This window comes from Lissotriton helveticus, chromosome 6, assembly GCF_964261635.1.
Source record: "Lissotriton helveticus chromosome 6, aLisHel1.1, whole genome shotgun sequence".
NCBI lineage: Eukaryota > Metazoa > Chordata > Amphibia > Caudata > Salamandridae > Lissotriton > Lissotriton helveticus.
Window position 1 is genome coordinate 887,044,231 of NC_136067.1, and position 72,089 is coordinate 887,116,319.

Below are 72,089 nucleotides of genomic sequence, written 5' to 3' on the forward strand. Positions count from 1 at the left end.
TCTTCAATAAGATATTATAGTGCACAATATGCTGCGATAATGTGAGTAATTTCTTATAATTGGGTTAAGAAATTATAAGGAGTGGTTACGATTCATTTGGGGATACGATCACTCTCAAATCAGAAATAGGAAAGTTTAACCTAGAAGTTAATATCTCGAACTTCACATAAGGAATCGTCATGGCAAAAGACGGAACCAGCATAGGAATGGATATCATATTTGAAATGATAAATGTATTATTTATGATTCTTAAAAGCAAGAAAATTCATTAATCATGATGAATGGCAATTTTTTTAAATCCAATTGTCTGCAAGATGACATTAAAACCAAAATAGTATATGGATTATATTACTATGTGAAGCAATGTGTTGGAAGTGGATCCCACTTGCCAACTCTGGTCACACTTACCTTTCATGAGTGATGTCATCAGTGATGTCACTGACCATGTAATGAGTAATTTACTATGTGAGGTCATAAGTAGTGCTTTGAGGAGGCGTAAGTTATAGTTAGCTCAGGTAACTATAACTGCTGAATTTCTATGGTTTTGTTTGAGCAAAATATGAGCCTAACAATATTGTCCCTGTAACCTTTTTTCAGTGAATTTCTATGATTTTTTAAAATTCTATTTCCTAACTATAACGTCCCTGTAACCATGGTTTCTTCAGTCAATACTAAAACGTGCTAGTAACCTTTAGCTTTCTTAGTGAATTTCTAAGGTTTTTTCATTTTTATTTCCTAACTGTAACCTGCAACCTTGGAAAGTGGGTGTGTGAGTGGAATGGCTGTATGGGTCTGTGAGTGGATATGTGAGTGGCTCTATGGGTCTGTGAGTGGGTGTGAGAGTATCTGAATGGGTAAGAGAGTGAGTCTGTGAATGTCTGTATGAGTGGAAGTGTGTGTGTGAGAGGCTCAGCATGGGTTTGGAAATGGGTGTGACAGTGTCTGTAAGGGATTATGAATGAGCGTCACAGTGTCTGTATGGGGCTGTGAACGGGTGTAACAGTGTCTGTATGGGTTTGTGAATGGGTGTGACAGTGTCTACATGGGGTTGTGAATACATGTCACGGTGTCTCTATGGGATTCTGAATGGCGGTGATAGTGTCTGTATGGGTTTCTGAATGGGGTTGACTGTGTCTGTATAGGTTTGTAAATGGGCGTGACTTTCTGCATGGGGTTGTGACTGGGTGTCACAGTGTTTGTATGGATTTCTGAATGGGTGTCACAGTGTCTGAATGGGTTTTGTGAATGTGTGTGACAGAGTGTGTATGCCGTTGTGAATGGGTGTGAGAGTGTCTGCATGGGGTCATGAATGGGTGTGACAGTGTATATATACACAAACAAACACACTGACATATCTGCAGATAATATATATATATATATATATATATATATTATTTCACTCACAAAAACAAAGGTTAAAGTGACATTATAGTTAGGTGTAGTATTAATGTCTTACTTTGCTTTAAAAAAACTCAGAAATCCACTTAAAAAGCAATGGTTAAAGTGAAACTACAGTTAGGTAAAAATGTCAGCTTAAATGTAACATTTAAAATATAAAAAAACACTGCACTTCAACAATTATAGTTATTTCAAGTAACGATACCTAGCACCACTGCCATGTGGCACCCACCCATAGGTCCAACAGGTCAAGGTACACCCTGGCCTGCCACTTCCTTAAACCTTAGCGTTTTGTTAATCTTCAGGACAGGGGGACCAAAGTCCTGTGCCTTGAAATGGCAGCTGCAACATTTCTCTTCGTGTTGCGGTCAGCCAATCAGAGTGCGAGCTCCCATGGGAGTCCATAGAAGCCTTTCGCCTTTGTGGGAGCAAGGCAACTGATAAGAATAAAAGCCCCCTCAGCTACTCTGATCACTTACTCTAATATTTTAAGTTGCATGAAGGCAGGACTCTTGTGAGCCTCCCATGAACCCAGCCATTTAAATGCACAAAGTTTTTTAACAGTAATGTCTCAAAAACTACTGAATCGATTTACACTAAGTTACAAAAAGCACACTTTTGGGACAGTGATCTAGCTTCCTACCAAATTTAGATTCCTTCGAGCCATTTTTGCTGTCCAATCAGCCGCCACTTGATGGATCACCCCTGAACTTTCCAGGAAGGAGCTGAGGTAGATGAACTTTTTTGGAAGGTTTCCTTGAACATGCCAAAGTGATTAGCAAACCAAAAAAAAAACACTACAAAAAATACTAACACCGAAGTTACTGCCACTAAGTAACATTTATAAATATATATTTTACATGTTAAAGCTCCACAAGCATAAGTCCTGAGGGTAAGAGTAACAGAGATTGTGAATAACAGCAATATGTAGAGAATAGCCTTTAATGCAGTTGATATCTAGCAGCTTTTCCGCCTTCTTCTCATTGTTGGAATCACGCTAACACACATGTTTCTGGACTGTGAAAAAGGCTGGATTGTTGTGCTGACATTATGAGAATGAGTTTTTGGATCACAAGCACCCTTCGAGTGGGAAAAGATTGGCCTCCTTGCTCTGTGAAAGATACGGATACTGTGCATGTAGCAGGACTGATTATTAATGGATTTCCTAAAAAATATTACATAGCATGTGGGCAAAAGGTGACATGAAATAATTCCATAGTTTGAAGCCAAAATGGCAACCACCTGGACTGCGGGGAGATACATTCCAACTGTAGATATATAGATTGGGATGAAAGCAATCCACACAAACAGGTAGATGAGCATGCTGAAGGTGATGAAGCGGGCCTCCTTGTACTTGCCTGGCAGGTGCCGGCCTTTGAAAGCTACAACAAAACAAAGCAGAGCCAGGAGTCCAATGTACCCCAGCATGATCCCAAAGGCCACATATGAGCCCTCAGTGCACTGCAGTAATGTGGTCTGAAGTGTTGAAGAGATGGTGTTACGTGACGCTGGTTTGAATATGAGCCACATTGCACAGATCAGAATCTGGATCGTTGTTGCAACAATGATGACCACTGCTGGCTGGTAAGTGATTTTGCGGCTGGGTTGGTCCATTTTACTTAATTTGAATGCAAGGACAATGCGGAGGGATTTTACTAGAACGCATGAAACGCAAAGGGTGAAACTGATTCCATACATAGTCTGTCGTATCTGGCAAGTGATATCAGTAGGCTCGCCAATGAAGAACCCTGTGCTCAGGAAGCTTGTGAGAAGCGAGAAAGACATCACAACCGAGTAGGCTCCACCTGCAGCTTTGACTGCTGGTGTGTCCCGGTGTTTCAGAAAAATGCCCTGTATCACCAACACGGTAAGGAATCCAAATGCAGCGATACATATCAACACAATGGAAAAGGGATTATTCCAGCGGAGGAACTCAATTGATTTATTTTCACAGTTGGAGCTGCCATTATTGGACCATTTATCTTCTGGGCATTTTGAGCATTCATTTAGATCTGTGACAAAAAAAAATGTGTGAAAAATTATATACAATATTTTCTACTCTTTGAAAGTATGCAATTGTCCATATCGAAGGTATGGATGTTTTCTACTTTCTTAAGTTGATGTATAAGAGTTGCAAAGTCACATTAGGCAAATATTGAAGGACTAAGTCAAAAGCCATATGATCTGGGAATTCTAACTTTAACATTTCCAAAACTCATATTGAGGTATCGCTTTTCATATCTAGTTGGAGCTCCTTATTTATTTCTGAAGCATTTGTGGAATTTTGTCAGCAGTGCAAACCTACATTTGTATCTTTCAGAAAATCCCAACAAGAAAATTAAAATATAATCATGTGATAAAGCAAAGACTTTGTTCTTCACTCTACAACTTCTTGCAACCAACCTTGGAATTTGGCTCCTTCCTAGATTTACCAAGGCTAGTAAATCTTGTATGAGGTCAAAATACTGTATCTTCCCAGGGGAGGCATAAGGAGGAGAAATATCTTTATTTCACCTGGTTGTTCCCTTGTTCTAAGAGCGCTGCATCCTGCCTCACACTTAGAGAAAAAAGCCTCTAAGAATTGTTTTTGTGGAGGAAGATTGCTGGTAGAGAGCAGAAAACACCACATATTGGTAAATATGGTACATTCCTTCCCTCTACCTTTCACTCTGTGCATCAGGTTATCTTGCTGCATTGCATGAAATATTATGAATTAAGAAAAATGGCACTTTGATAGCAGTTTTAGTTTGTGATAAATCATACACTACATCCAGGATACCTAAAGGAAATAGATCATGCTGTATAGTTAGCCTGCACCTGGATGCTTTCTTAATTTATATGCTAGCTCTGAGGTCACTCAGACTATCCGTCACTGTGTTAAACAACAACCCCGGTAAACTGGGGGTGGTGTCCAATAAGGGTGCATAACCATTATGGATAAATACCTACTTATTGAGGGTTATTCAATTACTAAGATGAGGTAAGCAAACAGAGCTGATGAGGAAAGCAGATCTGTGTTTCTGCAAACATTTTCTTACCGCCTGTAGCACATTGTGGAATCAGCAGGTTAGAAAATGCAGATCGGAGAGCAATAATTGTTAGTTAAATGGATGTTACAGAGAGAACACTATGTTTGTTACACAGGCACATAGCATCATTTTGCATTAGCCACCCCTCCAGATAGGGGCAACCCATGACTCTCAATCAATGTGATATGGTCTTTGATATTACTTGGATGGAAAATGACCTGGCAGTGCCCATTGTTAATGCATTGAACAGAAATTCAATTTAACAATCTGTGGCTATAAAATAAGGGTATGTTTAACCTTTCAGTGAAAACAGAAGAGTTAATTGTTCTGCTTAACATGGCTAGTATTGGGACCCCATACTCACATTTGTGTCTGTGTCATGGGTGCACCAGTTGGTGAGCCCAGGTGTAAGTGAGAACATGGGTGAAGAGTGGCCGAGTATCTAGAGATAGTCTCACTATGACCCTTCTGTCAGGGTGGCCAAGAGTACACCTCATGCCACTCTTGCCTCTGAGACATAATTTTCGATATGTGACAGGAGGACATTGAAGGGCTTGTTTACCTTCTCTTCTCTACCACCCATCACAATGGACATTATGAAGTCTAACCTGTGAAAGTTGAATCTTATGCAGTTGGAATACAAAACACTCAGGTGGTTCTGGTGGGGTGGCAAAAACTCCACAGGGAATGTCACATCACTCATCCGTTTTCTTCTTCTTAAGCCTTGGCTCTGAGCCCCAACACATAGTCAACTGTCTCCAGTGTTCCTTTCTTTAGAGGTTTATCCCACCCATTTCACAGAAGACTCATAGGAACTGGGTTCCCAAACAGAGTATCAGAAAGTCTGAAACCGACTCCCCCGTCTAGTCAAATACTAAGCATGGAAACAGGAAATCCCAATTCTCCTGAATGGTTCTTCCAAAGCCATTATTGGCTCCATGATACTGGCTTACCAGATAATGTGAGGGCACTTGCAAAGTGTGGTGAATATGAACACACATGTAAGGTTGTAGCCTTTACAGAACTTTGCTGGCATTTTCCACTCTGAAAACCTATTCAGATTTATGGGCAAGAGTAAATCGGTTTTCAGGGGGGAAAAGTAGCTCAAACATGTATAATAAGTGTATTGCTCTGGAAGGGGCACTGCATGGAGAAAATATTGTTCCTATTGAAAAGCAAAAACGTTATTGAATGGCAAGTCACTGAGCTACATTTGTGCATTCATATATAAAAACATATTACATATTCAAATGTGTATTTACTCACATGAGTACTCCTGAGAAGATACACCAGTTGCACCTGCCTAGTAGTACTCCTGGACTTCTTTGCCAATTCCAAGAAAGTCAGTCATTTCTCAAAACATTGGAGTAATACCACACCCAGGTCTGACTGTTGATGTGAGTCAGGCCCCAAAAATGGGTACTTCACATTTATTTTTCACTCTCCTTATTCACTTTCTTTATTTCTAAATTGGGACAATGTAGCTCGCTACTTATAAGAAATATAATAGTCATTTTCTTCAAACATTTCAATAGTTCTGCATCTTCAGTGTATACACCTTTATTTTTCAAAGAGTCAGCCCCTATGAACTCCAACTTGGAGTTATAATAAGCACTAACGTCCAAGTGTGCACTACATTTGGCATTTGCACTTGCAGTTGATATGTCCTTCCCAATGTCATTCTCAAGTGAATGCAAAACCTGGAAGTTTCAAAATCTTTAGTTCACAGATTGTTCATTCTAAATTGTCAAGAACTTGAGGCAAAAAAAGTTAAACTGGGTATGAATTGATCAGAAAAGCAGTAAAGAATGGCAAACATTTAGAGTAGAAGGAAAAGTATAGGCAAGCCAGAATATCTTACTTTAATGTGCCAAAGCAAGCACACAGAGGCACTCACAAATACTGTTTACATTGTTGCATGCACAAATGCTGTTTATCACATTAACACCAGCCCTAATGGCTTTGTTTATACTGGGGGAAACCTAGCCAAAAAGGATTGCTTTCTGTATAGAATTCATACAGGAGGATAACGAATTAAGGGCCTGATTACGATGCTGGTTGGCCCGACAACAGAGGTCCGGTTGGAGGGGGTATGACGACTGCAGTCTCCTCAGAAGTGATCAGTCCAACTGCTGGATTACAATACTCTGACCAATCGCTGAAAGACCGCCGACTCTGACAGCCTTTCTCCAACCGCTGGGATAGTGGTCAGAGAACAACAGCATCCATAGTACAGTACATAGATCTCTGACCGCCATCCTGAATACGATGTGGGTTTTTGACAACCTGACCATGACGGTCTGACTGCCTGCATTGAGTTGTCAGAAACAATGGATTTAGGGTGCATAGTCATCGAAATATACTACTCCCCGACAGCCTCTGGTGTGGATCCGTTTCTCCAGGTCCCCTCTACAATGAACCCTAAAGACTACGACCCTGTGGGTGCCGGAATGCAGGCAAGTCCATAAGCAGCATGTACCCCATTGACTGGACTGCACAGATCACCACACTCCAGCAATGGGATACATGATGCACAAGGCCTATTTTTGCGCATCCGTCTAATCCAGGTGATTATCTGGTCGATATCCAGCACTACAAGAAGGACTTTCTACAATGTGGATACCCACTGAAGATTGTGGATGCAGCAGTGAAACAAGTGGGAGACTTGCATAGGACAAAACTCTTGGAAAAACTACAAAAAGACACGGCAAAGAGAGAGGTTTTCATATCGACCTTTTCCACAAAATCAACACCCGTCAAGAAAATCACTTGTAAGAGAAAGGAACTCCTACAAACAGAACCAGACTTCAGGGGACTTTTTGCTTATCCTCCACTGTTTGCATATAACAGGACGAGAAATCAAAGAGAGATCATGTCGCCACACACAAAATCACCTACTGCAGTCCATAAGGGGATGATAAAGTGCCATAACTGCACTTACTGTAATAATGTAATGTAGGGAGCCAGTATCTCACATTCAAGGACAGGGAAATCCATCCTATTGAGACACACTTTTGGCTGCAATACTCAATGAATGATTTATGTCATCAAGTGCCCTTGTGGATTACATTATGTGGGCAAGACAGAGCGCAAGGTCAAAATTTGGACAACTAAACATGAGAGCATGATACGTGTGAAGAACCCCAATTCTCCGCTGGCGACACACTTGCATGTAAAAGGGCGCAATATAGCTCAACTTCGTTTTTCCGTCGTAAAAAATGTTTCTGAGAAACATGGCAGTGACGCAGCCAAATATCTATCGCAAAGATAAGTACATTGGATCAAATATATGGAAACTCTTGAGCCGAAGGGCCATAATGATCGATTGGAAATGACATGATACTTATAACCAATTATCACTTCATGCCAGCAGTGCCAGAATGATCCCTTCTCACGTCTCTATACATCAACAGGTCCCTATTTTCCATTTTTCTCCCTTTTTCGTCTCTTTGTTCCCGATGAATTCTGTTTAACATACTAGCAATTCATTTCAACCTTCTAAATCATTTCCATACGATTTCACAACCTCAACAGGATCAAAAGAAGAGCATTTGTAAACATGAAGTACCATGCTTTCACACACTCATTTTTACTGACCATGACCTGTAGACATGTTTGTACATCTATCACCTTTTTTAGTAATTACGAGTCTCCAGCCGCTTACATCAGTTTCTCAGATTCAAAAAGGCTATTTCTATCACTTGGGTATGTTACACAATATATTTATTATCGCTGTCCTCTTCTTAATATTTTTTTCTACACATTATTATCTAAGAGGAATCCCACAATTTATTTGATCATGTGAAAATTCGAGCTTTTAATTTTTCCTTATTGTGGCATATGCCGAATTACACAGTGTTGCTCTGTTACAAGCGTTTTACTAGTTGTGATTCATTATATAATCATCAAAATCCGTTATGTAATGCAGTTTTACTATTGTGAAGACGTGCGATTGCTGACAAATAGGCCACTGCTTATGCTGTTGATGTATTTCTTCATGCCCCTTTTCAGTATTTATGCATACTGCTTACAGTAGTCTGTTTTTACTCTTTTTAGTAGCATGAATTTGCGCATTAGAGTTTAAATCAAGCTTTCACCAAATTCAGCACGTCTGATTGCTTTCACTGCTTGGTTAAAGGTTTTTTTCACACCAGCATTTTTTTTGAATTAGCACTTTTAACAAACGGGTAAGCAATTTAACCCATCCGCAATTCAGATGCACTACTTGCGTCTGGGAGGTCGAACAGCAAATTCACCTTCAACACTGATACCTTGTCCTTGGAGGAAACACGCCCTATATTTTCGCTTCGAAAACTCAGAGTGGGATATTCACAAGGACTTATCTCTGATTTATCCCCACCTTAATGCATCAAAAGTGGAGACAGATTAATCACCCCATTCACAAGCTGGTGCAAACTGCAGACATCACCTGTATTCCTGCGATAAGTGCCCCAAAATGTATCTCCACGGTGGACACCACCAACTAACCCTAATGAGTAGGCGTTCCCAAGCAAAAACACACGAAAAAACCACAACACCACTTTCACAATGTACTGCCAGATCCGTGACTTGCCACAACAAGATGCGATAAGCCGCGATAGGACCAGGTATTTAACACCTGCTGTTTGCTGGTGCTAAACAGGACGACTACCCACAGCTTGAAAGGGAGCGTAGCCAAAAGCCACACCTGAAGACCCACAGATGCCATGGAGACAATCTTCATACAGCTCCGATATCCATGAGGGCCACAACATCCCCTGCCACCACCCCAGCCCACCCCAGCCCCCCCGCCCCCCCCGGAAATACACATACCGTGCACGACACAAGAGCCACAAAAATCGCATGATGACGCACACTGTCAAAATAAATACACACATGTGTGGCCAGAAGAACGAGAAACAGTCACACAGCACTGAAGTACCAACCAAAAACTTTATTGAAACAAAACACAAAACACCAATGCGGAAGACTCCAGTCGGGTCTGTCAGGGACAATCTCGACGTCACACCCTGGAAAATAAAGCACAAAATCAGGACGTGTGTCATGCGCACATCAAAGGAGCGAGACACAGAGAAACAGAGAAGGAAAGTGAGCCAGAGAGGGAAGGAAAGGAAGGGAGAGAGAGAGATGGAAGGGAGAGAGTATGAGAGAGAGAGAAGGAAAGGAAGGGAGAGAGAGAGAGAGAGAGACACTGCCGTCCCTACGCACACAGGCCCCACTGTTCACCTGCTGTCACCGGTGTGTCCATCAGTAGGCACACCACGTGCCATTGCCATTAACCCTGTGCAACGCCAGTCAGCACCACATGGTGGTAGGCCCGTGACCGCCACAAGGCTTTGGGTGTCACTAACCCCGTGCGCAACAACTCAGGGGGCCCTTTATGATTGAGCACCATGGAGCGTCCGTCATTCCATCATCACCAGCAGAGGGGAATGTGACATTGTCGGCCCCTTCTATTTGCGGAGTCACATGGCCTGTGATGCCTGTGCCTGATGGGTGTGGTGTGTGTGCAAACCTGCCCTCAGGGAGTGGCCGTGACATGCTGACAACTAGACCAGTGACATGCACCCCACCAGTGAGTACACCTGAGACAGGTAGCTATGTTGGCCCACCTCCGAGCATAAGAGGAGTGGTCTGGCCTGGCATACACCGGACTAGTGCAGGGCTTGCAACAATGACTCAGGGGCTTTGGGCTTGGTTCAGTCCATGTCTGGACCAGGAAGTGACTAATATGTGTGTCCCTGTTGTAGTGTCCTTGGCACCGGGAACACAATAGACAATGTAGCTCATGGTGACTGGCATCCCACTAGATGAGTATCATTGACGTAAGGGAAATCACTGTCCCTACATTCATCCACACCTTGGTACATGAATGATGAAAGACATGACACAGCAGTGCATTACTGTATGTTTATTGCACATCCTGTGAAGTTATACAGCTGGAGCGGTACAGGGCCATGCCAAGCACACTATACAATATGGGCCCGTGGAGGGCCAGCCAGAGTCCATCCGGGGATGACAAGTACTGCGGAAGAGGAAGGGTACAGTCCGCAGACTGGTCGCCGTGTCATTAGTCATCAAACAGGATATGGAAGTCCATGCCGTGGACCAAGGTGAGTGCAGCGAAGTGTATCGGGGGTCAGTGGAAGGTCATAAGGCCATGTGCAGCACCAAGCAGAAACAGGCCAGGTAGCGGAAATGAATGCTAGTGCCTCCTTCTGACAACAAACCCATCCACGTCCTCCTCCTTGTATGTGTGCTCTGCCCCACCTGTGGGTGTTGCAGTACCGGCTGCGGCACTGTGTGCCACTGACACATCAGGGGCTGGAGGAGGAGCGTCGGCCGCACTGTGTGACAGTGAAACATCAGGTGCTGGAGTGGATACGCCTGCCACACTGTGAGGCACTGATATACCAGGGGGCGGAGATGTGGATGGTGTGGGGGCAGCAGCATTCATCAGCATCACGCCTTGTGGCAGCGATGCCATGATGAAGATCTGCAGGGCATGGTAGATCCCAGCTACATTTCGCTGATGTGCAGCAGTGGCTGCCATCCTTTCCGCCTCCATCCACACCATGTCCTCCACATGTGTGCCAGTTCACGTCTGGGATCGCTGGAGTCAGTCTGAGCCGACAGGTGTTCTTCTCTCCATGTCATGACTCCAGCAATGTAAGTCAGGGCTCGTTGGAGACCATAGAGCAGGCCGTGGGTGTCCGTTAGGGACTGGAGCTGGTCCCTCATGGGACCTAGACACCCATGGATGGCGTCCAGTTTAATAGCCATGAGGCCGAACTGCACCTGTTCACCAGTCTCCCTCTGGCCCTCCAACACACGGTTTGTTCCTGGGAGTCTTGGGAGACTGCCGGGGCTGTGGGTGCCTCCTGCATAGTGGTTTGGGTAGGGGGTGGGGTCCCCTCGATGCAGCTGGACTGCCCTGTTCCTGGAGGTGAGTTGCGGATGATGTCCATGATGTGTTGGAGGGCTTGGGTGTCGATGCTGGAGGTGTCCTCCTCGTCAACAGTGAAAAGTGGCTGGGACTGCTGTGCAGGAGTTGTTGATGGTGTCTCTGCAATGTGAAGGGGAGATGGTGTATTACAATGTGTCCATATGTATGTAGCCGCATGGTACATGTTGACATACAGACAGCATGGCATTGTACATTGTGACCCTCTGTAGATCAGGATCATGACCCAGAGTCATTGTGGGTGTGCACTGTGCTCTGCTTGATTGTGCATGTGTGCCATTCTGGCCCTCTCCACCCGTCCTCCCAGTACCTGGTGGTCACTCACCCTGTTGCGGTTATGTTGTGTCCTGTCAAGCAGTGTCCATTCCCCCAACTCCGCCCACAGTCTCCACACTGATGACTGTTGACACCAGCTCCTCCATGTCATCCAGCACGAGCTGTGGTGCTGGGCTCCCACCTCCAGTCTGCATTGCTGCCTTCTGATTGGCTGCGAGTTTCTCCTTGGTCTTTAGCTTGATGTCAATCCATCGCCTCTTGGCCTCGTCCATTGGCCTCTTGTGCTCTCCGCTGGCATTCACCTTGTCCACGATGTCCCGCCAAATCCCATTTTTGATGCCCAATGACACACTGAAGGTGACGAACAGTTTGGTTTTTTTGGTTTTTTTTAAACTTTGTTTATTGAAGTTTTCAGGTAAGTACAGTACATATGTTTCATTAGAGACAGCAAATATATGGGACAAACAACAATTCACATATGACTGAGTAATACAAAAGATATTAAGTAATTATCAGGATCATAACAACAAAACAGGTATTAGTCAGTACTTTCAATTATTGGCCGAATGAAGAACATGCATCGTACGCATTACAAAACACCCAATCCCAGATTGAGCTATATGAAATCAATAGGGGAAAGGGTCAGCATGATGCAGCATGCATACCAAAGGATAAACAGTATAGGGAATTAGCATTACATGGCATGGCAATATGCGAGGTTGTAGTTCTATTACAAGCGATCAGTCTACAGGTCACAGTCGTTTACATTCATTTGAGGTAGCTCATCCACCCTTCCTGGGCCCGGAGTATGCACATCTATTTGGCTATTCTTTCCTACAATCTCAGGTACAGTTTGTGTAATTGAAGGGGAATCTGCTCTAGCCCGTGCCCAGTGCAGGAATGCTTCCCATATATGACGCGGTCCAGATGCTGTTAGCATCAACTACCAGTATGTGCCGAGTTATGTGTGTCCATCTGTTACATCAGATGCCCAGGCTACGAATTTAGGCCCAAGTCTACGGCCCCATCTGACCGCCACCTGGCGCCTGGCATACAACAATAAAAGGGCATGTAATTTGCGTCTAGCAGGTTCCGTGTCAGTTATCAAACCCAGGAGACCGAGTTGTGGTGAGGGATCATCAGATCTTCCAACTATTTGACTGATAGCATCGAAAATTTCAGTCCAGTAATTAATAAGTAAAGGGCAAATCCAAGCCACATGTAAGAAAGTAGCCTCACCCATGCCACATCTCCAGCATCTAGCATTGTCCCTTAAGCCCATTCGGTGGAGGCTAACAGGAGTGCGATAATATCATTGCAGGAACTTAAAATGTATTAGGCGCAGTTTGTAGTTGAGTGAAAGTTCCAAGAGTTATTTACCCCATTGGTCCTCGCGCAATGGTGGGTCTAGTTCTCTATTCCAAAGTTGCATAGAGTTTGGCAGTACAACCGGAGCTTGGGTCTTGCATAGTAGTTTATAGGCAAGTCACTAGTTTTTTTGGTGAAGCTCGAGCCAAAATATTTTGGAGTGCAAGCAGTGTTGGAGGCTCATCTGGAAATCCCTCCCAGAATGCACAACAGGATGTCTACAGTTTATGATAAGTGAATGCATCCCGGAATGGCGCAGTTGAACGCTCTTCTCCTATCTGCGGTTCTCTGAACACTCCATCTGGGTATATATCAGCAAATGTATGTAACGAAGTGCAAGCTAAGGATATCTCACCTCCACTCTCCATGCCAAGCACACTATACAATATGGGCCCGTGGAGGGCCAGCCAGAGTCCATCCGGGGATGACAAGTTATGTTATGTTATGTTACAATTTATTTGTTAAGCGCTCGTACGCCCGAGGGCTTCATGGCGCCATAGCAGAGAACAAACCAATATTACAAAACCCAACAACACAACAATTGAAGATTTCAGCAATAAGCCTGATTAAAAAGCCAGGTTTTCAAAGAGTGTCTAAAAGTGAGGAGATCTGGACTCATTTTTAAAGAAAGCGGTAGCGTGTTCCAAAAAGTGGCTGCCAGATGGTCAAAACAACAGCCGCCAAGACGTTTTTTTTTACAAGAGGAAACAACCAATAAAGCTTTATTAGCAGAACGAAGGTTTAATGAAGGGTTATATCTGAAAAAAAGATTTTTTATAAATTTCGGGCCTAAGTCCTGTAAAGTTTTAAAAATGATACACCCAGTTTTAAACGCAATTCGCTGTGCGAGTGGCAGCCAGTGAAGTTGTTTCAAGCCAGGTCTAATAGGCTGCCATTTTGCTTGTTTAAGAACAAGCCTAGCGGCTTGATTTTGAACAAGTTGGAGTCTTTTTTGCAGGCCCGCTGGGATTCCCAGGTAGAGACTGTTTGAGAAGTCCAGTCGGGACAAGACAAGGGCAATAACAACCTGAGTAAGTGCGGCTTGCGTGAGAAACTGGGCTATTTTTTTTACTTTTTTAAGTTGAAAGAAACTAGCGGAGACTACTGTACCAACTTGTTTTTTCAGGGAAAGATCTGCACTAAGTGTGACTCCCAGACTCTTAACCGAGGGGGATCTCATAGGTGGAGCCCCCATGCTAGATGGCCAAAAGCATGGACTCCAAGTCAGTTCGCTTTTTCCCAGGCAAGACAAGTTCTGTCTTGCCCGGGTTAAGCTTTAGATGATTAAGACTCATCCACCTCTGTATGTGAATCATGGTGTTCTGAAATTCCACCACAGAGTCTGGAGTGTTAAGAGGAAAAACAAGTTGGAGGTCATCCGCATAGTTGTAAATGGTGACATTGGCATTCTTCAAGGAATAAAGTAATGGGCGGAGATAAAGATTAAATAATAAAGGTGACAATGATGAACCCTGCGGTACCCCACAAGTAGTGGGTGTTAAAGGAGCTGTGAAAGCGCCAAGTCTTACTGCTTGCGTGCGACCTGTAATAAAGGAGGCCATCCATCTTAAAGCAGGACCCCTGAGGCCGGCTTGTTCGACACGGTTGATGAGAATGGTGTAATCAACCGTGTCCAACGCTGCCGACAGATCTAGAAGCACCAGGGCCTGGTGGATGCCTCTATCTGCATTGCGTCTTAAGGTGTTTTGGACAGCAAGAATCACAGCTTCAGTCGAGTGACAGGGACGGAAGCCTGCCTGATTAGGTTCAAGGTATTCAGAATTCTCTATGAATTGGGACACGCAAGTAGAGACGTGGGCTTCAAGAATTTTTGATACATGTGGTAATAAAGATATTGGCCTATAATTTATCGGATCATAAGGATCTGCTCCTGCTTTTTTTATGAGTGGAATGAGCAAGGCTTTCTTTAGACGGCTAGGCACATTGCCCTGTGACAACGATCCGTTTAATAACGGAAGGACGCCCTGTGGGATTGCTAGCCCCACCTCCTTGAAAATATGTGGGGGACAAGTGTCATCCGGCGAGCCAGATTTAACACGTGTAAGGAGGACAGACAACATTTTATCATCAATGGGAGGGAAAGTTTCTAAAATAGCCGTGTTATAATAAACATCATCCAGAGGAAGTGGAGGTGAATTTAAAATACTCTGCTTTATAGTGATGATTTTATTTAAAAAGAAGGTATTCAGGGAATTGCAAAGCTCTTGAGTAGGAGTGACCTGAAGGGTAGTTCTGTCACTATTACTAAGATCATCAACAATATTAAACAAATCCTTTGTCTTATTCTGTGAATTTAGGATTTTCTCGGAGAAATAATCAGTTTTCTGTTTCGAAATAGATTTTTGGTACAATTTGCGAGCAGCACAGTAATGTACTTTATCTTGTAATAGGTAACTGGCTCTCCACTTCCTCTCTTTTTGGCGCACTTCAAGTTTTAAGGTCTTCAATTGTGAAGTACACCACTTGTGTGCGTCATTAGGGAGTGAGCGGGGGAGATTTACACAGGGTGCATGGATATCCGCTGCCTGTTGTAACCAGTGTGAAAAGGATTCTTCAATGACATCGATGTCTTTAGTCATTGGAGGAAGGGTGGTGGCCAAGGTGTCCAGAAAAGACGGTGTATGAATACCCTTCCATTTCCTAATTTTCCCACCTGCTTGAGATGGCTTTTTATTGCCTCTGTCGATGATAAGAGTAAAAGATATGAGGTAGTGGTCAGACCAGATGCAAGGGGTTATAGAAGAAATGGATAATGTCAGATTCTGAGACCAGACTTGATCCAGACTATGCCCCTTCTCATGAGTGGGAGAGTGGATCTGTTGAGTCAGGTTCAGATCTAAGAGTAAATCCCTAAGTTCAGCTGCATGGGAGTCTGCCTCAGTGTCATCAAACCAGAAATTAAAATCTCCAAGTAGAACTATTTTCGAATAATTTGTTACAAGGGAAGCCATTTGTTCAGCCAGTGACACAGAAAAGGTGGGCATAGGTTGAGGGGGTCGGTAAATCAAAACCAATAATAATGCACCACTATCAGTATCAGTCCTGAAGACCACGTTCTCCGTGTTGGCTAAAACTAAAGAGGGAAGTAAAGTAAATTTATGAGTGTTATGAATAATGGCAGCAACCCCCCGCTTTTTTCCCTGAGAGGCAGTTGACATTCAGAATATAATAGTCAGCTGGGACAGAGGCCAAAATATCTGGTAATGAGTCCTGATTAAGCCACGTCTCAGTTAAAAACATGATATCGGATTTCTCGGAAATCAGCAGTAAAAATATGTCTATTTGGTGTTTAACCATAGACCGTGTATTAAGGTAGATACAGTGGAGTTTAGTCTGGGGTCTCAATGAGAGTTGAGAGCCTGTGTGTAAAGCAGACCGACTAAATTGATCAGCTGTGCAATAGTTATTAGAGATACCATAAAAAGAAATGCGTTTTAACACGTGCGGGGGTATTTGTGGGCAAAGATGGTCGGGGGGGCTAATAGCTAATAACTCATGAGAGGAGTATGTATGTGTTGACCCATAGGGTATGGCCCCTGGCCTCGGTCGGCCTCGGACTGGCGCAGACGGGCTTACCTTAGGCGCACCTTCGGCGCGCCATCGTCGTGCCCGCTGCGCTCGTCCGCTGCGCTCCCGGATGCACATGGCGTTTTATGCCCTGCCTCCCAGGAGAGCTAGACCGCTAACTCCGGTCCAGCCCAATCAAATATGGCGCCTCGCCCTCCACGCAAACGGCACCGTCAGCCGCGGTGGAACGGGGTGGGGTACAGTTCTACTACACAGTTACACAGTGCACAGACAAGGTGAGTGATTAAAAATGTATCGTTTTCTAAAAATTATGCCAAGACAACCCGACATCTAAATCATGCCTGCGCTGCCTTAAATTGTCAGCAAGTAGGTGACTGTGCTCGGTATAGCGCTGCGTGTTGCAATCAGTTCGTTCCCATAAAGAACCTCCGGTGCTGCCACCAACCTTGAGTCCTGCGGAAGTACTGCGGAGGAGGAAAGGTACAGTCCGCAGACTGGTCGCCGTGTCATTAGTCATCAAACAGGATATGGAAGTCCATGCCGTGGACCAAGGTGAGTGCAGCGAAGTGTATCGGGTGTCAGTGGAAGGTCATAAGGCCATGTGCAGCACCAAGCAGAAACAGGCCAGGTAGCGGAAATGAATGCTAGTGCCTCCTTCTGACAACAAACCCATCCACGTCCTCCTCCTTGTATGTGTGCTCTGCCCCACCTGTGGAAGTTGCAGTACCGGCTGCGGCACTGTGTGCCACTGACACATCAGGGGCTGGAGCAGGAGTGTCGGCCGCACTGTGTGACAGTGAAACATCAGGTGCCGGAGTGGATACTCCTGCCACACTGTGAGGCACTGACATACCAGGGGGCGGAGATGTGGATGGTGTGGGGGCAGCAGCATTCATCAGCATCACGCCTTGTGGCAGCGATGCCATGATGAAGATCTGCAGGGCATGGTAGATCCCAGCTACATTTCGCTGATGTGCAGCAGTGGCTGCCATCCTTTCCGCCTCCATCCACACCATGTCCTCCACATGTGTGCCAGTTCACGTCTGGGATCGCTGGAGTCAGTCTGAGCCGACAGGTGTTCTTCTCTCCATGTCATGACTCCAGCAATGTAAGTCAGGGCTCGTTGGAGACCATAGAGCAGGCCGTGGGTGTCCGTTAGGGACTGGAGCTGGTCCCTCATGGGACCTAGACACCCATGGATGGCGTCCAGTTTAATAGCCATGAGGCCGAACTGCACCTGTTCACCAGTCTCCCTCTGGCCCTCCAACACACGGCGTTGGAAGGCCATGGTTTGTTCCTGGGAGTCTTGGGAGACTGCCGGGGCTGTGGGTGCCTGCTGCAGAGTGGTTTGGGTAGGGGGTGGGGTCTCCTCGATGCAGCTGGACTGCCCTGTTCCTGGAGGTGAGTTGCGGATGATGTCCATGATGTGTTGGAGGGCTTGGGTGTCGATGCTGGGGGTGTCCTCCTCGACAACAGTGAAAAGTGGCTGGGACTACTGTGCAGGAGTTGTTGATGGTGTCTCTGCAATGTGAAGGGGAGATGGTGTATTACAATGTGTCCACATGTATGTAGCCGCATGGTACATGTTGACATACAGACAGCATGGCATTGTACATTGTGACCCTCTGTAGATCAGGGTCATGACCCAGAGTCATTGTGGGTGTGTACTGTGCTCTGCTTGATTGTGCATGTGTGCCATGCTGGCCCTCTCCACCCATCCTCCCAGTACCTGGTGGTCACTCACCCTGTTGCGGTTGGGTTGCGTCCTGTCGAGCAGTGTCCATTCCCCCAACTCCGCCCACAGTCTCCACACTGATGACTGTTGACACCAGCTCCTCCATGTCATCCAGCACGAGCTGTGGTGCTGGGCTCCCACCTCCAGTCTGCATTGCTGCCTTCTGGTTGGCTGCGAGTTTCTCCTTAGTCTTTAGCTTGATGTCAATCCATCGCCTCTTGGCCTCGTCCATTGGCCTCTTGTGCTCTCCGACGGCATTCACCTTGTCCACGATGTCCCGCCATATCCCATTTTTGATGCCCAATGACACATTGAAGGTGATGAACAGTTTTTTTTTCTTTTTTTTAAACTTTGTTTATTGACGTTTTCAGGTAAGTACAGTACATATGTTTCATTAGAGACAGCAAATATATGGGACAAACAACAATTCACATATGACTGAGTTATACAATAGATATTAAGTAAGTATCAGGATCATAACAACAAAACAGGTATTAGTCAGTACTTTCAATTATTGGCCGAATGAAGAACATGCATCGTACGCATTACAAAACACCCAATCCCAGATTGAGCTATATGAAATCAATAGGGGAAAGGGTCAGCATGATGCAGCACGCATACCAAAGGATAAACAGTAAAGGGAATTAGCATTACATGGCATGGCAATATGCGAGGTTGTAGTTCTATTACAAGCGATCAGTCTACAGGTCACAGTCATTTACATTCATTTGAGGTAGCTCATCCACCCTTCCTGGGCCCGGAGTATGCACATCTATTTGGATATTCTTTCCTACAATCTCAGGTACAGTTTGTGTAATTGAAGGGGAATCTACTCTAGCCCGTGCCCAGTGCAGGAATGCTTCCCATATATGACGCAGTCTAGATGCTGTTGGCATCAACTACCAGTATGTGCCGAGTTATGTGTGTCCGTATGTTACATCAGATGCCCAGGCTGCGAATTTAGGCCCAAGTCTACGGCCCCATCTGACCGCCACTTGGCGCCTGGCATACAACAATAAAAGGGCATGTAATTTGCGCCTAGCAGGTTCTGTGTCAGTTATCAAACCCAGGAGACCTAGTTGTGGTGAGGGATCATCAGATCTTCCAACTATTTTATTGATAGCATCGAAAATTTCAGTCCAGTATTTAATAAGTAAAGGGCAACTCCAAGCCACATGTAAGAAAGTAGCCTCATCCATGCCACATCTCCAGCATCTAGCATTGTCCCTTAAGCCCATTCGGTGGAGGCTAACAGGAGTGCGATAATATCTATGCAGGAACTTAAAATGTATTAGGCGCAGTTTGTAGTTGGGTGAAAGTTCCAAGAGTTGTTTACACCATTGGTCCTCGCGCAATGGTGGGTCTAGTTCTCTATTCCAAAGTTGCATAGACTTTGGCAGTACAACCGGGGCTTGGTCTTGCATAGTAGTGTATAGGCAAGTCACTAGTTTTTTCGGTGAAGCTCGAGCCAAATATATTTGGAGTGCAAGCAGTGTTGGAGGCTCATCTGGAAATCCCTCCCAGAATGCACAACAGGATGTCTTCAGTTTATGATAAGTGAATGCATCCCGGAATGGCGCAGTTGAACGCTCTTCTCCTATCTGCGGATCTCTGAACACTCCATCTGGGTATATATCAGCGAATGTATGTAACGAAGTGCCAGCTAAGGATATCTCACCTCCACTCTCCGCCAGGCAGGGGAGCATTGGGTTATATTTCAGCGGAATGGCCAGTGCGTATAGTAGCGGGAGATGAGCTCGCCTTTGCAATTCCCGCCACGCCCATCGTAACGTATTGGCCGAATCTACATCAGTGGTGGGTCTCGGAGCTCTGTGGTATAGAGCCACACTCAAAGGCAGTGGAGCTACCGAGTCCAGTTCAACCGCCACATGTGGTTGATAGGGTGTCGGGTATGACCAGAAGTGCAGGAATTGAGCCTGTGCAAATAGGGCGTATAGATGCATGTTCGGAGCTCCCAGGCCCCCTTGTCTTAGCGGCAGGGTCAATAACGCCCAGGAAATTCTAGCTTGAGCGCCCGCCCACACCAAGGATAAAAGGCCAGACCTTAAGCAAGTTAAGAAATGTTTCGTGAGCGGAATCAGGATATTTGTAAACAAATATAGGAATTTGGGCAGGATCACCATTTTCGCCAGTGTCACTTTTCCAGCAATAGAAAGGGGTAACTTCGACCAGATCGCCACCTTACTCTCGAGCCAGTGAACAGCCCGTCCAAAATTCAAGGACCAAATACTCTGGAGGTTGCGGCTTATCCATATACCTAGGTATTTTACCTCCTCTGCCTCCCAGCGCAGTGGAAATTCTGATTGCACCTCAGGTGTGTTATCTGTTAGGGGGAATATTACAGATTTAGTCCAGTTTATGGATACTCCAGTTAGGCCTCCAAAGTGTATAAACTCCCGTAGCAGAGGGTTCAGATTGTCAGCTGGGTTTAGGACGTAAAGGGTGACATCATCAGCATATAGGGAGATTAACAAACTTTGTGTACTAAAGCCTATCCCCCTCGCAGTATGATGTTGCCTAATTCTGGCCGTGAGTGGTTCCATAGCAATGGCGAATAATAAAGGAGATAGGGGGCAGCCCTGTCTAGTCCCTCTGAGATTTCAAATGGATCAGATATCATGCCATTGACTCTCACTCGTGCCATCGGCTTGGTGTATAGGAGGCGCACCTGGTTAATAAATAGCGGACTGAATCCCATGCGCTCCAATATGCGAAACAAATAGGGCCACTCAAGGGAGTCGAATGCCTTCGTGGCATCTAAAAAAACTGCAGCAGGATGTACAGTGGGGTGGAGATAGTGCTATACTGAAAAAATGGTCCTGAGGATATGGGATGTGGAGCGTCCAGGTATGAATCCCGATTGGTCCGGGAGGGCCACCATCGGGAGGAGGGGTTGCAGACGGTCGGCTATGATTTTCGCATAAACTTTCACGTCCACATTAATTAGCAAAAGGGGCCTGTAAGAGTCCAGAGATTGACTATCTTTATCTGGCTTCAGTAGTGTGATAATCAGCGCCTCCCGCATGGACGCTGGTAGGACTTCTAGTTCTAGTGATTCCGCAAAAACAGCGTGTAATTTTGGCGCTAATTCCTCCACATATGATTTATAGAATGCTGTGGTGAGACCATCTGGGCCCGGCGCCTTATTTAACGGTAAGCCTTTAATCACTTTTGCAATATCTTCAACCATCACTGGGAGATCCATGTACTTCCGATGTGCATCGTTAAACCAAACCAGTGCTATGGAGTCTTATGAAATCTTCGAGGTGCTCTGGAGTCGCAATGTGTGTAGACGTGTATAAGTTGGAATAGAAAGTTCTGATTTCTTGCAGAATTTCACTTTGACCTACAATCGTAGTGCCTGTAGGGCTATCTATCGTGTGTATGTATGCATTTGGTTTGATAGTACTAATGAGCCTTGCTAGAGTACAGCTTGGCCTATCACCCTCTCCATAGCGCCGAGCTTCAGCTTGTTTACCTAGGAATCTCAGTTCCTGTTGTGCCTCCTCAGCAAAGTCTAATAGCTTTGCTTTTAGTTCTGCTGCTATTTCGGGCATGGGGTCTGCGCAAAATAAGTTTTCTAGGTCTTTTATTTCCCCCTCTATGGTACATATAGTACTCCTAATGGCCTTGAGGACTCCCGCCTGCCTTGCGATAAATTGTCCCCTTATAACTATATTGAAGCCATCCCACAGCACTGATTTAGTGGACACCGAGCCTGAGTTAATATCAAAAAAGTCTGTGATGTCATTCCTGATTTCTTCCTTAAAAGCTTCATCAAGAAGCGCGTGTGGTGTCAGGCGCCAACTAAAGGCACGGGTAGGGGCATCAGGAATTTTCAATTCCAATAGACATCGACCAGGCTGCATGGTGACTAGATATACATGTACCTTCGCGTGCATTAGGGTGCCTCACTCTCCAGATATCTGTCAGATCTCCCTCCAGCATAATATCATGTAATGCTTGGTTAGCGTGCGGGTGTAATGGTCTAGACGTACCTCTGCAATCAAGGGAATCGTTCAAAACCACGTTAAAGTCCCCTCCCCAGATAATAAAAGCGCAGTCCATCATAATGATCTTAGCCCAGACAGCTCTAAAAAATTCTGGTTCATCTGTGTTCGGACCATACACAGCTGCCAGTACCACCAGCTTGCCACTCAGCACACCGCTCACAACAACAAATCGCCCATCCGGATCGATGCATATTTTACGCTCTCTCCAGTCTATTCCCTTCCGTATCAGTATCGCCACCCCTCGAGCATAATTCGAATTTATGGCAGAGTATGTAGCCCCCCATCTACTATGTTTGAGTTTCGTTGATGTCTCGGAGTTGATGTGTGTTTCTTGTAAGAAACAGACATCTATGCTATGCCTTTGTAAATATGTATGCACTAACCTCGCCTTCCTGCCATCGTTCAAACCGCGGATGTTCCACGTCAGGATCTTAGTCACTCCCATCTATAATGATCAATCTGCATGCACACGGTACCACAACGCCCCCCAACAGAGCTATTTTGCAGGGTGATATTCAACACATTGCTTAAGTACTGACATCTTACTAAACACCCAACTGTTCCCAGCCTCCCCCCACCCGCATCAACCTCCCAATCAGGTTGTGGCAGAACCCCCCCATAAACACGCAAAGCGTGGAAGTTAATAGAAACTCTAAACATTGGGAGACACCCCCGGAGGCGTGGCAGCACACGCATACACCCCCGTTATCACAGGGTGGCCGAGTGGTACTGATCTATTTCCGCAAATACCCAACATTGATTTGCTAATAAATCCACATGGTCTAATTATAAGGCGAAAGTTCCATTATGAATATAACAAGTTTCAACTAGAAATTGGACATATGGCATCCAGCATCCATTCCTGAGCTCAAAAAGAACAGCAACTTGCAGGCGTTTATAATATTGACAGCAAGAGCGCTACATCCTACACATGGTTTCACAAAAACTAGGCGCCCAATATCAATCATTGTCGCTCATGTGACCTTCTACATTTCCACCCGCAGCACCACTCCGTGTCGCCTTGGAGCCGCAGACGTGTTTGGCAAATTTGAACGCGGATTAAGCGTCATTAAAATAATGTGCAGTGCCAGCCGTAATATTAAGTCCATGTCTTGATAATTCAGTAACTTGCCTAGTATAGGTCTAGGTGTGCCCCCAACCGGGGGTTTCTGGCCAAGCACTCTGTGTGCACGTTCTACAGTAAAGACAGGGGATAAGTGTGGGTCAAAGAGTTTGTGCAATAAATCAGAAATAAATACTTCCATTTTCACGATGGCCATCGTATCCGGGATTCCGGTGATTCGGATGTTGCTCCTCCGGGAACGCGCTTCCAAATCATCTGCCTTCACACGCAAGGTCTCCAACTGCTTAGCCATGGCCGAGATGTGCTCCTTAGCTTCCCGCTGAAACTCACGTTCCTCAACATGACGGTTTTCAAGACAGTCCAGCCTCGTTTCGTGCGTTGAGAGTTGGGAGCGTACTTCTTCAAGTCAAGTTGTCACGGCGTCCAGTTTTGTATCAATGCTCTTAAGGCTGCTTCGCACCTCTAACATGAGTGACTTAATGTCGTCATCTTGACTCGTCCTAGGTGCATCATCTGACTCAGCGTTTCGGTTTGGGTTGCTTTGCTTTGGTGGGCGTTTGTTTTCAAATGTTATTTTGGGCTGGCGATTTTCAGCTTTGCCCATGCTGGCCTGGTAGTATGGTGCCCTACTCGTTGTCTTCTGTGTATGGCAGTAAATACTCGCTTGGATCACGTCCCCAGCAGGACAGAGTAGCAATCGCCAAGGGTAGTGTAAGGTAACCTCAGGTGGAGCTGCTATCCTTCTAGGTGGGAGTATTATTGTACGTAGGGCAAGTAGTATTCCAAGCATCCATGCCACTTATACCTTCATGGCGGCGGTGGCGTGAGTGGTCGGGGACCTTGAAGGATTGATCGGCCGCGCTGCTCCAGTCAGCTTCCTGGCCTCGCGCGGTACAAAGGACAGTGGTGTTGTGCTACGTGCGATGTTCACGCAAATGCTGGCCCCCTCTGGGCTAGAGGTTTCCGCAACGTTCAGCCGCCCAGGTACAGTCTTATAGACGAACTAGGGGGTTCCTCCTCTGCCCTTTGCTATCTCGACTTGTTGTGTTTTCTCCGCTCAGGAGCAATGCTTGGGGGGGGAGGGGCGCAGATTCCACCCCCATTTGGAGCTGTAACTATACCACACAGGTGAGCAGATTGTGCAATCTCTCGGGGAGCCGACCCTTCCCGGCCAGTGCATATATATCCCAACTTTACGGGTCCCTTGCAGTACCTCTTTATAGTGTGTCCGACACCGCCTTGCAGGTATTATCTGTTGTGTCTAAAATGGCGCAGTGTTGGGACGGCTTCAAAACCTTCTGCCACGGAGTCTCGCACCTCCTAGTTGAGCCCTCTGCACTTCAGGGCAGCGATGTCTGCAGCGCTATCATCTACGGGTAACTCTACAGGTGTCGTGCAGCGCCGCCCGCACTCGCTGCGATGTGAGCAGTTTGACCGCACTGGGCCTCCGCAGCCTCGGGCTCAGGTGGCAGCGTGCATCAGGGCAGGGCACCGCAACCCTCGGTCCTCTCAGCAAGGCCACTCCGGTGTTTCGTCCAGCAAGAGCGGCACGCCACACAGGCCAATTCCGGTCTTGTGCGTCTGACAGCAGGTGTGCCTTAGCTTCCGCTGCCAATTTCTAGTATTTTAGTGTTAGGCATTCGCGGAAGAAGCAGGATTAATGCAGGATAAAAGCCTCAGCCGGCGGAGCTCACTCAAGAGGCGGCCATTTCGCTGCCCAGCTAGCCTCGCCCCCTGACGAACAGTTGTTGATGGTGTTCTATTACCTCCGTTATCAGGATCCTGTTTTCTTGCGGACTGAACTTCGTCTTCCTCTTCTTCTTGTCCTTGCCCTTCCCTGTCCCCGAGGTCCCAGGCTGGTCGTCCGGGGTGCTTGTGGGGTTGCACTTGTCCTCTGCGCCTGCTTCGGCTCCCTCCATAGTGCTTGGGTGTTGGTCAGTTTGTGCTTTGGTGTTTTTTCTACTTTTATAGAGATTTTTCCCACCTGCCATGTGTGTATTGCAGGCCTGATTATCGCTGATTTCCTCATTGTGCTTTGCCCCATTGCATGTTTTTTTGCATTGAGGTTTGTGTTTTTATCTCCGTTGGGGTGGTTGTATCGCGGACATTGGCCGCAGTTTCGGCAGACTATCGCATGATACCGCCTTGTTGTGAATTCCATGTTAACACAGGGTTATTTTCCTGCAATAGGCTGCGATGTGTAAAGGTGTGTTAGCATTTTTGGTGATGTTTAGCACACATTCTTGTGAATATACACCAGAGTGAGTTAGTTAAACTTGGTGCTTAGTGTGAGGTCGGTATTTTGAACACCTCTTTGGTGTTTGCGGTATGTCCAGCATGGAACTCATTCCCTAAATTCATGGTTACGGTTAGTAGCTGACTTACACTCACTATTTCCTTCATATTTAGAGCTGGACATTTTTATGACAACACTGCTTTGTGCAGAAAACGGGAGGCTGTTGTTTCTGAAGTACTAGAAACCCCACAATTAAACTCTCACTTGTTGCATGGATATTACGGGTACTTCTGTCACACAGCTTATGGCTATGAGGAACTCCAGGCACTGGTTTCCTTAGGTGGCCATCAGGTGCATGATGGGAGATGTAGTTCTTTAATTTATAACCTTTTCCAATTGGTTCTAATTGATTACCAGCTCTTCATTTTTATGCTTACGTCTACATCTGATTCTGTTTCATTCATGTTTCACTTTTTTTACTTGATGAGTCATAGAATGTACTAGACCAACAATAAGCCAAGTTAAGCATGTTTATTGAACATTGCATGTTTTCTTTGATTATAGTGACCCCTGAAGAAGGGTCTCTTCGACCCGAAATGGATTGGGTATTTATAAAGAAGAAAATTTGAAACCTTGAATTTGTCTTTGGACGCCATGAATGTGACTACATAACATTCTTAATCAATTTAGAGAAACAAAGTAAAACTCGTTCCTGGAAGAAATTTTCGTTCTCTTTTCTATTACTGTTAAAAAATGTAATATTTAGCAAAGTGCTGAAGTTTATGGATGTTTTTGATGAGATTACCCCCAGTACTTTGATTAACATAAAGCATTGAACATGTTTACCGGAATATAATGCAGCCTTAAGACAAGAATGCACGCTTAGCGTCTGGAACACTTGTTCTGGTTTATTTTGGCATAAGGCATATCCCCACATATGTCATGATTGTGTGTACCTATCACATGTTTCCTGACTTTGCACGCACTTGCAGTGACATATTCAAGGGTATGTGCACCTCCGTAGATGAGCCCTCCATGGTAGCAGAGACTGGATCATAATGCGCAGGCGGAACTTACCTGGCCTCGGTCGTCAGAATTGTATCACAGCGGCTGGACAGTTGTTCTTACCAGCATTGTAATAAAGCCAAAAATATGAACATTAACTTAATAATTCAGTGTAATTTTGAGATTCAAAGGACTGACTCATGCAAGCAAATTGAAGCAGTTTGTGGAAAGCAGAATGATATACCCAATAGCCAATAGAATGCACAGACAGGTTTTCCCACAATCACAACCCATTGTCTTGCAGACAACTGCACTGTTACATGAGATATAAAATGGGATACTAGAATGTTACATCTTAAAGGAAACAAGGCAAAAGAAAAGACGACAAACCCAAAGGAGACATTAGGAGCGGGGTCAAAGGAATAAAATAAATGGGAAGTGGGCAAAATGGGGTGCTGTGGTTGCCCCATAGCAAAAACAAACAGAGAAATAACAAAAGACAATAACAATAGATGAAAGGAATAGGGAACAGCAGGGGCAAATAGAAAATGTTTAAAAAAGAAGTACATTAGAAAATCAAAAAATGAGAAGTTAAAAAAGTCAGCACTATACACTTGAGGCCAGATCTACTAAGATTCCATTTGCAGAAAGCAATTGGAAATTGCGCACTGACATTTTAGGAATCAAATCATATTTTGCGACGCGTACTATATACTAATGGGTTGGTTTGCAAAATCACCATTCGAAGACGATCGCAATTTGTTAATCCTTACAGATGTTCAATATTCATTAGATAGGTCACAAACTGTGACACACTGGACGAATACCATCACACAGAGGTTGGCCAATTGGGGTCAGCAGACCACCATATCTGTGATTTTTGCATTCCACTTTCCTTAAAGGAAACAAGTCTGCATTAAAGAAAAAAACGAAATACTTTTTGCCCTGGACCACTGCCCACTCCCAAACAAACCTTTTTTTTATTCACAAAATGAAAGAGGTCCCACATAGATCCCGATCAATTTCCAAATGGGTTACCACATGCTTTGATGACTAGTAACCTACAAATGATTTGCGACTGAAATTGTCCTTACAAACTATCAATATATACAATGGTGAATCAGAATATTGAAGTAATACCCTAAACAAGCCTCTTCCAAATTATGATTTGTAATACATTTCTAAACCGATTTTGTGGTTTGGGAACTAGTTACTAAATACTAAAATGTTTTTAGTATGTTTGTGCAAGACATTTAGAAGTCACAAACTATGTGATTTAGAAAATTGCGGGCTTGCTCTGTAACCACTAAATTGGTCTGTACATCTGGCTTCCCTAATAGACCTGATTTATGTGTGTGTCGTCTGATTCAGGTCTCCACCCTCCCATGCTTCATCCATATAACTAAAAATTGAAAATCATTCTCACTAAATTATAGAGTGTCATTCTATACTAATAACTGTCTGGGACCTACACAGAAAATGCCCAAAGTCCTATGACTATCCTGAACTGTGCAGTATCTTACTGTTTGGGTGACCCAGAGCTCACTTGAGGCAAGTTCTCACATGACAAGTCTTGGTTATGTGTACTAGGTTAACAAAGCATAGATTGCAACATGTTTTTACCATTGGAAACATACATTAATTGATACAGAAATGTTCTTTATAAAATATTTAGGTTAATATGAAATAGCCACTACATTTCACCACAATTATTTAGGGGAACAGGTGGCCACCAAAATGATAAAATACCAAAATGTATTGCTCTTCACCATACTTACCAGAGCCATTAGAGTAGTATCCTTCTGGGCAAAGTGTGCATATATAGCAACAGCTTGGGATTGAATGTTGTTTGTATTGGCCAGGCCTGCATGGTGCAGAGCAATTAGAAATTGGAATCTGTAGGATAGAAATACATTCACAATAAATATAAATAAAACATGTGTAAATCCCATTTCTCCATTGTTCCTTTATGTACTTTATTACATTTTTTTAATATATATATGAGCGGCTTTAAATGGAAGTTGGATCAATATGCCTGTTCCTTAAGCATTTTTACAGAAGATAAATATTGTACAGGCAGCATGTCTATGTATATATATCTATATTCTATCTATCTATCTATCTATCTATCTATCTATCTATCTATCTATCTAGCTAGCTAGCTAGCTGTCTATCCATCTATCTATATGTAAAAAACATCAAGATGGTGTTTGATTGTGCCACAATTTTGACATACATTTTGAAAGTTAGCTCTCTAGTTGATTAGAACTCTGTGGAGAACCTTCACAGACAAGTAACTTGAAGTACATTGTCCCAAGCTACATTTCTAAAAGCATTGTTACACTCGCTTAGTTCAAACTTGTAATTATTTTGCCAGGTTACCATTCATGCAGAATCTCTGGGCTTGGCTTTCAAAGGTCTCTTCAAACTTCTAAGTTCCTGGGAACATCCGCTAGCAAACCATTTAGATGCAGGCTTGGCTTTAGCTACAGGTGGCAAGCTTTAAAGATCAGAAGCTTTCTGACAAATACTTGAATTCTGCACAGGAACAATGTTTTTTCGACCTGCTGTAAGCTATGCAGCATTTATGGATTTGTTATACTTTATTTGCACACATTTCAATTTTTTCGAATACGTTTAGGGATGAAAAATGTGTAGACAAACTCATTAAAAATGTTTCTGAATATCCACAGAATTATAACTGTAGGTGTGTACCACATATCCATTCTCCACTCCCTTGCTCCTCCCATTGAGCACTTATGTTCCCACCATCAAATTTACGACAGTGGAAATTCTACTGCATTTATGGTTTTCCACCATCATAATCAGGTTAGCTTGTGAATTAGGATATGGAATTTACATTGGTTTATTCACTTTTTCTGCACCCAGGTGACAAGTATGAACAGAAAAAATAATATGAATCTGTCACACAAAAAGTAACAATTGTTCTGAAACCCTACAGAAATATATACTAGGGAACAGTGTGTTTCTACAAGTAAAATAGATTCTCATCCAATTTTCCTAGAATATGGATTAATCAAGTCTGTCACTACTTCCAAAATAAAGTTTAAGTTTACCTTTTTGAATAATAGCAGAATATATTTTCACATTTATTTTGCCAGTAAGATCTTATCTATGCAGTATCATCATCTAGGACTTAGCCTAACACAGTTCTCACACTTCCACCTTTCACTTACTATTCAAACAGAATATGTGACTTGCATGTGAACATATAGATGCCAATCACTTTATTGTACTTACTTTGTTATTCTCTGTGTTCCATAGAATAGGACTGCCACGAAACTCCACATTCTTCTTCAGCAAACTATATTCCCCAACAATCGTAAGCTGTACAGAGCCTTTCACCAACTGCCAGTTCATCAGGTCATATCCATTGATGGAGTCTCCATTTTCTTCAAAATAAAAAGGTCCATCTACTTGAGAAAAGTTCACTTGCCTTATTTTACTGAGTAACTAAAAAGGGATCAAATGAAAGGAATATGAGTAACTATCACAAAGTACTATTCACCATGTGCAGGATTCCATTCTTTACATTGTGGAGCCCAGTCCAAAGTCCAGACTTTTACCAACGGGAGTCTGTGCAAGATAGTGGTTCTCCTAGACTTCAGAGCACAGGCTGTGAACCATCTCACTATATCCTTAACACCATTGATAATATTTCAACTAATTTTTAAACTAAAATTCACTTCAATATGATGATCCATTTCCTGTGGGTACATTCTTCCACATTATTTCATTAACAAATATGTTCTTTTTCCCTCATTAGCGAAATACTTAACAATAGTCTACTCAACAATACTTAAAAGAAATATTTCATTTATATTTTGGAAATGTCATTGTGCAAAGATTTCTATAGAAGTAAAGTGGTTCATGTTGTGACTAGCATTATCTGCATGGTGGCTATCAGCCATTCTGTCTGAGATATAATCTACCTCTAAAGAGACCCTTATCAATTCTCCTGAAGGTAAACCGAACCTTAATGTACCATGGATCTCAAGTGGGGAAGTAACTTCTGGAGGGTGTTTGGGCTGAGACACCGGCCAAATAAATGTAATCTTGCCTTGAAAGTTGGGTCTGGGGGGCCTGAGTTGAGTTTGATAAGTCTGTGTTGCTTTTTCCATCATTCTCATTTCACTAAGAGGTTTTAATGTGTTCATTTATTGAATCGAGACCTGAAATATATATATAGTCTACTAGAAATGTAGTTTGAGGGCATAATGCCCAGCTAATTTCTCATGCACTCAAGATCTGCAAATACTTCCTCCCACAGATGGAAAAGCTTTGGGCCAGAGGTAGATTCATTGGTGTTCTCAATTGAGCTGCAAGTGGGTGACTAATGTAAGGTAATAAACACCTTCAAAGTCTTACCTTTCTGGGCGTTCACAAACTTTTCTAGTGTTTTTGACACTCAAGTTTGCAACTACTATCAGTGCTAAATATACTGGTATGAAAACTGTTCAAACATCTCCGTACTACATAGGGCTGCATGGAAAAGGATTTGACAACCAGGAAAAATATAGTCCTGCTGGAGAAACAAATATCGGGGACCTATGACATGTAAATCCCAAAAAAGCACAAATGTACTCAATTATTTTAGTGATTCTACATTTAAAGTGTCTAAATTGACCCAAGTAAATGCAAATGAAAATCCAGTGTTACATCAAACAAACTCAAGAGGCCATAAATGGGAAACCCTGAAGTCCTAGGAACTACGGTAGTCAATAGTACAAGGAGACAGTGGTTCACTCAGAGGAAGCCTTTAGTCTGAACTCTCTTGGCATAAACAATCAATATTCACATGCAATATAATTATTTATTGTCATTTTTACAGCTCATCGATTCAGTGGATGATGCAGTTAATGGTACATATGTGAATACATTGTGTGTACAATAGATTTAATCAAGAGAGAGGTAGGGAATCCAGCACCAATCAGACAACTGTTGTTTGGTGGTGAAGTACATTGATTTGGTTCTGTGGTTTGTTTATCCACAAATGTGGATATACATTCTGGATTTTTGGACCTGGTGGCCACTAAATTCACAATTTTCAAATGAATGATGAGGTGCTACCAACTACTTCTGATGAAGACCCTTTTAATATAGACTATAGGAGTTGAAACATTGACATTCATGACATTTGGACCCCAATTTATTGTTATGTACCCAAACAGTACTCTAACTATGAGTCAAAACTGGAACTAATTTTGTGAATCAGTGCTCTTTGTTTTAGATCTGCTCATGAATCACACTCAGTATGCTATTTATTCACATATGTCACTCTCACTGCGCCATCAACCACTGGAACACCCACAATACAATTGTTGAACTGTAAACATAGACAACAGCAAATTCTGCTATTATATTGTGGGTGCATGTTGATTTTTCATGCCAATGAGGCTGGGGGCTTTCCACAGGGGAGTCATTGTTTCCTTGTATTACACTGAACAAACTGGAAAAGTTTCTAAATGGATTCAAAAAGGCCTCTAGTAGCTGTAGATAAATAGTTCTAGATACTGACTATAAGTTCACCACATGTGCCATTTTTTCACAGTAATAAGTGTAAATGCTGTTGCAGTGGATCATTGCTATTTTTGATATGCTATTAATTTTCATCCCTATATCCAATTTTCTTCAGGTTTGTGTCATTTAAGTCATTAGCCTTCACTTTAAGCTGGTTTAGGAATTTTTACTTATTTCCAAAACTGTATATGTAATTTTAGTATTGGTGTTCATGTACCACATGCAAGTTTCTCTGAGGACGACCTTGATGACTGTGCCAAGACAAGGATTGCTTACAGAAACCTGTTCTCTTACTAGCAATACATTGTTTTGACACTCTGTGTGCCCAGCCAGAACATGTGTACAATCTCTCTATCAGTATGTACAAATCCTTATTCCTACAGTGGCCCCTGGTCCAAGCTACTCATACTTTTTTAACTCGTCTCCAAATTAAATCTTCTATGCAGTATGTGTTTTGTTCACTTGGTACTCATTTGAACCCTTCATAAAATTTGCCATTGAATGTAGTCTTTATTTAAATGTGGCTCACTGTCAACTCAAATTCATGATTTGGGAAATGGTGGACACAAGCTAAGGAAGAGCCAACCACAAGTTCCTCCTTCAAAAAGAGAATTGTGGGATAAAAAGATTGAACACACTAATGCCAAATGGCCTAAATGATAGGATGGAATTCAGTTGCTACCTTTAACTTGTATGGGGTTCACAAATGTATAACCTTCTAGATTCTGCTGTCCAGCTTTTCTATCTTGTCATTTAACAAACGGATTATATGTTTTTCTTTAGCAGTGTTGCACATTTCAAGATGGCTGCCATCATTGTGTATTTAGGAATACTTACTGTGATATTAGCTTCACACACATCATTTTATTTACATTTTTTTATCCGAATTCTCACTAGGTTCACTAGAATTTCATGGTGGGTACTGTTCACCTTAATTCAAGTAGGCTGTCTTAATGTTTAGTCACTTGTTTTGTTATTTGCATGATCAACACTCTGCAGTAGATGCTAGGTAACCCTTTGCAAGATGGCCCCCACGCTCTAAGATTGTCCTTTATCTAAGTTTAGGCATCTGGAAGTTTATCATATACTTTGCTTAATGAAGTAGCTGATCTAATTCATGTTTGAATCACTTTGACACCTCTTTTTTGACCAGAGATTCCCGTAAGTGAACCACTATTGCATGTTGAACATACCTATATTCACCATGAGGCGTTCTTTTCTTAAAAGGTTTTCTTGATTCTCTATTTTATTCATTGTAACATCACATTTCGGTTTTTGCAGTGTTCATTTGGATTTAAAGATTGTTTGTCACGTTTGAGCCGCCTGATTACAACATGGGATACAACTTTATTTAAAAACGAGAGTGCATGTTTTTTATACGTGACTTCTGCTATTTCTCATTTGCTTATCCAGTTTTGCTTCTGAGCATGTTTCACTTGTATGTATCCCGGAGCAATTTCACAAAGGTATATTTTTAATAGTTCTGAACCTCTGGATACCAGCAGACACATCTGTTGTGGTACACCACAGATTATAGCTGTGTTCTATAGAGCTTGAGCAACATTTAGCTTTTACGCTTTTTTCGTTACATAAATTTTGTAACAGGTTGACCTTTTATACCACTAGGTATATGCATGTTTAAAAGTGCCTGAGATATTGTCTGTTAAACAAATACTGGTCTTAGAGCAGGCCGGTTGGCTGTTGTTCATTATGATCCTCATTTACACATTTGTTTCAGATTGTTTATCTCTGGATGAAGGGCTACACCAGCCCGAAATGCATTGGGATTGGATGAAAAATTGAAAATCAATGTTTCCTATTCTGGAAATTTATGATGTGAATAACTTTGAATACAAGTTTGATGGGATGAAGAATACCCAATACCACCATTGCAAAATAAATACAGATTGAACTATGATCAACGACTCTTGATTTACAGAAATGAACTTGATGCAATCCCTTTTATAAGGACACAAGGCAGTGCAATAGGGGATGAACCCCAGTTGGGGAACGCTACTTTATTTTATTAATGGTGTTTCACACTCAAGGATCAGAGAGTGAAAACCTTTTGCACGCCATAAAAGGAGCAAGATTCAACTTAAGTTTGGAATATCGAGGAGTGCGTGATCCTTCTCACCTGTGATTGATTGCTTTTATGATCAATGAACACTGCACACAAACATAATTGTTCATATTATCTTACAAAGATATTTCAAATTTGACGGATTCAAAAGCAGACATGTTTGCTTTTGTGGATAACAAGGCCACAAGAATATATGCTCTTATCCAGGACTAAATAACAATACTATCCAACACAGGCAATATACAAAACAACATCAAACAATTGATATACCTCACTAAAAAGGAAATAAATCAACAACTGCAAGCTAGTATCATCATGTTGAAAGAATCCCCAGGGGATTAAGGATTCCACTAAAACCTTCCTTGTGTACAAATAACTCCATATTCATTAAAAGATGGTATGCCATACTTAAAAAGTGTTCACTAGACCTGATATTTTTAATTGTGGGCGAATTTTCTAAAATTCTGGATGACCTCACCAAAGAAATAGATCAAATAAAGACTGAATTATCATCAAAATTGGAAACGGAAGAGTTTTCTAACACATTAGTTGACATTAACCTACAATTGGCCAGTGACGCTCAAGAAATCAAAAATCAGAAAATGTGCATGTTTAAACGTGAAACGATTGAGTATAAAATTGGAGAAGTGTACAGTTCAGCAGAAATGTATTCAAAAAGAAGACAAAATAAACCATATAGTCAAAGCACTGACTCAGAGACCTCTTCTACGGATAGTGAATCACAGGCAATATACAAAACAACATCAAACAATTGATATACCTCACTAAAAAGGAAATAAATCAACAACTGCAAGCTAGTACACTAAAAGTATCATCATGTTGAAAGAATCCCCAGGGGATTAAGGATTCCACTAAAACCATCCTTGTGTACAAATAACTCCATATTCATTAAAAGATGATATGCCATACTTAAAAAGTGTTCACTAGACCTGATATTTTTAATTGTGGGCGAATTTTCTAAAATTCTGGATGACCTCACCAAAGAAATAGATCAAATAAAGACTGAATTATCATCAAAATTGGAAACGGAAGAGTTTTCTAACACATTAGTTGACATTAACCTACAATTGGCCAGTGACGCTCAAGAAATCAAAAATCAGAAAATGTGCATGTTTAAACGTGAAACGATTGAGTATAAAATTGGAGAAGTGTACAGTTCGGCAGAAATGTATTCAAAAAGAAGACAAAATAAACCATATAGTCAAAGCACTGACTCAGAGACCTCTTCTACGGATAGTGAATCTAAAAAATTTCAAAGAAGGTCAGAAAAAAAATTAATTCTAGTAAAGAACCAACTATTCAGGATACTGAGCAAACTTAAACATCTGGGGTGGCTTTTTTAGGGAGTGGCTCAATGACCAATGACGAACACAAAGGGGAAAAAGAAAATCCAGAATCAAAAATTGTTTCAACGTCGATCAAGAAAAAAAAGGGAACTAAATCATGAAGGAAAATCACTTGGTAATAAACATTTCCACTGACAAATTTAATCAGGTTGAAATTAAAACCTTACAAAAAGGTACATCTTTTGTTCTTACCTGTTGTCAGGAATGCAAACTGCACAGGCGGTTTCAGTGCCTGCGTCATTTGTCAACATCCTAGGGGTCTCCATACAAATCATTTTGCAGTCAGAGCCAAAGCCACAGACATCATCTGCGGTGTCCCCCAGGGCTCATACCTCAGCCTGACGCTGTTCAACGTCTACATGACCCCCCTCGCACTAGTGGCCCACCATCACGACCTCAACATCATCACCTACGCCGACGAAACCCAGCTCATCCTCTCCCTCACCATGGACCCACACACTGCCAAAGCCAACCTCCACAAAGGAATGAAGGCCGTCGCCGACAGGATGAGGAGCAGTCGTCTGAAGCTGAACTCAGACAAGACGGCGGTCCTCATCCTCAGATCCACCCCCTAAGCCTGGGACGACTCCTGGTGGCCGACCACACTGGGAACAGCACCAACGCCCACCGACCATGCACGCAATCTAGGATTCATCCTCGACTCCTCACTCTCCATGTCTAAGCAGGTCAACACCGTCTCCTCCTCCTGCTACAACACCCTCCGCATGCTCCGCAGGATCTACAAGTGGAAACAAGAAGAACGGTGACTCAGGCCCTCGTCAGCAGCAGAATGGACTATGGAAACGCATTCTACGTAGGAATCCCAGCCAAACACCTACGATGACTACAAGGCATCCAAAACGCCTCTGCCCGACTGATTGTCAACATCCTCTGCAGCAGCAACATCACCCCCACCTGAGGAACCTACACTGGCTCCTCATTGACAAGAGGATCACCTTCAAGCTCCTCACCCACGCACACAAAGCACTCCACAACACCGGACCAGCCTACCTGAACAGCAGACTCAGCTTCCAACCCCCACCCGCCAGCTCCGCTCCGCCAGCCTCTCCTTTGCCGCCATCCCCCGCATTCAACAAACGACCTCTGGGGGCAGATCCTTCCCCTACCTCGCCGCCAAGACCTGGAACACCCTCCCTACCCACATACGGCAGACCCAAGACCTACTCATCTTCAGAAGACTCCTCAAGACCTGGCTCTTCGAGCTGTAGCAGCACCCCCCCCCCCTCAACCCAGTTTAGTCCTAAGGTACTAAAGGTGCTACTTTCGCAGTCTCAAAGTTTTGATCCTGGCTGGCCAGTGACAGTAGAAGAGTAGCTTTGTCTCTTTCTTTTCTCTCTTTGTAGTCCAAATTTCTTCCCTCTTGGGTCACCTGCCATTGCTCAAGTTTACTCCATCAGCGCTGAGAGGTAGTTCTAGGAGGACTAGGAAATAGTCATTGCCCCTGAGACGGTCCTGGATTTCAGGTGAGTTGCTGGACTCACACGTAACACCTAGCATACTAACAGTTTAGAGTTAGAAATCAGTCTGTTTAAATTCATGCGGAACTTACGCCTAAGGATTTTTTTTTTTAAATGTTGTTAGCGATCAAGCCAGAAGCAAGGTTTGCACCTTAAAAGAATTAAGACTCAAAAGTACATTCATGGCCCGAGTCAGCCACAACATTTTGGATTCCATTGAAATCTTGATAAAACAAAAAAAAATCTAAACATCGTAATCTTACCTGGAAGGAATTTGAAATTATCGAAAACATGGCACATAATCCTGATTTAATGTGCCAGAAAGCTGATAAAGGGAGCACTGGTTATTATGGACACTTTGTTCGATAAGGGAAGCATGGATGAACATGTCTCCGACATTCAGACATACTCTAAATTGGATCACAACCCAACTAGAATTCTTGCCAATACATTAAAGAACTTCTTAGATAGTGCCATTAACAATGTCTCAACAACAGAAGAAGTCAGATGTTTTCTCACACAAGAAAATCCTAGGAGCCTCAATATATATATGCTTCCTAAAGTACACAAAAACTTAAACAACCCTCCTTTTAGGCCGATAGTGTCAACAAAAGTTAGTCTTCATGAACCCGTGGGAAGGTTCTTGGACATATACTTGCAACCCTATGCCCAAAAGATGACCACTTACATGAATGATACAACAGATTTTCTACTGAAAATAAATTAGACTAATATTGACACAGATGAACAAATTCTACTATGTACTATTGATGTGAAAAAACTTTATATTGCAATTCCCCACGATTTGGGCATTGAAGCTATTGAATATTTTTTAATCCATTCAGAGTTGGAGAATGACTTTAAAGTATTCTTAATGGAACTCTTACAATTCACACTGTATCAGAGCTATTTCAGTTGGTGTGATCAATTTTACTTTCAATAAACAGGAACATCTATTGCGCAGCTCCAGCATATGCAAATTTTTTCATGCACAAATTTGAAATGGGCCATATTCTTAATAAAGATACCTGGAAAACGAATGTCATACTATTTGTGAGATACATTGATGATATATTCACCTTATGGAAAGGGTGAAAAGAGGAATTAATAGTAGCGTTTAATGGCCTTAACACCATCAATAGGAGGATACAATTTATTTATGACTTCAATAGTACAAGCATTGTATTCTTAGATGTCCTTATCTATCACATAGGAGAATAACAAACTAGAAACAAGCATTTATAGAAAAGAAACAGATCGCAATAACCTGCTTCATTATAACAGCTTTCACCAAAATAAATTGAAGAACCATCTACCTTACTCACAACTATTAAGGGTTAAAAGAATAGTTTCTAATGCAGAAACTTTAGATGAACAAGTAGATAAGATGATTAACAAATTCAAGAATAGAGGATATACCCTGATGCTTTTGGATGAAGCTAAAGGTTGTGTGCTACTAATACACAGCAAGAATTACTTGCTCCCACATGGAAGAAATAGCAAAACAGAAGAATGGTCCGAATTGCCAAATTTTCCACCAGGAGCACGCAGTGAAGGAAATCCAGTGTTCAATGCTTCAAATCGAACCTGATTTTAGAGGGATTTTTTTAGAAAAAGCACTGTTCAACTATGAAAGAGGGAAGAACGTAAAAGAAATGCTTTTACGAAAATCCATTCTAATGTTGAACAAGACATACAAAAGGACTGTCCCTTGTTTCAACTGCAACAAGTGCAACAGTATCATTAGAGGCTCATGCATTCATCATCCCAGGAAAGGAAATACAATAGACCTAAACGTTAAATACCTAAATACTTAATAGCACCATTGAAAAATAGATAAAGATTGAACTTTGATCAACAACTCGTGATTTAAAGTAATGAACTTGATACAATCCCTTTTATAGACACAAGGCAGTGCAACAGGGGACAAACCCTTGTTGGTTTGTGACGCCATTCCGGTGGGAAAAGATGCCCTTCATAAAATAAGACTAAAATAAACTCAAGGTAATGGAAAAGGTAAGTGAGACTCTCACTTTGATTTGACCAGCTATTGGTTGGAAAATAATTGTTAGGTTTTTCTGGTGGGTGTAGAAACATGGTTGTTTGGTTTATATGTCTCCTGACAATCCCATATCTTCACCCAAACTCTCCAGAAGCTGTGTTTGGATCCACTTTATTAACAGTTTTAAAATCCTGCCCATCTACTGCAAAATCCCCAATTTAAAAGCTTCACAGGCATGAACAAATTACAGTGTGTAGAGTGATTTACCTTTTCTACCTTTATCCCACAACTTTTTTTCTGAAAGAAATAAGTCCTTGTGAGGACTCTATTCTTTCAAGACATTTTCATTTTAATTTCTACTGAACAAAGCACAAAGGAGCATCTATAAAGGTGCACATCCATTGGTGGTTTACTTAAGCAAACAGTTATCTCCTTTTCATTTCCTCCAGCAAAAACAAAAGTGCTAAAGGTGAAACTTGATAAGAATGTTTGCCATCAAAGATGCCTTCTTAAATAGATAAAGTTATGCCTAGCACCTGGAGTATTTATTTTATTTGTGGTTTTATAGAAAATGCAATTGCTCATGGGTGTCTAATGCTTAAAAACAAACACATACCATAACTGAAAATCCTTCTAGAACAAATAGAGTTCGTAGAAAAACATAAATATCCTGGTTTTGAGTTGTTTCTGTAAATCTAAGTAGGTTAGGTGCAGAACATAATGTAAACAAAAACTTTTTCCAAGCTTTATGTGTTAGATACAGCAACCCTGACATGCTATACAGTTTTTGGGCACTTGTAACAGACATGCCAAAGAGTAACATTATAGACTAGATAGGCAGTTTGGGTAGCCCATTTGCTAAATAATTGAAGGGCCAAGATTGTTTAATCCTTGTGTCAAATACACTGGCTCTTAGAATGAATGTAGACTAAAGGACATCATTTGTGTGATTGTAACCCTCATTTTCTTGTCTGATTTTGCTGCCTGTAGGATTGTGTGCACTGTGCCCTGCAAAACAGACAGGGATGCGGTGTGTGTGCTTCAGCCTAGAATATGTACAATGGATTGGACACACTTAATTGGCTTATTTATTTTTCTCTAATACCATAGGAGAAGGAGCAAGACAATCACTGGAAAATGGAAGTTAAAAGTCATATGTAGGCTACAGAGTGCATTTACACTACCCACATGTATGTGTGGCTTCAATTAGCAACATTGTGCTCTTCCTGGCCTGTAGATTAAAGGGAAATCTGCCACTCACTGAGCAGAGTTGTGAACATTGACCTGTTGAGTGTGGGTATCAATCAATGCCGAACACCGCAATTCTTCCCAAGTGCGTCTGTTGGCCACTGACTGACACTGAGGAGCGGTGTCAATGCCCCTCTGGTGCATAGCACAAGAGGGATTCATTTATTCAATTTTTACCTCAGGCTGCTCAGTAAGAGCTTCCCGATTAGCCTGAGTCTTTTTTTTCATACTATAATGATGCTCAGTCTGCAGGGCGCACTGAAAGTAATACAATAAAGTTAAAGTAAAACGACTCAAGGAGCTCATTTTACTTTAACTTCATCAGTACTTGGGGGCATATCTGAGCCTCCAGAGCACTGACTGCTTTGGGAGGTGTGTTGGTGGAAAGGGACACTCCCTCCTTTACTATGGTATCTCTGCTTAGCGGATCCTTGTTTGGGACTTTTCACAGTTGGGCAATCCACAAGCAGGGACCCACCCACTAGGTGGGCACCAGGAATGGGGAATGGAAGAGTCAGTCAAGGGCTTGTGCTGCCAATAAAAAATGTCAGTCTTTCTGTCCCCCTAGGGGGCAGATGGTAGTAATAACCACGATCTGCCCCTCAGGGTTAAAAAGCCCACTAGACATCAGGAAAATGTAAAAACAAAACAGAGAAGGATGGAGCCATATCACCACACCAAAAACAAAGCAGACAGTCTTTCTGCCCCCCAAGGGCGATGGGGGATACTACTCCAATCTGCTTACTCATGGACAGAACACCCACTAGACACCAGTTTTTCTTTTTTTTTTTAAACAAATAGCGGTAAGGGCTGTGTACCATTCTCCCCACTGTGCCCCACCCCAAATTAAGATACTGACAGTCTTTCTGCCCCCCCCCCCTGGTGGTGCACACAGGGGTGATTACCCCTAAATGGGTGAGAAAGTCCTATACACATTAGGGATTGTTCTTAATATAGCGTTAGGACCCCAATCCGTCACCCACCCCAAAAACAAGGCAGACAGACTATATGCGCCTCCTGGGGCGGCAGATAGGATTGATTACCCCCAAGTCACTAGGGATTTTGTTTGATTTTTCAACATGGGGTACAGGCTGCCCACTATGTGAATGGTTAGGCCCCCCACTCCAAATAAATGTGCTGACATTTTTTCTGCCCCCCCCACCCCAGGACAGATGGGGTGATTACCCCAAATGTACTTCCACTGGGGGGGGGGCAGAAAGACAACTAGACAGCTGGGATTCCTTTATTAAACTATAAGGGTTTGGGCTACCTGCCATGGGCAAGATTATGCCCCCAGCCCAGAAACAAGAGAGACAGTCTTTCTGCCCCTCTGGTGGCGAATTGGGTATTACCCTGAATGGGGTATTAGCCTGAATATGCCCTACTGGCCCTTCCTGCACAAAAACAATTTGGGCTGTAACACAAGGACCCTTGCACCATGAATCAAGGGTGCCTGCTTTGTTTGGGTTGCTTGGTTACGAGCATTTAGTCATTCCAATCGGAGCCCATTAATCCGAGCGGACAGCTCATTTTTGGCGTTCGTTGTTCAAATTCTTGAATTTTACCGCGGATTCAGATCGCGGTTGACACCATTTCGAGGGTTGACCAACGGGCGACCCTCTGGAATAACTCACCACCTGACCGTTTCCTTTCCCCTTGTCTTGATAAAGACCCGCCGCGACCACCAATTGGGGCGCTATCAGGGTCGAAACGTCGACGCTATTACCTTGGCCAAGCTAAACTCCAGGAACTTGGACATTAACCATTTTGTTTTCCTTGGAATATTTACTTGTAAAAGACTGGCCTCATAAACGACAGAAAATACCTTGTTTTCCTCCTTTCCCCCGGTCCTTTCCCTTTGTGGTTTTATTGTAAATAATTGTTGTGTATATAAGTGTCACCATATACATTGCACTTGTCACCTTAATCACTATTGTCACTATTCACAAATTTAACGTATTGACTAGCAATGTAGTGGAATGAAGTAATTCCAGGATATTGTCTCTTTTTTCTGTTTTTAATACATATAAAAACGTTGTCTATCAGAGAGTGTGTGCTTGTTGTATGTTTTGGAGCTGTCTTCAGCCTCTACCAAAGGAATTGTTTTTGCTACCCAACAGAACCATTTTGTTTGTTAATTGCTTTGTTGCTAGGTAGCCACAGGTGCGACAGCATAGGGAGAGAGCTGGAGAATGCCATATATTAGTAGATATGGGGCTTTCAGCTACCTTCTACTCATGCAAAGCAGCAGCCTGCCTTGCTTGAATGCTAAGTAAATCTAGCCACCACGCCCGATTTAGATACAAATGGAAGTTTAATAAGAACTGTACTGTACCTGGCCAGAAGGGTAGTCAAAGTTGCTACTTATGCATTTTCCAGAGACACATAATAAGCTCTGCAAGCCATGTGCTATAGCTGTCACTGCCAAATAGGCACCATACGCAGTGCCAGGTTCAATGTGTTGCACTAAAAAGTCATCATTTGTGAATAATACATTGTCTACAGTGCAGGCCAATGTTGATTTGAGTTTCACTGCATCCGAAGCATTGCAGGCCTGCGGAGAAGTCTGCGTCTGCATGCACTGCTTATACCTGAGGTACTCTTCGCTGCAGCCAAATCGCGCCTCTTTATACTCCTCAATAAATGTATTAAATACATCAGGACGGGGGTTCATATTTTCAACATATTGATCAAAACCGTCAATCATGCCTTTTTTGAAGGAAAACCCAAGTACAGTCCCTACTTTGGTGACACCTGGCAGAGAAGTGACTTCTCTGGAACCAGACCAGGCATCGCTCGCAATCCAGGTTCTTTTTATTCCATGCTTGATGAATTCACTGAAGAGTGGAAGAACAACTGTGTTTTTTGCAATCACAACCACAACTTTTGCAGAAGAATTTAGCAGCCTGCCAATGATGGCATGTATACTATCAGCCATTTGAGGGTGCCCCAAATCTGAGTGTATCATCTCTTTGAATGCAATGCAGATTGATTCGGCTTCTATATCATCTGAGGCACTTTGCAGCGCGGACCGTCCGTAGTCATCGTCGCTGGCGATCATTCCCACCCAGTTCCACTGGAACACTCTGATGAGCTTGGCCAATGCCTTTGTTTGGTAGACATCACTTGGAACTGTGCGCAGAAATGATGGGAACCTCCTTTTGTCACTGAGTGTAGCTGCAGATGATGCATGGCTGATCTATTTGAACAAAAAAGATCTCATGTAAACAAACATGCACCCAGCAGCAAACTACCACCCTGTAAACAAGGTATTCAAAACCAAAGCTTTCAACCTTTAGAGAAAGTTCTGTTGCCCAAATGTCTACTCAGTACATCAAATCTGCAAGGAGTGGAGTCTACTTAAAGGTAACTGAAAACACACATCTTGTAAGGAAGAAACTGTGCTGATCAACTGTGGCTCTGTGTGTCTGCCAAATGTTTGCATCTTCATGCTTCTTTGGGGGGATGTTTGCTCTCACCTGTGCCCACTAAAGGCCCTGGGACCCAGAGAGAAATTTCTTCAGATATCCACTGCTGAGTTTGATTCTCTCGTCATACTAGCCAGAAGACGAATTCACAACTCTATGGTGGCTCTGCTTTTTACAGAGCAATGAAGTTACTTTACCTGCCGATGCGCTAAGACATAAGTAACCTGATGGAAGTAAAGCACAACAAGCATTTGCAATGCAATAGGTCTCGCATTTACACAAGTTTAAGCTATTGGCACTGTAAATGACAATTCCTTTTATTTATGTTTTAGGAACCAAAACATAAATAAAAGGCATTGTCATTTACAATGCCACTATCTCAAACTCGCGTAAATGCAAGACCTATTGCATTGCAACTGCTTGTTTTCCTGTGGCCTCCGGTACAGATCCAGCGCTTCCACTCCCAGCAACTGTGTGTATAATGACTGACGCAAATTTCCCAGAAACACTCCTGGATTTTTTATCAATTCCATTTTTACATAAGCAAACATATACACTGGGAACCAAAACCAGCCCTGGCAAAGTGCTTGGCCTGGCACCTGGAGGTGAGGGGGGGACGGGGACGGGGGCAGGGGGGCAGTTGGGGGTGCGGCCGAACTGTTTGCCAGGGCCGGTTTCGGACGATTTTTTTTACAGGGGTTGATATTGCAGCTATGCTGCCAAAACGGCCCTGTAACTAAAACGCCCCCCAGGGGCCCAAAACCAGCCCCCACCCTGGCGGCCCACCAGGGAAATGCCTGGTGCGCGCTACGGCCAGTCCGGCCTGAACATTCATGTTTATATTTGCTCACGTGAAAATCCCCGATCAAGTGCAACTGTATGGCTATTTTTTTTCCATGGAGAAAATATTTTACAACGTGGTGAAGCCCCTTTCCCCTATATTCACACCAATTCTGTGGATGTTTCCTCCAGATTCCCACCATGAACAACAAATATCAATATTATTAATAAAAATGGAAATAACGACTAAGGTCTGTAAGTCCGTCAGCAGGCGCATAAGTATACTAAAAGCTCCTGGTCATTTGTTTTTTTCAAGTTAACGGTTTCTTTCTCTACATAATGGGTGTTGTTAGTTGAACAAATAATTAAAACAGATCAACGGCTGCTTTTTTCAGAGAAGAAAAGCAGGCCATCCCACTGCCGCGCAGAAGAACCGCGTAGAAACGAGGGTCCTTAGATTGCATAGTGAGTCACACACCCTCAGAGAGTAAGGTATCACTAGCTGACGTCATCCGACATTCACAGCAGCCTCCACAAAACAAGGCCATTCCTGCCCTGCAAATAACTGAACAGAGACAATCTATGCACTTGAGATTGAAGTTGCCCCCCATCAACCATGCATTACATCAACAGCTAACGTCACCTACGTGGAAGAACCTCTGCTCTGCACGCAATCCATCAGCATCATGTGCATCTCACACAACTCGACATTTAATATGCCATCCCACCAACCACACCTAGTCACACAAATAATCTCCTCACAATCAAGACAAACTAGCTAAGCCACACACCACTCACTAGCACACGCTACTCCACTGCACAAACAGTCAAACTGATGCGTGTCAATTCACACGTACCAGTGATCCACGCTCAACACAACCCACGCCTTCCCTGAACACAGCCTAGACAGAGAACTGGTTCCCAAACATGTGTTAATGATTAAACAAATAAATACGTTTTGGGGCTCAAACTTTTCCTATGAGGCGTGTGCACTCTTCTTTCACTGACACCACCAACTTTCCCCACTGGCACTATCCTATTTCCTTAATGGTGCTGCCCGCTTTATGTGTTTCAAAAGTCTCAGAGCCCACATTTTTCGTAGGAAAAACAAAGATGCCACTAGCACTAATAGACAGAAGAATAATAACTGATTAAAGTGTGGAACAGTAGTTGTGAGTTTACCTATGTATTCGGTGTAGGAATGTGCTTGGAAACACCTGCTGGCACTATATGAAACATCTAAATAAAAGTCCTTAGTGAATATGCGGCAGTATTTATGGTGCTAAAAAAGCATCATTTATAAATGCGGAAGTAGTAAACAGTGTCTGCATTAAGGCACACTGAATACAGTGCTGGTCGCGGCTGTGGTGATGACGCACCCATAATGTATTGAGCAGGGAGGGACATACGTTGGATCATTTCTTTCATTATGATTAGTGTTTAGCGCCTCGGCGTAAATAACTTCTGCACACGTGAGGGTGCTCGGTGGCCATTTCCACAGACTGCCACTGTGCTGTTCATTTGGACTGTAGTGTCAGCAGGTGTAAAACGTGAACATTCGATGGCATCTGAAGGGCATAGGGTAAGACAGTACAAGGGTGACATTTTGGGAGTCGGTGCAGCCCGCTGGGTTTCTCCCAGAGCAGAATATTTTAGCTTGGTAGGTATCAACATAAGTAGAGATGTGGTCTGGTGACCATGTTGTGTGCACTTATCCAGGAGACCTCGGTTTGAATGTTGGCTTCTTCGCATGTTGAAATGCATGATCCTTGGCTAATCCCTATGTTTACTTCTATATATGTTTACATATTGCACACCCTGAATTTATCCAAGAAGCAATTATTATTATTTTTTTGTTTAAATATCTTTATTGGTATCACGATTGTGTACTAAATATCCAAATGTTTATAACATAATTATAACACACATCTAAAGAATAGCATTACACATTGCAACAGCTTAATGTTAATACTAGTGTACTATTCTCGATTACAAGTACTTGCATCGTATGTGAATATGTGTTTCGAGGTCTCTGTGTGCCATTGCTCACATCTTTTGCTACATCATGAGTTATAAATTGTAGTCATATCCTTCTACATCATGCTTATGACACCTCGAACCGGAACCAACATAACTATATCCAATATATGTGGTCGAGCATACAAAAACTGTCATTCGGCTATGATCAGCACTGAACTGCAAGGAAAGAATTACATAATGACAAAATAACAGAGGAAACCACTGAAGGATACCAATAAGACATATTTTCTATAACGTGCAAACTAAACTGAAACCTATAATATAAATACTGCCATCTGTGGAATACAAATAGGGGCAATCCTACATGACTGGTTATGAAGGTGTATTGTCAGTACATTACCACATAGTGGTTTGTCTAGTTGGGAGTTGAATCAGTGCGCATATCTAAGTACAATTACAAAGTAGAAAAGGGCACCTCTATGTCTAAAGATAGACAGGGCACGGGTAACCACCCACAACGGGTCAGGTGGCGTATAAGTATTCTATTCTATGTGCTCTAAAGTGTATCAGCTGAGCGGTGAATCGCTGGTGTGTCCATTACAGATCAGCAGATGGAGTATTATCTCCTTTCACTGTATCATCGTGCTGAAGGGCAGTACGTAGTGGGTCCTAGCCTTGTGCAATAGGATATTTACGGTGCCCCACCGTCTCCTCTCTGTGTATTGCCGTACTCTCCGCTTGCGCCCATATTGTGAGTGAGCGTTTCCAGCTAATTACCTCTGGGGGATCCGCATGCTTCCATTTCTTGGTTATCAGACGTTTCGCAGTGATTAAACCTAAATCTCGGAATCTCATGGTAACCTTATTTTTTTTTAATCTGGCACAGAGCCCTAGAAGGCAAACTTCCCATGACAACGGCATGGGTGTGTTCAGACTTAAGGCAAGGATCGACCACCTCCTGCCAATAATGTTGAAGGGATGCACAGGCCCATAGCATATGAAGCAGGTCCGCGTCTGGCTGCTGGCAGTGCGGGCATGCAGAAGTGGCGATATGGAAATATCTATTTATCTTGTCAGGTGAGAGGTACGTCCTCTGTATAATGTATGTTTGTATAGGCTTGAACCTAGAGTTCCTCGGTATGCACCTAGAGCCCGATAACATAGTGTCCCATTCCCTTTCAGTCCGAGGCTGGTCTCTGTCTGCATCCCATCTGACTCGGAGTCGTTGCATCGGCTGCAATGTATGTGCAAGAAGTGCCTCCATCAGCCAATGCACTCCATGCGATCCCACCCCCATTACATGTAAGTATTGTAATAGTAGATGTGTTGGTGGCTCAGCTGTTAGATCCCCCCAGGCGGATGACAAAGCCTTCATAGGGAGGTATGTAGAAGGGATTGACCTGCCGGCAACTCAGCATCTTTGGCCAATGTCTCGAAACGTCAATAGTACGCTGTCTCTAAATAGGTTGCCCAAAGTGTCTAGCCCTGCAGCATGCCAGGTCACCGGGGCTGTGTCCGACGTACCCAGTATGCCCCTTGCTGTCCCAAGCAGTGGCAAAATCGGGGTACATGAAAATGTAGCGCGGGTAAGATACAAACTCCTTTTGTAACATTTATGTGCCAGCCCCAAGTGTAATTGTGGTGGTCGCGGAAGCTTACCAACAGGGTGGAACAGATGACAGATTTAAGGGGCTGGTGCAGAGTCACTGTGTCTTCCAGACACCTGCCGTCTAGCCATTTCGTCGCCCATTGGAACTGGGCAGCTAAATAATACAGTTCCAACTTTCATATTGGGGACGGCCATCCCACCCAGACTAGTAGGAGCATACATCTTCTACAAAGCAACTCGTGGCCTCCCTTATTCCATATTAAGTCCCAGAATAGTCTTTCCAGCTCTCGGAAAATCCTAGGAGGAAATAAAGTGGGAAATTTCAGAAATAATATAGCAGTTTGGGAAGTACGATCATTTTCAGCAGGGTGATGAGGTTCATGACATTCAGTGGAAGTGTTTTCCAAAATTGCATTTGAGCTCGTACAGCCAAGATTGCTCTCATCAGATTGCCCGCTAATAAGTCGTCAGACATCCAGTATATAAAGATACCGAGATATCTGAAGGTGGTGGGATATCATGTGAGGAGCTAGCCCTTAGGAAATGCATCTTCCTCTGTTGTATCGGTACTGAATGGATAGATCCCCAATTTAGCTCAATTGACCCGAAGTCCTGACTTTTCCTCAAAGGTTTTGAGTATATCCACAATGGATGCCGGGATCGCAGTGACATCCCGGAGGTATAGCAGCAGATCATCTGCATATAGGGAAATGGTGTTTAGCCCATCTCCCAGCCCTATACCCCACGCCTCACCATCACTCCAGAGCAGCATCGCTAAGGGCTCCATAGCTAAAGAAAACAACAATGGGGACAAGGGACAGCCCTGACTCATCCCTCACTTCACTCTAATGGGGTCCAAGATTAACCTACTGGTGCGAACCCGGACAGTGCGACATTGATACAATAGGCAAATCATATTTAAATAGTGCTCCCCCAGTTCATATTTGCCCAAAACTGCTGCCCGATAAGGCCATTCCAGAGAATCGAAGGCCTTCTGCAAGACCGGAACCAAGCAGCCCGATCGGGGCCAACTATGTATTGCGTATTGTTGCACTCTAAAGAACCTACGGATATTAAGAGAAGTGCATAAGGCAGGAACCAAACTATTCTGGTCAGGGTGTACCAGTGTTTTCACTAAGGGTGAAAGACGCCTAGGTAGTAGTGATGCAAAGATTTTATAGTTTGTGTTAATAGGAGCCCAGGAGATCTAGGTTTTTATCAGGTTTAAGGAGGGATACTGGCAGGGCATCGTTCAGTGTGGTGGTAAGGGTGTGGTCGTCAAGCGCGGTTTCGTACACTTTTATCAGCTGCAGTACTAATATATGAGTGTACGCCTTGTAGAATTCAGTTGGTAGACCATCTGGTCCCGGCAACTTCCCATTAGACAACCAGAAAATACTGTCCCGAACTTCCTCTGATTGAATAGGGACGTTTAGTTCTTCACTTTGGGTGCCTGTAGGCTGTGGCAGATCTAGGCCCTCCAGGTAAAGCTATAACTCAAAGGGCCTAACTTGCATGCTTGATTCATACTGACCTCGATAATGCGTTAAAAATGCACCATGGATATCTCGCTGCGTATATGCAATTCCCCCATTTGCCATCCTCACCGATGCTATTGGTGCGGATGACTCGTCTTGGCAGATGAGCCATGTAAGCAACTTTCCTGCTTTGTCACCCATAGGGTGTGTCTGTGCTGAGTGAGCGGCATAGTTGAGACATCTCAGCCTCTCTAGCAATTGAGCATGAGAGCAATTGAGCATGTTCCTGTCTGTGTAGGTCCAGCCGCCCCTGGTTTCCATCTATGTCTGCTTGCTCACTAGTGGCCAGTCTTCGTTCTAAAATGGTAAGTACTTTTCCCTTGTTGCCACGCATCAGAGAAGCACCATTGTGCAGCCCAATGAGCCAATGTTTTCAATGTTTTCGCAGTTGTGTGTGGGGCTGTGCCCGGCAAGGGAGGGAAAGATCGGTCTAGGGAGACATCCAGTACACAGTTATAATCACCGCCTAAGATCATAAGTGTGTCTTGCCATGTGGATAATTTTTGCAATATCAGATCTAAAAAAGCTGCCTGCTCAGTGTTGGGTGCATAAAGTGATGCTAAGACAACCGGCTTACTGTCCAGTACACCCTTAACTATAACATATCTGCCATCCCCATCCACCATTGTGTCCACCACCCGAAACGGAGTACCCGGTCTGACCCGCACTAGAACCCCTCATGCATACGTGGAGTAGCCCGTCGCATATTGTTGCCCCCTCCAACATCTATGGAGGCGTGTGACTTCTGCTTGAGGTAAATGTGTCTCCTAAAGGAGTGCTATTTGTATGTGATTGTGTTTTAAATAGGAATATATGAGGTAGCGGCATGCCAGGCTATAGATACCTCGCAGGTTCCAGGTTCCTATATTGATGGGCGCCAAAACAAGTGAGTGTCAGGGGTGCAAGTGGTCTCATCCGATCAAGGGGTGGGAGAGGCTAGCAGTGGGCGTGTAAAGGCTATTCTAAAGTGTGTTTCCCTGTGCAAACCTACTTTACAAAATAACTAACAAAGCCTGTAGGTCAAGTGGTGCTGAGATATATCAATTAACACTGGTAAGGTTGCACGGAAAATGAATCAAGCAAAGACTATCAGCTGTTGCTGATTGAGTCCTATCAGCCCACCTGATGGCGGAGCCTCATCATCTAGGACTTCCAAACCCAGGTCTGTGTGCGATCACCCAGTTGTATATTAGCGACGCATCACAAGACCAAGGTATGGTCACCACAGTTGTAAGTCCAGATAGTGGGACTGATATGTGCAGTGCAAAGAATTAAAGTAAAGTGAAGTGTATTAAAATGGCTATCAAAGCAAACAAAGACCTTTAATAGTGTTTGCCTGGACGTCAGATTAAAAATAGTGGACTGACAGTGTGAAAGAATCACTGTCTAACTTGCTTGGTAGAAATCAAACAAAGATCTATACAGGGCCAACATGTTTCTGCCTTGCTGTGAAGTATCACTGGCATTCGTCAGGGCCAAGCTATAATCTGCTACTGCAAGAGCACTATCATATGTGCTCAAACCAAGGACATAAGAAAATAAACAAAAGAGTGATCAATTAGAAACCATCCTACCACATCTTCTCAGTATTGTTCTGTTGATAGTTTATATACAAGTTGCTGTAACGTGTGCAAAACCAGTGGTAATTCAAAATACTCTCAGACTAGACCGTCACGCCTCTGTGATAGTCACATATACAGTGTATTGTATTACATCACCAAACGATAATAAACATACAGAAATTTGACACTTACCCATCAGTTTGTGGGAAGTGAACCTCACCTCACCCGGCAACTGCTCGGACGAATAAGGCACCGCTCTAAACATACAAAGACAATCTCTGTAATAGATGCATGTCTTGAGGATAAGACCTCAGTGTACTGTTGAAAAAACCCACCTATTTTCTTATCTGTCTATATTAAGTAACCCACCGGTGTCTCTGATGGCTACATCGGACGCCTAAGGTATCTGATCCCCTTCAATGATTTTCAATGGGGTGCTCTATGATTGTACCACGGCATCTACTGATGCCTAAGTAAACAGCTAGGTGATATTGCTGTTTATAACTGGTGGAAAAATGTCTCCCCTAAACTTATCTGTTTATTATCGTTTGGTGATGTAATACAATACACTGTATATGTGACTATCACAGAGGCGTGACGGTCTAGTCTGAGAGTATTTTGAATTACCACTGGTTTTGCACACGTTACAGCAACTTGTATATAATTTTTGCTGTAAATATAATTGTGAGGACTATACACATGCAATGTCTATATTGTTTTCTTTCCGTTCTTGTTCTCACACAGGAAAGACCTATTGCATCAACAGAACAATACTGAGAAGATGTGGTAGGATGGTTTCTAATTGATCACTCTTTTGTTTATTTTCTTATGTCCTTGGTTTGAGCACATATGATAGTGCTCTTGCAGTAGCAGATTATAGCTTGGCCCTGACGAATGCCAGTGATACTTCACAGCAAGGCAGAAACATGTTGGCCCTGTATAGATCTTTGTTTGATTTCTACCAAGCAAGTTAGACAGTGATTCTTTCACACTGTCAGTCCACTATTTTTAATCTGACGTCCAGGCAAACACTATTAAAGGTCTTTGTTTGCTTTGATAGCCATTTTAATACACTTCACTTTACTTTAATTCTTTGCACTGCACATATCAGTCCCACTATCTGGACTTACAACTGTGGTGACCATACCTTGGTCTTGTGATGCGTCGCTAATATACAACTGGGTGATCGCACACAGACCTGGGTTTGGAAGTCCTAGATGATGAGGCTCCGCCATCAGGTGGGCTGATAGGACTCAATCAGCAACAGCTGATAGTCTTTGCTTGATTCATTTTCCGTGCAACCTTACCAGTGTTAATTGATATATCTCAGCACCACTTGACCTACAGGCTTTGTTAGTTATTTAGATAGTTGTACAGGGGGTATTAGCCTGTTTGGTCGTTAAACACCTCCCTCGGACCCTCTCTTACGAGTTGTTATGACAAACCTACTTTACAACAATCATACCCTTGTTGAAAAATTATGGCATAATAAACATGAAAACAAGTCACAATAAAAAGTACCATGAGAGCAATTTTGCAACAAGCAATCGCCCAAACCTGTAATACAATAGCACACAACTAACGTCTGGGGGAGCCTATCGTGCACAGCAACACAGGAACTAGCTAAACAAAAGGAGGGGACAGTCATTACCAGCCAAACCTGTCCCTGGCTAGACACTTGTAAGACAGGGCCGCTGCTTGTTTGTTATACCTAATATTCCCATATAGTAAGAGGGGAGAGCATGTCAGCAGTTCCGGGAAAAGAAGCAATTATCATTATGCATAACAATATCGACTAAATAGAAACTGCAGGAGAACAGGAAACAGAGAGGCTTGAGATCAAAAACAACAATAAGGAGAGGGATTCCTGTTGAACGGCGTAACCGTAAGCAAAATCCAGTCTGGAAAATCAAATGGTGCAGCGTATTTAATACACTGCAAACATTTCTATATGGGTGGAGAATAACACCAGTTTTTAGTAACTATTATCCAAATGTATTCTTGCTTCTTGTACCACCGAGGTCTCCACCCTAGGAATTCACATTTGAAATAAAATCACTGCGTTAGAGAACACAGAACAACAGAAAACAGTGTGTGTGTTCTCTACATATTTTTCAAGCTGTGCAGAAAACTGGAAGATTCTTACACCAATTACATCCCCAACGCAACTGCTTAATGTGGCTTTCTGACATCCATCAGCTATAGGATATAAATTAAGAAAGTATGAAATGTCACTAACACTTATAATCGCACCACTAGACCATCTGCGCACCCTGAGGAACAAGGACCTCTCAACCAACGTAGGTATCATACAAGGAAGGATAAAAGCAAAGTAGAAGGTCTCGGTAGGAGGCGGGGGTTTAGGTGTGGTTGGTTGGGGGGAGAAACAGACGTGAGGGCGACGGAGCTAGATTGAGCGGCGGCGGGGTGGGTGGGGGATTGAGATAATGCTGGGCTCCCGTGTTAAAGTGAAAGCGGGGGCCCACGTTACAGTGAAAGCCTCCTGTAGTAACAGAAACTCAATAAAGAAAATAGTGCTTACAGACTAAATAACACGTACCCTGTAACAACGAAATAAAAAGGCCAGTCGTCATAGGATGTTATAAATGAAGACAAGGCGGTACTAAGGAGGGACTAACAAGCCTATTTACGAATCAGAAACCAGTATTTATGAAGGACAATGACACAAGCCAATGACAAATATGGGCAGAGAGTGGGCGGGTCTTGAAGTGTATACTCCAATACTGCATGCCTCACAGAGCGGTGAATGCTCACTGCCTCTAGGATTGACTTAGAACTTGAAATATATAGGTAGCAAAATATGAAACAAAGAATGTTTCTGTCTCAGTTCCTACAGTTTACAAAATCAGTGGGTTTGTGGCTGTAAAATAACTTATTGGAATCCATACAACTCTGTTTGTAAGTCAAAGAGGTTGGTATGAGTACCTTTCATGATGCACTGCATCATTGCATTGTCACTTCCATTAACCAGATACTCTCACCCAAGTCAAGGTGGTGTCTTATTCAAAGGGTGGTTGTCCCATTATTGCCATAGGAATCCATCCCATGCGGCCACATAGGAGCAGACAGCAGACTAGGGACCACCCCATGCTCCCCCAATGTCTTCTCAATTGGGACACTTGTTAAAGGCAGAACCTGTCGCTTTAAGAGACACAGTCTGCTTTAATTTTTTTTAAAGAGGGGCTACTTGTAGGTCATGCTAGAAGGGAAACTGAGCAAAATAGCAGTATAGTACTTATCTTATTGTGTGAGTTGAATAACTAGGATTAAGAAAACCCAACACTGCTGAGATAAGTTTTCACCTAAGACAGGGTATGATGTACAGTTTGTGAGACATTGGGCTTAGAGGTCACCCATTGCTTAGCACTGTTTGGCTTCATTGTCACCCTCATTTGCTTGATTCTTATTAGTTTGCTGCCACAGGCTACCTTCCTCTTCATCCTTTTGCCCCTCATAGACACATTACATGTGTCTTTCCACTGCTCATTTTTTAAGGATCTCTGTTCTCTTTTGTTTAAGCACTCTACCAAAGAGCATCTTCTTCAGCTGGCTCCCTCATGTACTTCTACTCACTCTCTCATCTTCCTGCCCACCCTCTGCTGTCCATCTCCTTGCCCCAGCCCATCTATTGCTTAAGCATCTGTTTGATCCCTGCCTCTACTTCCCACCCACTGTTATCTGTAATGCGTGCCCCAGAACCTCCCTCCTCTGCCCAGGGCCTTGCTCCCAGCTTCTCCCTACAAGCTTCTGTTGTACGTACGTCTGCTTGCCCCATCCACCCTCCCTCTCTCTGGGCTGCAAACCATCCCTGCCCTCTCTCTGTGTTGCCAACCACCCCTGCATTCTATCTGTGCTCCCTCTCATCTGCCCTCTTCGTGCTGCCTCTCTCCGCACCAATGCAAAAAATCCCCTATGACGCGCCCAGTGCTGGGCGCGTAATAGAGCAATTTTTTTAAACTTTTTGACCACTTTGCCTCCCCACACACCCTCCCTCAAAGCATGTTTCCACTTGCTCTGCCCTCCTTTCCTGCCAACCATTTAAGCAAGCACTATAACATGGCCAATACTGGCTGCTTCGTAGCGTTTTTTAAAGCTTTATGACCGTATTCCCTCTTACACTCCCTCCATCAGTGTTGCAACATGCTCCTGCCTTCTTTCCAACCAGCAATTACAAAAAATTACTATTTCAAGGACAGTGCTGGCTGTGAAGCAGTGATTTTAAGATAAATGTGTCTGTTTTGCCATCACCATATGCCCTCCCTCTTTTTAGGTCTCGCTCAGCCAGCGCATGCGCTGCAAGAAATTTAGTGAGTGGCTTTTGAAAGTGCTACCAGAGGCTTTTGCTGGCCTCAAGCTTGCTTTCACGTGCACGCGCGCAGCCGCCATGTGGGTTTCTATCAAGGCTCATTAAGCCTTGCGTGCTTCTCTATGCCTTGTTTGCTTGCGCTTCAATTCCCTCCCCCTACCCCACCACAGATCGCATCACTCTGCTGGCCTCCACAACCCCCTGCCTCTCTATACTGCAGCAGGCCGTAGTGTGCTTTTAAAAAAAATTCTTTTAGCGCACGTGCGTGCACACACAACTCATCTGGCTTGTTTGTTCCGGGAGCCCTGACTGGCTTGGCCTCCCAGGTTCCAGCAATCTTTTACTGTGAGCAGATGCCACTTTCAATTTTGTCGGCCGCGCAACCGCGTCACTTTCCCTGCCACGCGACCAATGCTTGTTTGACAATGTGGTTGTGTCGCCCCGCTACACAGCGTCGCCAAAACCACTTGGCAAAGCCAACTGGTCCCACAGGTGATATCTATTGGGGTTACCAATTCAGATTTCTTTTTAATGAACGCACATGATAACTTTGAGCTGGCAGCTGTTGAAAAAGACATTGAGTAGGTTAACTGACTGGAACAGCGAAGGTGGTGTATGTAACACTAACAGCATTGGTTGTAATTTCCGTGTTGAATTCCCCTAAAGGCAGCCGCAATAGGCTTCTCTCTCGTTGTCCTAGCCCAAAACAATCCATTACTATTCTCAATTAAACCTCCACGTCACCGTGCTGCCAGTTCTCGACTACATTTTATTAACCATATGCTCCGAGCCCCGTAGCCTCATTAGAAGCGCCAGGCCCGCTGCTTTGTAAGCCAGAAGGGAAATGACGCAGAGCTCTAAACACAAGCCACACATCCCTACTGTGTGCCACTGCTTGTGCGGTTCTGAATAGGCTCCCTTTAATAACAGCGAGTAATGAAAACAAATTCCCCTAGGACAGCACGAAGCTTATCCAGTCACAGAGCACACATCAAGTAGTTTTCTGTGAATGGTATTATTAATAGGCCCCCTTCACATGTATTCATGATTTGCTGTCTGCTGTAGCTTGCTATCACAAACTAAAGTACCTAACGAAAAGTCAGTCATGATGAGTAAAAATAACAAGCATTGGCATAGCTAATAGGTCTCACATTTGGGACCTGATAAGTGTTTACCCATGCAACAGTTGATGTTGTTGCACCAAGGATATTGTGCTGCATAACTAACATAACATAACATAACATATGTATTTGTAAAGCGCATGTTCACCCAGAGGTCTCTTGGCGCTGAATAACAGATGTTTATTGTTACCCAACTCAATGGTACTCATTTTATCGACCTCAAATGGATGAAAGGCTGAGTGGACCTGCCGGGATTTGAACCTGTGACCATGAGGTCGAACACAGGCCCCTGCAATGAATGCATTAGTCCACTGAGCCACCAGACCCGGCCTAAATACTTATAAGGTCCCAAAGGCGAGACCTATTGGCTATGCCAATGCTTTTTTGCCTCTTGTCTTGTGCTTTCCCCCAGCCCACCAGTTTGTACTTTCATCCACTTGGATACCAGTTCTCTGGGTAGATTAAAACATTTTTTGTATTTCTAAAGTTGTTCTTGAATTCAGTGTGATTTTTTTTATTAGGGTAACCAACAAGTTTTATTTGATTTCAAATAAATCATAAAAGCAATTGATAAAAATATTCTTTATAAGAGCTTGATAACAACCTATAAAAAGAGGAATGGCAAAATTAATCACAGTCTGATTTAATAGCTGTACCTCGTGTGAAAGTGAAAGGCCTGCCCTGGTAAGTTAGTCATGGTTTGCTAATTTTAAAACAAGGGTGTGAGTCTCCTGGTTTTTGCTTCCTCCCAGCATGATGCCTTCCTAAGCCATGAGTTTGAACAAGTGGTTTGATTTGTGATTAATCCAGAACCAAAACCATTCTCCGCGATCTGTTCGGCATGTGATACTCACAACTTCAGCAAGCAAGATTAGCCCAACACACTTAAAAGGGGTCAAACAATGAACAGTCTCACAATGCAAATATTTTTCAAAGAAGAGTCGATGTTATGTAGCCATACTAAACTTCATCCTTTATTTTTCTGTTTTTAAAAACATTTTGCAACCGCCAACGGGTTTCGTCCACAAACGGACTTCTTCAGGGCTTGTAGTATGTATTTGATGCGCTCTCATATGATTATTACAATTGTATTTTAACCAGTTAGTTTGAGAACAGTCAAAGCCTTATCACACGGATATATATTAGACTCCAAGTAATGATCAATTTCGAATTTGTGTCAGAGGCCGAATGTAGTTCTGGCAGCACGTTCATCCACGGTAGAGGCAGCTCTGCCTCTACCGTGGATCATTACTTGAAGTCTACTTTGATCATTACTTGGAGTCTAATATATATCCTTGTGATAAGGCTTTGACTGTTCTCAAACTAACTGGTTAAAATATGATTGTAATAATCATATAAGAGCGCATCAAATACATACCACAAGCCCTGAAGAAGTCAGTTTGTGGACGAAACGCGTTGGCGGTTGCAAAACGTTTTTAAAAACAGAAAAATAAAGGATGAAGTTTACTATGACTACATAACATCGACTCTTCTTTGAAAAATATTTGCATTGTGAGACTGTTCATTGTTTGACCCCTTTTAAGTGTGCTGGGCTAACCTTGCTTGCTGTTGTTTTGGGAAAGTCGGTTGGGTGGCGACTGGCTCCTCAATTATTTGAGGTATAGGGGATTGTGCCTCAAGCCCTTTTGCACCTTTTTGTATTTGACTATTAGGGATGTTAGGACTAGTGCAGGTATCAATGCTTTGATCCTCAAACCCTCTGCACTTTAATAATCACAACTTCCTCCGCAGCGAGCCATCTACAGCAGAATAACTGGCAACATGATATCTGCATTCTCCTGATCTCAAATGGAGATCCTTTGTCCATTTCGGAGTCCTGCAGGAGATGGTGGGAAGGGGATGTTCCCACATGTACTTGTTTGTGATCTGTCTGCAGTTCGGTCGCAGTCATCTCTCCCCCAAAAAATTAGCTGCTGTACAACATAGCTAAAAATAATTGCCAAAGATAATAGCCCCCGTAGGCGAGGCCAATTGACTTTGCACAATGCTTGTTTCACCAGATCGTACTGACATGCGGCATAGACTCACATCTTTTTAAGTCACCCCGGCGGGGAATACTTTTGCATTATGGATATTTTTGTAGCTTTTCACTCAAACCTGCAGATTACTGTAAAAGTACCAGAAATCTAGGATAATGTGTACTTACTAACCTGTGGTATTAAAGAAAGACTTAAAAGTCTAGAAACAGCAATTGAAGTTTCTGAATATGTGTCTCCAACAACAGCTTTCAGCACAGATTTATCGCTGGAGTTTCTGCACTCGGCAGTCATTTCATCAAAGGAACTGTTTTCTGCCATGTATCTCATAGCTCCCACAATGGCCTTGGAGACATCCGCACACGTGTCATAAATTTCATACCCCAACTTGATTCCTGGTAGCAGGGTGGAGTTGTTGATTTTTTCAATTGCGTACATCATGGCAAGAGCTTCTGTGAAGCCTCTCAGTTCCAACCTGCAAAAAGTTTGGAAAAAAGCAGCGTCACTTGTTTGAGAAACAAAGCAGAAGACCGTTATCGCAAGTAGCCTTTGATGTAGAGGAATTGTAGTTCTATTTTAAACAAGCATAGCCAGTAGGTGTTTCTTTTGTGTATGACTGTGCTTGCAGGCTTGTGCGCATTAAAACCAAACATTTGGACTTGCCAATGTGTTAGTGCCAATATCTGCCACACTCACCAGCCCTCCCGCAGCAACATACACGTCACATAAATAAGCAGACTAGACAATTTTTTTATGGGAAAAAATTGCTGCAGGTGTATTAGCATACCAAATATGCCAACATGGTGGGTTATCTTACGGACGATCCAAAGGCAAGCCTCCCCTCGTGGCCTACCACCTGATGGGCCAACTTGCATCGTGGCCTTAGCCAATCCGTGCTTAGCAATTGTGGTGAGGGGATAGCCCATCGCACCTCCGGTGAACCATTGGTCCACCCTATTATTCATGCCCCCCTACGAGGGGCGGAGCGTTCAAGCGACCCCCGGTTGTACCCCCACCCTGAAAACGCCGGGTAAGCGGTAGGGAGGGAAACAGCGTCAGGGTGAGGACAAAGAGGCTGCCAGGTGGGCGGGGGAGGCATATATATCTCCCCCCTTCCCCCACCACGGCCGGAAATGACGCGCCCAACCCTGAAGGGGTCCCCGGACACTAGGCTGCCCAGTGTGCCATCCTGTGGCACTAAAGGGGTCGCCCTCTTATGAGGGTTCCCCTGCGGGGAAGTATCGGTCAGCCCGCATTCTTAGCATCTATTGTTCCACCTATATTTGTTGCATAAGCTTTATTTTTGTAAACAATTATTTATTTGTTTATTAATTGTTACAAAAAACGGGATTTTCATGCAGGCATAATATACATCGATAATATATCTCAAGAGCACAATTAGCAGAATATCTTCATTCTATGCTGAGAAAACCCATATTGCATAGGGTCGTACTTCTCATCTCAACGGACTGGTTGTGCTGGTGCAAAACAGGAAGTTGTTTCATTCTCTGTAAACATGAAGATGTGTATTCGGAATTGGGTTAGGGTACCATGTCTGGTTGTTCCAGGACGTTTGTGTCTTTTGATGGTGTAGTGTGGTGTTCAACTCTCGGTTAATCGGTATTTTAGGCATTTGATGCTTCCCTGTACCCCTAGACACTGCAGTGTATTTGGGTGAAGAACTAAACACGGGTAATCACCGCGAGTTTATTCATCTCGGGGAATTCATGTATGACATTAAGGAAAGTGTAGTGAGTTGGATTATTTAGAAATTTGGGGCCAGATATATCAAGGCTTTTTGCGTTCGCAAACGGGCTGATTTGCATAATCTACCCATTCGCGAACACAAAAATGCCTTTTGAATGTTTGAAAATTCTGGCATTCGCAATCTGGGTAATCACAATTTACCTAAATTGCGAATGCAGTTAGGGAATCACAATTTACGATTCCCTATATGCAATGCATGATGCAATCGCTAAATGCAATTTTGCATCTAGGATCGCAAATTACCATCAACTTCAAGTTGATGGTAATTTGTGGTTCCATTGAAAAATGCACAAAAGTGCATTTTTCATAGTGCAATGTGTGCGCCATATGTGCTCACTTACCTTATTTGGGGGTGCATCAGGGGTGCGCATAGGCCCCCTAGTACCCTTGGATTCGCATTCGCAAATTGCCATTACCAATTTGGTAATCGCAATTTGCGAATGCACTCCCATTTATTCTTATGGGCCTATAGGCCTATAGGAATGTATGGAAATGCATTCCCTAAAAGCAAATCACAACTTGCGATTCGCGATTAGGGAATGTTAAGGAATCTAAAAAAAAATTGCGATTCCTACATACATTGCATTTTGCAATTCCAAAATAGCGAATCAGTAAAATTTGTTATTTCAGAATCGCAAAAGCATTTCTTGATACATCTGGCCCTTGGTCTTCTTTTTTAATGTCAGGTGTTTTCCAGGTCATAGTGTAATTGTGGTGTTGTTGCCTTTTACTTAAGCTAAAATGATAATTATGCATCATTTTGGTTAGTTCAGTTAGGCATACTCTTTGAGAATCTGGGTGAATGTGACTATTCCCAAAGTGCTTCGATGTATTTTATATCTGTGGGCGGTTTGCCATGTAGCAGTTGTTCATTGTAGGGGGTGATGATATAATTATCCTGCTCTGGATGTAATGAATTGACACCATCTGACTTTGAAGACGTCTAATTGGTCGTTCACTCTATATGTTATTATTTCATGTCCACCATTGTTGTCTTTTCTGTTTTCCAGTTTGTGATGTTGATAACATAGTGGTCTTCCGGAGTCTAAAGATGCATAATATGGCTATTGACCTGCTGTGGCAAATCAGTGTCTCCAGTGCGTTGTCATCCTGTCAATGTCTGGTATGTATGTCATCTAATATAGAAAGTGTACTGTAAATTAGTATTGGAAACCATAAGGAGTTGTCAGATTATGCCAAATGTGTCTCCTGTATTGAGAAATTGAAGTTCAGGACCGTAGAATGAGTGTTATGTCAAAATTCATTAATTGCCGACATTTGGAGGACAGGCTTATATGTGCGGCATTTACCTTGTATGATGATCAATGTTATTCAGGCAGGATTTTAAAGTAATTATATGTGAGTCTCGCTTCTCTAAGTCCCTTGCCATGAAATAGTCAAATATCATCCAATTCCCCTTCCATGTTTTATTGCAAATGGGTTCCACCCATTTAGTCGCCCAAGATGTTTTTGCTTTTGATCACCTGGGGCCATAATATTCACGGGTCGCATTTTCCCTATATGTAAGCCAATTCATGAAACCTGAGCCATTGTAGTTGTGCAGAACTGGCAAATTTTTATAAAACTCTTTCCCATTCCTGTCCTTTCAAGTGAGCAGAAAAGGTAGTCACATTCTACTAAATCAAACACCCTCTCAGCATTGAGTGAGAGGGCTACATTTTCATCTTGATGCTCATGTACTTGCCAAAGTGGATTTTGTTGAGTCTTTATATTAATTCCCAAAATCCTGCAAGCCATGATGTCTGCCTGGAATGCGTGAATGATTACGGGTATCAGGGGCCTAGATCTTTTGCTAGCACATTGGCCAGAATTTTCATGTGGATATCTAAAAGGGAGGTTGGTCTCCTGATATTGTTGTGAAGTTAAACTCTGATCTTAGCAGTCTGGTATGTTCAGCTTCTTAAAATGATACGACTAATAACTGTGAGATCGTATTCTAACTAACATTGTTAAAATTCTATTGGGATTCTGTCATCTCAAGGGGCCTTGTTGGGTTTTTATGTTCTCAATAGCTTTCATTATGTCTTCTGTCAGGATTCTCCCTTGTAGAGATTCTCTATCGTCTTCATTCAGTTAGGGGAATGTAATATTTCTAAACAATTGTTCCTTAAATCGTCTGGTCCCATTCTTAGAAATGAAGTGAGAGAGTGAGAGATTAAATCGCTACCTTTGCTATGGATTGGTGGAATGGCCTTTTGTGGTTCTAACTTTCTCATTGAAATGTCAAATGTTTGCCCTCTTTCTCACGGTATTGACAGTGTTTTCTCTTCAGGGGCATCAGCAAGTGTTCCACCTGTGAGACATAGAAAATTGTGAGCTCGTATTTTACTCTAGTTAGTTTTTGTAGTGTTTCTAGGTATTTGGTTCTGTTGAATTTATCCGTGATTTCTTTAATTTTAGTTTCCAGTGTAATTTAAAAACACTTGCTTTATGTCTGTTTTTTTAAAGGATGGTTGAATCTCTTACTATCCTAATCCTACCTCTTACACATTCTTTGGCTGTTGCATATAGAGTTTAGGCTAATAGTACCGGTTTCTCATTGTCGAAAAATATGAAGTTGTAAATGTATGACTACAATGTCTTTTTGTCTTCTTGTGCTCTATACCAATAGGTATTTATGTGCCATCTTCTCAGTGGTGCTATGACAACTCTCAATTTCAATTGAAGTAGGACCGGTGCATGGTCTGAACTGTTACCTGTACCTCCAAAGTACATTTTGAAGGAGGTGAACACAGGAGAGCAATGAATATGCCATTTTTTGTGGATGTAAGAGTCTCTTGGTGTCAATTAGAGCATGATCTGATATCATGTCTAATAAGAGGCCCATATTCTCGAGGTTTATTTGTCTGTTATTTGTCTGTTCTTCCCGATCTGTCTACTACTAGGTCGATTTTAATGTTTCAACCCTCACCTATTACTGTCTTTGGTGTACCAAACTCTGGGAAGGCCCTGTGCAATTACCTCACCTTTTTAGGGATCATGACCTTATATGTCAATAATTGTCTTCTCCTGTAGATCAAGTCATTCTTCATTCGGATATTGTTTAATTCCAGGTGGAAGAAACATCTCTGTAGTTCAGATGTAGTGTGCTTCGATTTTGATTTAATGTGGGGAGACCTGGATTTATTATGACTTTTTCTCCTTTTGCCTTTGATCTTTCTGAAAAGTGTTATTTTGCAGCCCATCTCTTAGTTGCTGATTCAAGTCTCTCACTCTCTCAACTGTTGTTAATAAGGTTGAATTGGTAGGTTATGGATGAAAGTATGTGTCCATGAGCTCAGCTCTAGGGAGTCTAAGAAAATGTTTAAGTATGCCATTTCTAGACATTCTTTGTGAGTTCTGTCTAATGTTAGCCACATCACTGTGGGTTCTAGTGGTTCTATCAGGTCATGCTCTTCTTTCTCCGGCAGCCCCAAAAGTCTAACATTATTTCTACGACTCCTGTCTTCTAAGTCTACTGTCTCTGTATGCAGGTACCAAAGAACCTGTTCTAGGTCTGTCGTCTTGGCTATTGTTCCAGTTTGACTTCAGTGACTGCAAGGTGTTTTTCTGTGTTATCCTCTGTTTTTTTAAAGGAAAAATACTGACTTGATGTCAGCGTTTGTGGTTGCAGCTGTTTGTGTTGCTGAAGTAGACAGTTTTATGGATATCATTCTTTTAGGATTTAATTCAATCTTGTTTCTGACATGTTGGCTGAGCCTTGTGAAGTCTGGTCATTTTGTGCCTGTCAGTTAGCGCCACTACGAAGAGCAATTGTCTCTGAGTTTTCGTTATACTTCTTACCCCCAGAATCCAATTCTGCTGCATCAACCTTTAGTCTAGATGTGCACCAGGGCAGGGTTTTTGGGGTAAGTAGTTGTTTCACTTCAAGTATTTAAGTTCTGCTTGTGCCCATTTTTCAGAGTGCCATTTTAAGAAGATATCTAGTGTCTCTTCTTTTAGTGTGGTTGGTCCCTTAATGTTTTTACATTGTTACTCTGGTACGTTGTTTAACTTTATTGCATTACCCAACACTAGTTCCTGGATCTTTAAGCAAGTGTGCCTTAGGAGCCATTCTAGACTGGTGTATGCATCTGCCCTATTAGTCCCTGGTAAGCAGAGTTAATAGTTCTCATCTCATGGCAATTCGATACCAGCATGTTCCATACTATGCCTTCCATATGTGCCCTTTGCTTCTCCATTCCCTAATAAGACGGCTGGTGCTCATTGTACATCTACAGGTGTTTGAGGGGCAGCCCTTGCATTTTTTTTAGGATCAATCTCTGCAGACCTTAAGGGTTTATTGGCAACAATCAAGGATCTGGTTATAAATATGTTTAAAGATTGCCAGGCCTCCCCTTAAAAGCTGCTCACATTTTTAAGTGACTGTTAGATGTGATGTTCTCTCTCTGGTTTGTTTTTCTCATAGGTGTTTTCATAGGTAATAGATCCAGTCACAGTTCCTTTTCTGCCTGGAGGCACTGAACCAACCTTCCACTGCCACCCTATATGCTCTATGCCAGGCAATTAGGATGACCTAGGTGGTCATCTCCAAGCTCCTCTACTCTTTCCGGCCCTGCTTTTTTGTAACATCTCTGGGGCCGGAAGAACTGATTGTGCAGGCCATCTGATCAGTGCCCTCGTTTTATTTTTCTAGACCATCTTGGCTACCACCACCCGCCTTCTCCTATGTCCCCCAGCTTAAACTGGCTCCACTTCTTGCTTGTCACATCTCTACAGCTGAATGATATGCACATGGACCACATGGGTTGAAGAATTCTAGTTTTCTTTGAGTTTTTGTCTTCTGTGGTGTCCCTTGCTGAGCCAATGCTGTTTTCTTATGGGTATTCATGTCCCGTCACATCTTAGGTCTGGGATGCATTTTGCTCCAACTGTTTCCATCCAGAAGGCACAGCAAGTGGAGGTCCCAGCAGGCCCTCTAATAAATGTTGCCCTACTTCGATTATGGTTAGACTCCTCCCCTGCATATGGCTTTTGAAGTGTACATTTTCTTTGCTTATCCTGAGAAAGTACTTTGCACTCTAGCTGGTATGAATGATATGGAGGAAATTGAGAGCCCAATAACAAATAAAAAAGAAGCAAGGAGAGAGGGAAAGAGAAAGGCAAAAGAGGGAGGGAGACTTGGAGAGGAATTGTGTGTTTTAAAGACCACTAAATCTAGGAAAAGTTGTCCCACCTCTACCGTTGTACCTACTATTGACACAAAACAGCTTGTGTTCATGTATTTTGAGGGTGAAGATACTTGAGAAAGTTTGTGAACTTCGAAACCACCTGTATGGTGCAGGCTTTGAATGATGCGTCTAAGATCGCCACTTTAATCAATTGCTTGCCTTTAAAATGAGTGGCAGTCATTGTGAGAATGCCTTTAGATGAGAAAATAAACTACGAGAAGATTTTCATGCCCTTAACCATGTGATGGTGACATACTGACTCAAAAAGGGATGATTCACCACATTTAGAAAATACCTGTCAGACATAAAAACATTCAGGGAATTAATTTTGCTGGCAAGTGGTTAGCTTGTGAAATATGCCTCGAAGCCAAACAGAGAGCGGCACTCAACAGAATGGTTCTAAATCGAAGTGTAAGGCCTATAAGCAGTTCATGCAATAAAGTTAAAATTCCATAATTGTGTAAAGTTTCCAATATTTTGATTGTGAATGCACTTATGAACAACTAATCTTTGAATGTCTGTGAAATGGATATTACAAAAATTGATAAGACAGCTAATAATATTCCACAGAGAGAGCATGAGATGCACATTTTAGCATCACTTGTTTTTTGTTTATCCTTTCCATGGACCTGTAAATGAGGTCATGGTCTTCTGCAACAGTTGCACTCCATGTACATAATAAGACACTCGTTCTGGATCTTGATTCTCGGCAAGACTTGTTGCTGGTGCTGTTTTTTTACTATATATTGTCAAAATGGATGCCCATCACTTCCATACCACAACTAGCAGGATGTTTATCTTCAGTGCTTAAACAAACACATTAATGGTAGATCAAACAACATGCAACTGTGTCCATTGAATAATGGTTTTAAATTAGTACATTTCTTGCTCATTGACCAACCATCTTCGGGTTATACGTTGACATAGGGCAGTGGACAGCCAGAGCGACAAGCTGTAATTCACACTTACTTCACTCATATACATCACTGTCTGGAAGGTGATTGTGTCCCTATGTGACGTGTTCATTCAAGAAAAAAAATGTTAAACGGATATCTATAATATTTCATTGAAGACCCCTATAAAATAGTAATAAAAAGTCATAAGAAAGGCATTATAATATGTCTCCTGTCTGAGACTAGCTCTCATTCAAGCTAACAATACAGAGAAAGAAATCAACAATAAAGGTACTTAAAGAGCATATGAACTTTTCTCACAAAAAGCTATGGGATGTGTTTATTGTTAAAAGGCAAAACCCTATCTAACCATGGTGTTCAATGATTCTTGTAGTCTGCCTGGATGAAATCTAGGATCTGCTTTCACAATGTAGTCACTAAAACATGCAGTTCCCAATCCAAATGTAGGCCTCCAGGATGAGATCGCTGCTAATCCACGGGGAAAAGGCTGTATTTATGACCTGCAAGATACCCCACCTCTCTGACCTACCAAACTATCTTTATCAAGACTGCTCTGCATGAAAGTAGTTATGGTGTAGAGGCTGACAACTAAATTCGCACTTACAATATCCATCTTGATTCAAATGTGACTTTAAATCATGCATGTGTAAAAGGAAAACCCATTTAAACAGATGGCAGATGCAAGCTTAAACAAGTGAAAAGTTAGTGACTAGGGCAGGTTCAAATTATTCTACAGGGCAGTTGGGTAGTGCATGATGAGCTAATCCGAAAGGTCAGTCTGGGGACATATTTGTGTCTGTTTGCGGGCCTGTTTTATGGAGCAGTTTCTATAGTTCATTTCCCTGAAAATTAGAAAAAACATTGCCTGCAGCAAGCTCAAATCCATGCAGTCTTCCATTGCTGGCAAAACATTTAAACACTGTGTCTTTACAAGTTCAAAACTGCCTCCAATTGCAATCATGGGACACTGTTTTATGCTTCCTAATTCACTAATTGGGGGCCACTTTTATTTTGGTACCCGGGCCTATTTTTTGTCTCAGTCTTACCTTGACTCCAGGGCTCCTGGAAGGACCGATGTTTAGCTTGAATTGTAATCAAGACAATCACAACGGACTTGCTGCTAACAAACAACATTTAAGAACAATGCATGTAAGAGGGAGCCTTCCTAAAATAGCATGAGTAGCATGGGACTCGTGTCAATAGAGAGTTCATGGTCCATGATGTTAAATAGGCTGAGTCCATCACTGCCAGCAATAACACCACCAATACTACCACCACCATTACCATCACCATCGAGACCACTCGCACCACCTATAACCCAACTACCAATACCACCTCCAATATCACAACCACCACAGCCACCACCGAAATGACCACCATTACCATTAGTACCAATACCACTGCCTCAAATGTGACTACCCAAGCCACCATCACAATACTTCCACCCCTAATACCACACCACCAGTACCTCTGCTAACAATAAGAGCACCAGCCCCAGCACCAGCCCATTCCCACCATTATAACCACCATTACCAACATTATAACCACCATTAGCAAAAATCATCACTGTCAATTACACATTAACTGCACCATTACAAAACATTCCAATGCTAATAGATTTTGTTAATGGGAATGCAGTGTGCAGCCCAGTATTTGTATGAATTATCACAACTATTGAATTTGCCAATACTCGTTTTCAATGGCAGTGAGGATAGTTATACACATTCCAGGGACTAACCGGAACTATTTCGTTGCAAAATGCCCTGGTATCTCTACATATCTACATTTTCTCAAACAGTCTGTGTGAATGAATTGTCCAGTCAGACTCTCCAATGTATAACTATGTTTCAACCGCAGCAGTCAACTTGCTAATTGGACTGGAGTCACTGGCACAGCGTCACCTTTCAGCAGGAAATGTGAGTACATTCTATCTAGCTCGAATGTCAATACATTAATGAATGTCACTGTCTCCTGTCTTGTGCCCTTCCCTCCCCCATCACCCCCTCCCCCCAAACTCCATAGCACTAACGTAGGACGTACCCGTGTAGAGCATTTGTCAAACTGATTGCAGGTGAGTTTGTTTCCGGTGAAAGGCAACCTTTTTTAGCCCAAAAACTTGAAAGATTGAATGCAGCACAAATGCAAGCGATTCATGCGACTTAAACTTAAGTATCAGCCAGAGCTGCCGACAACGGAACTGGGTAGCCAGGCTCGAATCCCGGTGCCTATTGGACATCCTGCGATTCTAGACACATCACTTAACCTTCCCGTGATTAAATAAAGGCCACAAATGTGTCCCGTTCTCAGGTAAAGCGCTCTAAGGCACGTGAGCCAAGTTCGTGCCCAACGGGCGTTGCACGCCTACAACAGGGCATTATTGGATTCACGGGTGGCTTGTGGAATAAATAATGTTGTGCTTGTGTAGCTTAACTGGTTCTCATGTAAAGCGCTCCAATACCTTCGGGTCGACTTCGCGCTTTATAAAACTGCAAAAAGAAAGTGTTTTTGGCAGACGAAATTGACTTTAAACTTACCCGGTGCAGTTAGAATCTCTTGGCGGGCTGTTGTCTAAATTCGGTGCGGCTCCGGTGTGAAATGGGAAAAGGCCCCCTATCATTATATCGCCTTGAAGCCTGGCTACCATGCCAGGGGTTCTCTTGCAGGGGGTCCCCGAACCTGGACAAAAACTGCAGAACAGCAAAAATAACAAAATCCTGGGCAGCATGCTTGTTAGAAATCAGCAAGACGGTTTAAGAACGCAAAGCTTGTATAGCAAGCAACAAGCACTGCGAATAATGTCAATACTTACGTTTCAAGGATATTTGTAACTTCCCCGTACATTTCTGGAGGCGTGGCGCGCGGATTGGCCTCGGCCAATGATTCTCGCTCTATTGTAGTCCAAGTATGCAGAGGCACCACATATGTGTTACACCGACTCTGTGATTTTTTGACAGGTAGGTTTGAGCACAAAATTCCCTACTGCGTCACTTGCCAAAAATCTCACACAGAAAGTCCCAAAAACCGCTGTTCAGTGCCTCAGCAGGAAGGAGGTGGTGTGAAAGCATGAACCAATGCTTAGGAGCAGAAAGTGTTATTTTTGAGGGGAGAGGAACGGATGACCTCAGAAACCCCAAAACATACGGGGACCTTGTGGAGGAGAACTAACCCATTGAGTAGAGAACGGGCAGGAACGTAATCCAGTGAATCAAAATAAGGGAGTATTTGTAAAGAACTCTGGACTCAGAAGTTAGTATGTCATGGGCATGAGATGAAGGATGTATAACGAAAAATGTAATATCATGTATGATGATAACAAGTGCCAGTATATGTTTAAATTGCCATATTATTTGGGCAAGTGAAGACCCAAAAAACAGATTTTTTTTAAATGACATTGTAGCTCACTAACTTAGAGTAGCTCAACTATAGACTAATACTGCCAGTAAAAAACAACAACAGGGCATATTCTCAAGGAGCTATCGCCGAGTTATCGGCAATTTATCGCTGCCAAAGTTGCGATAAATTTATCCTCCCATTCACAAGCTGGTGCTAACAGCCAATAAGACCAGTTTACCTGTGATAGCTGTCGCAAAAAACATCTCCACAGATGAGCCCGGCAACTATCGCTAATGAGATGCAGAGTAGGCGTTACCGTGCAAAAAGTTGCGACAACACCACTCCGTAACATTCTCAACGACCAGCCCGATCAGCTATAAGATCTCAAAACATGTGATAAGGTGCGTTAGCAGCAGGAATCTAACACCTGCTCTGACCTGGTGTAACGTCGGACGAAAACCTGCACCATCATTGGGAGCCCAGCCGAGAGCCACACCTGAAAAACAACAGATGCAATGGAGCTACTGACCATGCATCCCAGAGCCCCAAGCGGGCAACAACACCCACCGTCACCAACCCCAGGATCCCACCACCCCTAGACAAAGATATGTCACATCAACGTTACGAAATCATGAACAAAACAATTTGCCTAATGTCGCACAATTACAACACCTAACATACACGTGTGGTCAGAAAAAGAGAATCATACATTCATCTTAGAATTTCCAAATAGTTTGTTTCATTCAGAATAAACACAAAACAACTATTTTGAAGAGTCATGGTGGGTCATCTCAGGACAATCTGTAAGTCACAGCCTGCAAAACAAAATTCTAGATAAGAAGGTGTGTCATGCACCCGTCAAAGGACAGGGTGAGCAAGCGAAAGAGAGAGAGCTAGAGATGGAGAGAGTGAGAGAAAGAGAGGGAGAGGTAGAGAGAAAGAAAGAAAGGGAGGGAGATAGAGATAGAGATGGACAAAGAAAGAGAGAGATAGAGATAGAGGGAAAGAGAGGGAGAGAGAGAAAGAGAGAGGGAGAGAGAGAAAGCAAGAGAAAGAGAGATATTGTACAAGGAGCACAAGGGCAATCGGGCTCTTGGCTCATACATGCCAACGGTAGTGTGTGTATCGCTATTGGTGCCCACTAAGTCAAAGGCCTGGCATCAATTGCAATGCGAAGGCCACATCACATTTCAAAAATGCAAGCAGTAGTCAGACTAACATTAGGTATGAAAGCTCCTTTGTATCAATACAGAAGGCGGAAGGACATCTGAACCCCCAACCTTGGTCTTGAATGCGGCTGACGCTCCCTGCGAGAGATACCATACAAGATCTTGATGACTCCCACACCACGAACTGCACAAATGAAAGAACAACGTCTCCACACCCCATACACAGTTGTCCCTGCTTGAGGTACATCTGCATGGGATGCCCTTGACACATAAGTAAAAATCAACCCATACTTCCAAACATTGCACACCAATACGACTCATTGCTCTGAGCAGTGGCATATCCTTCACATAACTGCCGCCTGTCACTAGAGTGCCAGTGCTACGAGACCAACAAACACAATGGCAGGCAATCCCGGGCACATGCACAACCCCTGTCATGTGGAACTGTACCGTGCACAAATGCTGCATCTGTTGAGATCACTGCCAATGGCAGTGTTGCGACTCAGTTACCGTCTGAGTTTCCGTCTTGCGTGCATCACCTGCATCCAGCCCTGGTTCCACTGTCGATCAGGCACATTCGAGTGGCCCATGGAGGTCTGCCTATCTAACACAATGGTAGCTGAACTAGATTATGACTTGTGTGTGCGCCCCCTGTTGGCCCACGACCAGGAGTGTAACAGTGATACCTGTGCATGGGATGCCTTGAAATTTGTCGTATGTGCTGGCAGTTGGGCATGGGAGACTACACAACTCCTCATGTTCAGTGAACACATCGAGGAGCTCCGTTATTGGGCTGTGTTGCGGGTTGATGAAACCGCGTGGACAAAGCACAGCTGCCCGGACCAGTTAATGGATTGGCTCGCCCTCGTGCTCCTTGAACTCGACAACAACATACTCTTGGAACAGATTGCCCATGAAGCTGCGTGTGCATTCATAGACGAGTAACTACGTTTCTGCAGCCACAACTGTTTGTTA

The 72,089-nt window shown here is 43.1% G+C and overlaps 1 protein-coding gene across 1 annotated transcript; it reads right to left on the bottom strand.

Moving 5' to 3' along the window:
• Positions 1-2,280: 2,280 nt before the first annotated feature.
• Positions 2,281-59,208, bottom strand: LOC144761576 (G-protein coupled receptor family C group 6 member A-like). The gene is made up of 5 exons (XM_078646874.1): positions 58,914-59,208; positions 42,733-43,596; positions 29,940-30,152; positions 28,457-28,574; positions 2,281-3,410 (listed from the first exon to the last, which is right to left on the bottom strand). The coding sequence occupies exons 1-5, from the start codon at positions 59,178-59,180 to the stop codon at positions 2,356-2,358; spliced, it is 2,517 nt and encodes an 838-aa protein (XP_078503000.1). The 5' UTR covers positions 59,181-59,208; the 3' UTR covers positions 2,281-2,355.
• Positions 59,209-72,089: the final 12,881 nt, after the last annotated feature.

Bases quoted from the DNA above. Each gene is read 5' to 3' on its own strand.
- LOC144761576 (XM_078646874.1), bottom strand. From the start codon at position 59,180: ATGATGTACGCAATTGAAAAAATCAACAACTCCACCCTGCTACCAGGA. The intron at 30,153-42,732 runs GTACAGTACAGT...ATCCCTTTTTAG, and splicing joins TTGACTACCCTTCTGGCCAG to TTACTCAGTAAAATAAGGCA. The intron at 28,575-29,939 runs GTAAGTACAATA...TCTATCCTACAG, and splicing joins GGAACACAGAGAATAACAAA to ATTCCAATTTCTAATTGCTC.